This window comes from Pogona vitticeps, chromosome 1 (genome assembly GCF_051106095.1).
Source record: "Pogona vitticeps strain Pit_001003342236 chromosome 1, PviZW2.1, whole genome shotgun sequence".
NCBI lineage: Eukaryota > Metazoa > Chordata > Lepidosauria > Squamata > Agamidae > Pogona > Pogona vitticeps.
The window spans coordinates 99,137,524-99,209,612 of NC_135783.1; the positions used below are offsets into that span (position 1 = coordinate 99,137,524).

General features: G+C 41.4%; 1 long non-coding RNA gene across 1 annotated transcript; it reads right to left on the bottom strand.

The window, feature by feature from the left end:
• Nucleotides 1-19,097: 19,097 nt before the first annotated feature.
• On the bottom strand, nucleotides 19,098-48,433 carry LOC144586720 (uncharacterized). The gene is made up of 3 exons (XR_013541721.1): nucleotides 41,766-48,433; nucleotides 19,391-19,502; nucleotides 19,098-19,245 (listed from the first exon to the last, which is right to left on the bottom strand). It is a non-coding gene; the product is annotated as an uncharacterized LOC144586720 (long non-coding RNA).
• Nucleotides 48,434-72,089: the final 23,656 nt, after the last annotated feature.

Here is a 72,089-nt window from a genome sequence, read left to right on the forward strand (position 1 = left end):
ACTTCCCTCCTCTTTCTATGCCTGCCCGGGCATAGATAGATTGGGGAAGCCTGAGCAATGTGATCCCCCTGTCTTTGCAAACAGGAGGGTGGGATTCCCTTTGGGCAAGTTTTAGCAAGCTGCCCAAGGGAAAAACCTTCTCTGCTTACGCCCCCAAGGAACAGCTGATCTGCAGTGGCAGAAACACATTGGGATAGACAAAGAGGCAAATATAAAAAGGTTATATTCATTGCTTTGCATTCGTTGGAGTCTCTGGACCTCAATAATATGAAGCAATGACTATCTGATGGTTGTTGTAGGTTTTCTGGGCTCTTTGGCCGTGTTCTGAAGGTTGTTCTTCCTAATGTTTCTGTGGCCAGCATCTTCAGAGGACAACACCAGATCACAGAGTGCTGTCCTCTGAAGATGCCGGCCACAGAGACTGGCGAAACGTTAGGAAGAACAACCTTCAGAACATGGCCAAAGAGCCCGAAAAACCCACAACAACCATTAGATCCCGGCCGTGAAAGCCTTCGCGAATACACTATCTGATGAATCAGTGAAATTCATTGAATATCACAATTCATTTTTTATATCTGTCCTCATGTCTAGACAGCATCCATTGCAGGAAGATGGAAGGAGAGATGAGTTGAGTTTCATCTGCATATTGATAGCACAAAATTCCAAATCTCTGAATGACTTCTTCCAGCAGTATCATATAGATATTAAATAGCAGAGGGGAGATTATCGACCTCTGAGGGACTCTGCAGTTTGAAGTCCAAAGAGTGGAAACCATCTCCCACAATTTAAGATTAAATATTAAATACTAGAAACATGGTATAGTGGATAAAGTGACAGACTAGGACTCAGGAGACCTGGGCTCAAATCCTGGTTTGGCTATGGAAATTCTTTGGGTGGTAAAAAAAACAACCACTCATTGAAAGTTCTATCAGGGTCACTTTAAGTTGGTTTCAAATTGATGGCACATTACACACAGTAGTAATGTTAGAATTAACTGGCTGGCGGCATGAAAACTATGTTACAATGATGATTTGAGTTTTAATGTTCAGTAAAAATATGGCCACTTCATGTTTTGCAATCAAATGTCCATGTATTGCAACTAACACCCTCTTACTATTTTTACAACAGTGATTTGTCTAATTTATTGTGCCTTGAAATGACACCAAATCATGGCCATTAAGCATTAAACTTGAATAATCTTCATGTTTATTGAAATGTAATTGAATGACAACTTTTAAGGCTTCAAAAAGTTTCTTTATTCCTGGCATGAAAATGAAGCAAATTATTAATTCATGTTTTTCTAAAAATATAGAATGTTAGCCATGTCCTATTTTTGTTTTCCTCTTAATTAGTTTATAAGTACTACAAAAAAAAAAAAACAACCCCAAAACCCTGCATCAGCTTCAGCAAGTTAATTTAAAGTCTTCATTTTCATTTAAGTAGCCAATTACATGTAGTATGGAAGATTTACTAATGGCAAATGCTCTTTAGTTTTCTTTGAAAGTCCATGTAATTCCATCCTTTTTTCTCTTGTTTTGGGGGAGAATAATCAGGCAAAGCAATAAGACCACTTTAATTTAACAAAGCAATTTTTTATTCTTTCCATCCGTTTAATTACATTGGTTTAAAGGATAATCAAACTTATTTCTGATATATCCTCCCGTCCCACATGGATAGTACAAGCACTTATTTAATCACCTTTCTATATTGTTAAGAAAGCTTAATTTTAAACAAGCATAACATTGCTGAAACAAAATTTTGTGTTAGAAAAAGGAAAAATGAAGCACACACACACATTCAGCTTGGCATGGACATATGCAAAAGAAATTTGTATTCTGTCAATGAGAACAATGCCAGATACCTGTTTTGCGGGTAAGTGGATGAATCACTTCCCATTGTCAAAGAAGACATGTTAAGGGAGAACAAACTGCATTTCCTATTCTCTTCTCAAACCTTGCATCTCCTGTCATGTGACAGGGGATGCAAAAACAGCTGGATACAGGACAGGGACATGAAAGATGGACAGTGAAGAAAGATGACAGGAAAACCATTAATTCAAAATGTGGTGTTGGAGGCCAACTTTCCAGGTACCATAGCCTATTAGAAAGACAAATAAATGGGTTCTAGATCAAATAAAGCCTCACGCCTGTAAACATGCTTTCAAGATTTATGTAACAAGGACGGGGCAACAGAGGCTTTGCCCCAGTGAGGGGGCAAATTTAGATAGCATGAACCTGCCCCGATTCTAGGATTTGCATGGTCAACTGCTATAGGAAACAACACAGTAAACCAGGCCACCAGAATGTAAAAGACTAATGGCCAGTAGAGCATGCCTTCCTGGGGCAGGAGAGGGAATATCTGCCTTAGGCTTCAGCCCAGATGGATGGCTGGGAAAATTGAATTATAGGTAAGCTAAGCCTCTCCTGTTGGAAGACATATCTATCCAAAGCCCTGGAGACCAGATAAAGGTAGACTAAGCCTCTCTTCCAATGACTTGAAAGCATGTAACAAGAAGACAAAGGATGAGAATTTACTATTGTTAAGTAAGGTTCTTATTTCTGAAGCATTGAACTCATCCTGCCTCTCCCCCACATCCCTGTGTAAATGTGTAAACATTTCCTTGTGCATTTCTCAAGATGGATGCCGTCTGGTAGCTATTACAGTATTACCTGGAATCATCTCTTTCTTCTGGAGTACAATTTTTTGGGATTTTCAACCACTGCTCTCAGAATTCCCCAGGCAGCATGGGCATTATAGTCCAAAACCATATATCTACTCACCTCTAATAGCCACCAATGTACATACATGTTGGAACAAATGAATAAGCAAGTAAGCAAACACAATCTTTCAATTCCACAATTGTTCTTCTTTTACTTCTCTTCCTGTGTATCTCAAATTGTTGCCTGGCTGAAATTCCTAGAAATATTAATTTAAGATCTATTAAACAATTAATGGCAAGGGCTATTTTCTTTCCAAATACTCCCTGCCTAATGACCAAAGAGGACATTACAGGTAGCCCGCAATTAGAGCAGAAATCAAATTAATTTTATAGAGTGGTGATTCAGTCAGTCTTTCATATTTAAGCAATTGAACTTCAAAGGAATACCATTCTTAGGTCCCTAAAAACCAGTCACCAAACAAAGCAGGCTGATTTGCAAAATCTGGATGGGAAGACAAATACCTGCTGGGACACACACATACACACTTAAGGATTTCATTTTTCTGATAAATTAGCTACAATATGATTAATTACAAACATCTGATTGTGGGCTAAACCGCAGAAGCCTGTGCTGCAGGGTCAGAAGACCAAGCAGTCGTAAGATCGAATCCACGTGATGGAGTGAGTGCCCGTCGCTTGTCCCAGCTCCCGCCAACCTAGTGGTTTGAAAGCATGCAAATGCGAGTAGATAAATAGGGACCACCTCGGTGGGAAGGTAACAGCCTTCCGTGTCTAAGTCGCACTGGCCATGTGACCACGGAAGATTGTCTTTGGACAAACGGCAGCTCTATGGCTTGGAAACGGGGATGAGCACCACCCCCTAGAGTCGAACACAACTGGACAAAAAATTGTCAAGGGGAACCTTTACCTTTTTAATTGCAAGCTTTTAAAAATTTCTTTAAAAGGCCCGAGAGTAAGATACTCTTTTGTTAGTAAAGAAATGGAATGAACATGGGAATGAAATACGCATATTCATGACGATGAAAGTGTAATCTACCCTGCAATGCTCTCACACCTTCACTACATTCATGATGAGGCTCAAACAACAGGCACTCTTGAGTGTGTTTAAACAGGTGAACAGGGACGCCTTCTCTTGGATTATCTAACTAAGGTGGACAGTCAGTGTTACTTTGCCAAATCTAATATCTTACCACACACAGTCCTTTTAAAAGGAAGAATGTTTTTGGTGAAACAAGCCTGTTTACTTTGACTATGCCACATTTGTCATGTCTTTAGCATTCAACGTATATACATAGCATAAGCCCTTTTTTTCTACAGGTAGGTACTTGTATTAACACAAGTACTAATAAGGCCATTATTTCACTGCAATTCATAACCTTTTGAAAAGAAAAGTTAACACAGAACCAACCAGATAGTGCTTTGAGTCCAAACAGCAGCCAAATAGAAGGATGATACAAACTGTGGTCAAACAGTCCAGGGATCAAAGCCAGGAGGAACCATATCAAGGCAGCAAGGCCTAGGGGTGCAAGGACAGACAAGGCAGGAACTACAACACAGCCTGAGACCTTCATTATTTATTTATTTATTTATTTATTTATTTATTTATTTATTTATTTATTTATTTATTTATTTATATGCCGCCCACACTACCAAAGGGACATGGTGGCGCTGTGGGTTAAACCGCAGAAGCCTGTGCTGCAGAGTCAGAAGACCAGCAGTTGTAAGATCGAATCCACGCGATGGAGTGAGCGCCCGTCGCTTGTCCCAGCTCCTGCCAACCTAGCGGTTCGAAAGCATGCAAATGCGAGTAGATAAATAGGGACCACCTCGGTGGGAAGGTAACAGCGTTCCGTGTCTAAGTCGCACTGGCCATGTGACCACGGAAGATTGTTTTCGGTCAAAACACTGGCTCTATGGCTTCGAAACGGGGATGAGCACCGCCCCCTAGAGTCAAACACGACTGGACAAAAATTGTCAAGGGGAACCTTTACCTTTACCTTTACACACTACCAAAGATCTCTGGGCAGCTTACAACATTTAAAATACAATAAAAATACAGAACAATTAAAATACAATTAAAATATATGTAAAAATTGCCATTGGACCCACAGCTAATATTATTTCAATTAAAAGCCTTCTGGAACAGGAAGGTTTTGACCTGGCGCTGAAATGTCATCAGCATCGGCGCCAGACGAATCTCAGTCGGGAGGGTATTCCATAGTCTGGGGGCAGCTGCCGAAAAGGCCCTTCGTCTACAAGCCACCCCTCTTACCTCCTTGAGGGACAGCTCTTTCAAAAGGGCCCCCTGGCTAGAACTTAACTGCTGGGTAGGATCGTATGGAAGGAGGTGGTCCTTCATTACTAAAGCAAAGCTCTATAGGGAAGGCTTGTTCTTATATAGCCCAGTCCTCAGCTTCCATGGGTGGCACTCCAGCTGCAGGGAAAGGGCCCAGTCCTGCAATCCTTAGAACAGTTCTCCCCAGAGAGATCGGGCCCGCAGGGTTTCTAGCAGGGCCCCAGTCCTGACAATGGGCACATATTGAAAACATTTTTCATCCAGCATGTCTCAAGGACCAGAAGCTAAATGGGATGGAGGTAAGGAGTAAAGAGAGAGGGAAAAGTTTTCCTCATATTCTCACATGCATTCCATGACTCACTTTCCTAGAGAACATTTCAGACTTTGCTTTTATGGTAAATGGATGTGCATGCACTTAATGAACCCCCACACACTTATTTCTGCTGAAACCAAGAGGCAAAAATAGGAAGAGTAGACAGATGTCCTATTCAAGAGGTATCTTTTAGGGTTTCATCAAAATGTGAGGAAGGAGTGTGCTATTTCCAAACTCTCCATCATTGCATTGCTCACATGAAAAACATTTAGCTTAGGTAAGGAACCTTAACACTGACTCACTGTTTTCCACAAGAGCAAAGCAGTGGCTGAAGGAGTGAGGTTAGTCTGCTTGCCAATTCTTATTTGGTTTAACCCAAGGAAGAATGCCTGACAGGAATAGGGGAATTGTTCTTTCATACAATGTATTTTTCCCTTCCCCCTTCAGATTTGACTGTGCAAACTATGCTCTACGTCATTCTTCAAGTAGTTTTCCTGTTTGTGCCTAAGTGTACCCTTCCAGAGTCAAGGTTATTTAAATGAAGCACATCCTAGGGAGCAACTTTGCTTAGCAGGAATCATACAGTGCAAAACACTAAATTACCCACCATTTCTTTTTCTTTTCTCACCAGCATGACGGTCTCTGGAGAAAAGCTTGCCTTGGCTCTATCGTGAGTACACGCTGGCTGTGTGAAATATCACCAGGATGCTCGACTGACATTTTGTTGATCAGATTTGCATTAAAATATAGTTCCTGAAATCCTGCTTTGCAAATAGACTGCAGTGCACCACCTTTATCAATTTCAAACACACTTAGCCTTTTCATGCATAAAACTTACAGTAACATTTCCCGGCAAATGTTCTCCTGAAAGAGCTGTGGTGGCGGGGGAGAGAAAAGAGAACAGAAAGTATTTCATTTATGATCAATTCCCTGTAGTGCCAGGGAATGAACCTAAAATGTGAGACATTATAAATCCTTGTTTCACTTCTCTGCGTTTATTTCACTGCAAATGTCTTATGCAAATGTGAGCCATTAGCATACTTTTCTTTTCCCTACACGGTGCCTCAAATATTCTTGATGGTTTCTTCTCCTTAATTTTCCTGTTTCTTCCACTTCAAAGAAAGAATATGTTGAAGGTTTGTCTTTCCCCCCTTCCACCAAATCACTTAAGAATTGATTGCCCAACCATTTTCTTAAGTTTTACAAAAATGCACAAAGAAGACAAATGCATCACTTCTAATTTGTCTGTTCAGAGATGCCATTTGGATTTACAGAGTTCCTGTATAACAGATGCCACATGTAACAGTAGAAGCCCAAATCCATTCTAACTGAAAGCAGGCCTGACTCCACTCATTCAAACTAATTTCTCTTAGAATATTTGAGAAATAATTATGACAGATTTGCCACACTTGTTCCTCTATCAAAGTCTTGATGAGCCTCAAAATGACAGTCAAACTATCAACATTGTAAAAGAATGGGTCAGATTGGAGGACCAGATGAAGTTGGACTCCAACTCACATCAGCCTTACCCAGCAATGATGTGGGAGGGAATATCTGGAAGGTCAGTGGTTCTCCATCCTGGCTACAGAATTATAGAACTGAATTCTTTAAATGTGGATCTCTATATATCCAAAATGGCCTCATCTGTGCTGATCGGGGAGGTATGATCAGACTTGTGGGAAAACCTCATGTTTGGTAGAAGTGGAAAAACTTGTTGTGTGCTGCCAGGTGGGATCCAGGAGCATTTAGATTGGCCACCAGATGCAGGAAATCTGGCAAGTTCAGTGGCAGAAAGCAAAAGCTGTGTAGGAAAAGCAACTGCTACCATTCCATGTCCATCTGTCATGGCCTCACTGACTCCACTGGGAGCACCTAAAATTAGTAGTGCAGATGTATGGTGATCCAGATGCCTTGGCTTTTATTTGCCACTAAAGGTTTCCAGGTCAACAGCATCCCCTTTTCCTGAGATTTCAGGACCAAAATCTAAGACATGCAGATGGGCCCTTGTGATGCCACAGGGGGTGGGGTGAGCAGGCAAGAGTCTGAAGGGGCCCTGGGACTCCTTCTAGGGCAGGTGATTGTAAAAACAGGCAAAAGGGTAACTTGAGTAAATGGACCTGCTGCCTCTGAAAATGGCAGGGATGGGTGGTGGTGGCGGCAGGTATGCCAATGGCAGCTGTGGGTAGAAGTGGGTGTGCCAGTGAACATGGCAGGTAGGCTGATGGTAGCTACAGGCAGCAGTGGCAAGTGGTAGCAGTGGGTAGGCCTCCTGACTCTGTGCATGCACAGTCCCGAGTCTTCAGGCCCAAGCCTCAGGGAGGCATGGCAAATAACTAGAGACTTAGAACTCAGGACTTAAACCTGAAAATTCATACTTGGGATTTAGGTCCCAAGACCTGCCAGCATCCCTTCTCCTTGCTGGTCCTCTGATTAGTTTCTCTAACTAGAGACTCAGAGAATCATAAAATGCCCTGAAACATAATCTGGCCCCCTGAGACCTGGCAAGACCATTTGCCACCTCATAATGCATATAATTAGCATGGTTCAGTAATATATTGACCAGCAGCAACTTTTCCCCTCCCTAGCTGCCACTGGCCCACTCATTTCTTTCAATGAAAGTCATCACATCAGCAGAAGTACTCAATCCATAGATGACCAATAAAAGTGAAGCTTGTGAATGTAGGATTCTTGACCAACAAAAGCACTAGATCCTAACACATGTTTGTTCCTGGCTTAAAATGCATGTTAGATTTCCTGAAATTCAACTCTGTCTTTTTCCCTAGCAGCCAAAAGGGACTCAAATACCCTTGAGCCAATACATTCAGCCCTTTTTTAGACATCTGCATGTGATATCCTAACACAAGCTTCTTTCTCTGATAGTTTAAAAATCTCTGCTAGTAAAATCTTTAATCTTTGATCCAGTGCACCTACTGAAATTTTTGCCAGTTACTTCTACTCTAATTCTTACATTTTGTTTTACATGAAATGGTTATACTAGCTTCCTAAGTGAATTGTTAAATTCTGATTGTGTGTGGAGAATATGGGTTGATATGAAGAGCATATCTACTTGGGAAATGGAACCCCAGGAAAGTCTATCCCCTGGTCACATGGAAAACAGGGTTATTTCAATATTACTCAACAGACTACAGACCGGAGCTGGCAGAAGAAACCAACAGGAACCTGAGAAAATGCGTGTTTTACACTGAGAAGTATAAAGAAGAACATTCAACCTCATGCCCATATCAGCAAGTATCATGGGAGACTTGAAGTTAGCTGTCCCAAATGTTCTTGATGCTGCCCATTACGGGGCAAAAATTGTCTCATATATTTATTACTTGTACTTTTGTGCTTCTGGCACGAACAACAAAAAAGAAATGTGTACTAGGTATTTTTGGGCCCTGTTCACATCTATAAACATTGGATGTCTTCTAGCACATGGGCAACCAATCTGTGTAATAAAAAAACTTGTGCTTGTTTCAAACAAAATGGGCAAGCTTTGTCTGTATTGGAGAACATAAGGTCATATCTCTTAGGACAGGTGTAGTTGTGCTGCTGCTGCTTGTTTTGAGTCTGGAAATGAAACATTTCCCTGCACAAAGACTTGTGTATGCATTAGAATATAGTGGCAGTCTATCATATTTTGGAATGTCTTGGAGAGCACATGTGATAAAAATATCCTGACTGCAGTCAAAATGCAAATAGATGCTGTCTTACCAAATGGAGAGTGTTCTTCCATTGCAGTTGAGAAGCATCTTCTATTTGGTCATAAAAGAGTGCTTGGCTTATGAAAAATAGAAAGTGATGCATTTCAACAGATTCTTTAATATGACCAAGGTTTAAGAATTCACCAAAGTAATTATGGCTTATAATTACTAGAAATGAAAGTTCCCAACTTGTTTGCATCAAAATGCAACACTTACCAGCCTGCAGTGAGGTAGAGATTAGCTTCTAATTGGCTGGAATTAAAAAAGAAACAACAGGAGCATACACAACGGTCTTAAAGCAGCCTGCACTTTTAATCGGATTTATATGTGAGAGTCTGAACATTCATGATAGAAGTGTATTCCATCTGGTAAGAACACTAGGGATCTCGATTAAAATGTAGATCAATGCAGTTCTGAAGACTTCTGTGGGCGAATATAGACAACCATTCATCAAGGTCTAATACATCACAATGTTCTCCGAATCATCTGTGGTTTTATCTTAGTCTCAAATGATGGGGACAGTTTTACCCTACTTCCAAACTTGATCAGGTATTCTAGTGGGCAGACAATGCTGAAACGGACTTGATGGTTTGGGAGGAAGATGGTCAGTTTTCCAACAGGATACTGGTTGCTGTGTTGATAGTTAAGACAGGAAGAAACCATTAACTACTGTTTTCCACTACATATAAAATTCCAGATTCTTTTTGCACCATTTATGAAGATCTTTGTGAATTTCTTATCAAACCTCTCAGAGTGATGCACTTAGTAATCTTCAGTTGGTAACTCAGCTACTGATAGTATGGAGGGGCTGTGTTGCACTATTCTCTCCTGTAGCTGTTGTAGATTAAAAGACAATTTTTTAAAAATGATATCAACTATACCTCAACACTACAAGCATGGGTAATCACTACCCAGGGATTCATGTAGTAACAAGATTGCTAAGTGGGGCTGATCACAGGGATCATATAACTCCTATGTTATGGCAACTTCACTGTCTGTTGATCCATTTCTGGGCACAATTCAAAGTACTGGTTCTAACTTATAAAGCCCCAGATGGCATGGGTCCAAGCTATCTTGAGGACCAAATCTCTCTTCATGAGCTTGCCCTAGTGTTAAGATCATTAGAAGAGGCCTTTCTCTCGGTCCCACCACCTTTACAGTTGTGTTTGGTGAGGACACAGTAGAGGACCTTCTTTGTTGCTGCCCCCCTGACTTTGGAACCCTCTCCCATAGGAAACCAGGCTGGCCCCATCTTTGCTGCCCTTCCACAAGTAAGAGAATACCTTTCTCTTCAAGCAAGCTTCCCTTTAGTCAGTGACTGCCTGAGTGGGGTTCTTAAATGGATTGTTGAGTCTTACCGCTTTGAATGTGTTTTAATGTTGCTTCTGGTCACCGTCTTTTAGTGTGGTATTTGTCTGATCCTTTTAGCGTCTGATCCTTTTAAATATTTTTAGATTTACAATTTTTAGCTTTAAATGTTGTCTTTTAATGATGTAAACCACCTTGGATACTTCTTAAGGAGAAAGGTGGTGTGGAAATATTTTTATAATAAATAAATAAATAAATAAATAAATAAATAAATAAATAAATAAATAAATAAATAAATAAATAAATAAATAAATAAATAAATAAATAAATAAATAAATAAATTTCGAGAGCTAAGACCCTTTGAAAGCCCAACAATGAATCTGACAATTTCACTTTCTTCCACATTATTTTTTTTTAAAATAACTATTTATAAAGAAAAAATGTCAATTTTGGGAAGTACTTGTAATAAAAATAGCAAGCACCATAAAGATCCATATTCCACTGTTAAGATCATAAGATGTTGCATCATGCTAGACCATTGGTTCGTGTAGTCCAGAACTCTCAGCCCTAATTTGGCTGCTCTCAAAGGTTTCCGGCTGAATTCTTTCCATGGTATTCCATGCTGGTCTCTCAGCTAAGTGCTAATCAAGCCTGATCCTGCTGGGTTCCGAGGTCAGATGAGTTTGAGTAAAATGGTGGTACATCAAAATTGTAATAACTGTGATATTTTGTGTATGAGAAATGAATTGTGCCGACATTAAAGCAAAAGTTATATGATAAGCAAGAACAGGCCCTCTAGAGAATTATCCATTGGTTTTTTTTGTTTTGTTTTGTTTTGGAGTCCAGTTCCCAGAATTCTCAAAGAGTTTCAGCACCCAGGTGCATACCTGCTGACATCTGCATTTTGCTCACCTCAAGAAGGGCCTACCTCCAACGTTACACAGCTTTCTCCAGCCTTGCTTCATGTTGTTAATGTGAAAGGAATCTGTTATGATGCTTCCTTGGAGTTGTAGTCTTGCTGCCCATTACGGTCTATAGAGGACACCTTCTGAAGAACTAAAACTCCCTGGAAACAGCACAGCAGCAGCAGGAGGAGGATGAGGGTCTTTTTCACTTCAGTAACAGACAGCAGGGCTGGAAAAGGCCATGCAGTCTTAGAGACAGGCACTTCTCCAGGTGAGTGGAATGTAGGTGTGTGTTTTTAGGCTGAAACTCCCAGAATTCTTCCAGAGGAATTTTAGGAGAATTCTGACAGTTGGCATTGGAAAAAAAAGCACACTGCTAGTGTTTCTGCATGAAAGCCTACAAAGGCACAATATAAGAACTGAAGTTACAAATAAAGTGCTCCTATTGTACAGGCTGTACTCCAGAAATCTCAAAGACTTATCAGGAGTTTTCCGTGATGTTTTAATAGGCATGTTTTATCATTCCTTTCTAATTGGAACCATCACTTAAGCTTCCCACAGCATAGACCCTGAAGGTAGAGTTATATTTGTGCATCAATTAAAATTATTCCTACTTTTTACTTATTCAAAATTTTTAACAGATTGATAGAGATACAAATCATTCTTCCATGCTAAACAAGAAGCTAACTTATTTTTTTTACTTCTTGACACAGGATAACAAGATAGCTTTTGCCAGTTCCAGACAGAATTTGTAGATTTGTGAGACAGATCTTTGGACTGAAATAGCTGCTGCCTTATTGCGCAGATTATTAAAAGCAGAAGAATAGCATGGGTTGTTTGTATCTTTTTGAGCAGTGGGCCTGTCGCTTTGTGCTTCTTCTGAATATGTGCGCAGTGGGGACATTTTGCACAAGTTGCACAAACAACAGAAGAGTCATTGTGTCTTGGACGGGATGCAAGATCATATATCTATCATATAGCCTTGACAGGCTATATAATCATGTTAAAACAGCTTGCCTCAATCATAAATGAGTTATTTTTTTCACAACTCTATAGATTTGCTCTTCTTAGCATTTTGTGTATCTCTTAGGTTTTGACAAATAAATTCAGATTTCCTGATTCCAGGGTTACATCAGCATCTTGGTCTCAGATGACATTTCGTGTCCTGTCCTTGTATTAGAAATGAACAGACAAATTGTGTATGTATTAATTTTGATCAATAGTGTATAATTAATTAGAACAGGGAAATAAAGAGTTACCACTTGGACAGAGATCTAACATTGGCATCAAACTATTGTATTGAACTGCACAAACAACAACAGAAGATATTCTAAAGTATCACTGAATGATATATTTTCCCTTCAGTTTGGTAGAATTTAAAATATTACTGAAGAAGGAAATGAAGAGTCAAATGTCCCTGTGTCCAGGCTTAGCAAAAGCAGACAGCCAAACCAGGCAGCATTTCATGGCTTCTGCCTGCAGCCTAACTCAGTAGAGCACATTGACTTTCCAAGGTTGTAATCTGAAGGCCATTCATCTGGGACTAAGCCCCTTTGTATTCAATATGGCTTCCTTTCCAATAGATATATACAAGACTGCACTATAAATATGGTTTCTCCCAAAATACTGACAAAAGAATAAAGTCAGAAACATATAACTCTAGTCAGTGATAATTTTAAGCAGAAGAGCATTTCAGAAAGGTTTAAGGTCCTTCTTAACACACATAAGATATTTCCAGTCACTCCCCAAAGGTTTAATCCCAAGTGTAATTGAACTATGTACACACAATTCTCCAGTCAGTTTTAACAGTGAGGTGCTGGTTCCAAACGTTTTGGTAACATATAGAAATAAGGCTACAGCTATGTAAGTATGGAAATATTCCCCTTTTCCCCCAAGCACAACTCCCAGGATCTTCCAATTGCCATGCCCACTGGCTATAAAGTCAATGAAGGTCACCTTTCCCAATTCTTTCTATAACTTAGCCTAAGTCTTAGATGTGAAAAGACTGCTTACACACTTGACATCAGTAGCCTTTTCACACCTCTGGAAACAAGAAGCACACCTTGTGTCTGGGGGACTTGCACATTTTCAATAGTAGTAAATGACTTAAAATGGATGGAATTGAAAGTGGATTTAGGGAACGTGGATTAATAGATATGCATGCTAGACAAATGCGTGCAACTGTGCGCTCCATTCAAAACAGAGCCTAACACACATGTCTCACAACCCACTACAAAGCAAAGATGGGGAAATAATACAGGGGAGACAAGGAGAAATGCATCACTTTCAAGACTGGGTAGTTTTCGCATCCCTACTTACAAAGTACCTGTGTTGCATGCAAAAAGATCCAACTTTGGTCCCTAGTGTTTCTAGATGGGGCTGGCAAAGACTGTTGATTGAAACCCCAGGGAGCTGCTGTCAATCAACACAGACAATTGCGAACCCCAAGGACCATGGGTTGGCTTGGTGGTCTAAGACATCTACCTGGGATTCTGTGGACTAATATGTTACCCGGAGAACAGAAGAAACACAGAGGCAGTGACAATTATATTGTAGAGGCTACTTGATTCTATGAAACCTCGCCATGCCTTTTGTAATTTGAAAAGCTATTACAGCAAAATAGTCATGTTAGTCTGCTGCAGGGAAAAAAAAAAACCCAGCATGCCTGGTGACACCTTAAAGACTCACAAATTTATTACAGAATGGGCTTTCCAGCAGAGCCTCCTGCATGTCGCACTAGTATTATATGCAAAGCAGGCCAGAAGACTTATTGCTAAGTTATCATGCATAGGACTGTGCATTAAAATGCTAAATAACTATCTAAATAACAAACAACAACAAAAGAAATGAAAATTCTGAGAAAAACAGCAGCCAAATAGGAAATACTAGCAACTGAAAGCACAATATGACAAAAGGGTTTTAACATGCTTCCATAGCTCTTCAGTAATAGTCAAGAAGGTTATTATAAAAGTCATATAATAATAATAATAATAATAATAATAATAATAATAATAATAATAATAATAATAATAATAATAATAATAATAATAATAATAATAATAATAATAATTTATTGTCATTGTAAGTATATACACAGTATACCCATACAACGAAATTCACAGACACCCAGAGACCAGACACATGCACACACATAAAATTCCCCAAATTTTATGTTTATTAGCTTCCACATTCACAGAATCTGAACTTGAACGGAATTTAAGATCCAGAGATATTAGAGGTGGGAACGCACATCTTCATTATGTCTGATTCTTCATCCAAACAGACCATCTCAACACAGTGATACAGCTTGTTGAGGACTATACAACCTCTCAAAATAGTCATGGCTCCAGGGTGGGGGCCCTAACACCTTTGTCTGTGCGTTTTGGAGCACAGATTACTGAGCTTTCTTTTTTCTATGTAATCACATACTAATACTACAAATTGTATGCTATCAAGTTGATCCCAACTTATGGTGATCCTTTCCAGGACTTTCTGCTTAGAAGCAGTTTACCATTCCTTTGTTCTGGGGGCATCCTGGGACTGTGCAGACATACATATATTCAGCAGGCACAAAAGGATATGTTTGGTAGTTCATTTAAGAAGGTTTGCAACTATTATACCTCATAATAATCACTCCCCCCCCCAGAGATTTGCAAACAGTCTTACAAATGTACAAAACCTCTCCAAAACCACCAAGAAAAAAGTGTTATCGGTGATGACCTCTGATCTCCCTAAGGGGGTCACTAAGTTTCCTGGTGGGAGTTCTGGTGACTCCCACCAGTCAGAGGCCATACTGCGTGTTCTCTAGGCTTCAATCTGCTTAAAAAGTGTGTTCCACATCCCCCAGTCCTCCCCCTGTCTGCACTCCAGGAGAAAAAAAATCTTGCCTTGTCTTGTTCACTTTGTGAGAACTAAACAGGTCAGGATTTACATCCCTAAGAAAGGTTCATATGAGAAAAATCTTCTTGAAATATCTAGTACATCGGCTGGTTTAAGTTTTTTAGGTCAACGTTAGCACTGTGAAGTGATCCCTGAAACTAGGCATGTATCTTCAGATAAATCCGCAAATCTTGGTGAATGCAGGGTATTTGTACGATTTTTAGTAAAGCAGGGGGAGCAAAGAACTGCTATTCCCTGCCTTCTGAAGGCAAAAGCAGCACTGTCATGGATCCTTCCTGTCTCATTTGGCATTTGTAGGCTTAAAAATATGGTCACTGGTTTGAATTCAGGAAAGGAGAAACTGAAAATATACTGTTGGCACCAAAGATCAAGCTGTTGGCACCAAAGGAGATGGGGAGTGACAGCTTATTTCCATAATAAAAGCCTAATATCTCTGCTGAATGTTCCAAACACTGAGACACCGGGGAGGACTCACCAGGTGGTACAGGTATCTACTTGCAGCTGCTTTGTCAGCCATTCCACAGAGCTGTGGGGGTGAAGAGAACAACTTGTGCTTCTGCTTAGGTCCATGATCCCCAACCTTGGGCTTCCAGATGTTCTTGGACCACAGCTCCCAGAAGCCTTCACCACCACCTCTGCTGGCCAGGATTTCTGGGAGTTGAAGTCCAAGAACATCTGGAGGCCCAAGGTTGGGGACCACTGGTAAGTGGCCTTTGTGTATTTTGGAATGTTCTCTCTTAAAAAAAAATAATAATCTCACTCATTTTAATTTCTTTACTGGAACAGTATTGCCCTGTAAAATCAACCATTTGTGTGATTGTGGAAGGATGATTGTTCAATAGGCTTGGAGTTAATTGGTCCCACAATTAAGCACTCTAAAGCCACCTCGGTCATAGCTATTTGCTTCCCCCTGCTTTGGGGGACTTTATTATTTTAACAGGGATCTGAAAAAGCACAGATATTGCCACAGACTAGAAACAAATCCATCAGATTGTCTCTTAAAGGATGCAGGGGGTGTTTGCCTTGATCTGTTGTCCTTTAATTAGGATATAGAGCAGATCAGAGAACTTCTACGCAGTCATACAGTGACAACCAACAATAGCTATTTCAGCAATAGTATGATATGATTTTCTTTTGTTTTATTCATACCAGTATTATGTTCAGATTCCTAAGCATACCCATGCATCATCCTTAATGTGTCTACATTTGAATGAGCAGAAATTCTGTTTAGAAAATACCAAGAAATGGCACATGACATTAGCCAGTTAGTGATGGCAGGCTGGCTTTCAGTGCAAAACCAAATGGACACATTTAGAGTTATTCTAAGTCATGAAAGCCAGTTGGATGGATCTTTGGCCAGTGCCTATCCCAGTAGGAGGATAACAATACATGATTAATGGCAAGCTGTGTGTTAGCTGAAAACAAGGCTTATTCTTCCACTACACCATGAGGCTCTGAACAATGAATTATCCTCAATCTTCATAAATATACATTGGGAAAACCTTGAAGAACTGCCACCATGAGGGTGCCTGCTCATGCTACTGAATTGTTCTTTCTTTTATTTCCAAAAAACCAATTAAGCTTGATAAAATGGATGAGGGTGAGGGAATGAAATTCCCATTTGGTGTATTTCTGGTTGGTTGCATAGATTTTTGACTTGTGCATAGATTCAATTACACGTTGAACCCCAAAGTGTGAGGGGTTTGTAGGCGAAGCATTTTTTGTTTTTCATTTCCCATAATTGTAATTTGGGGAGGGTCTGTGCTGTAGTTTCCAATTTCCTGTACATTAACAAGAGATACAGGCCACACATGCATCCCGTCACTAGCTATATTTTTAAGAAAAAGAAAATATGACCAATTGCCCTTATGTGGCTTTCTGTTCTGTGAACGTACATTAGAGCTTACTGAGTGGAAAAAACAAAGACCAGCTGTCCCAGGACAGAATTAAGGGTGTGACTCCACAGTGGGGAAAATACAATTTGACCCCCTGTGATTCACATCATGGAAGTGGGGTTTCTCTCTGGATGAAATATCACTTAGCCATCCCAATTTGCAACCTCCTTTCTTTTTCATTGTTCTCCTAAGTTCTCTAGTAAAATTCTGTTTCAGCACTGATTTGAAATTTTTATCTCAACACAGTCGGAGATAAAAGACACTTGGTTGAACTGACGACCCCTATGAGCACCCCTTTGCATTGGATCAGGTGATCACACTGGCAGAGAGTGGACAAAAGTGATTCCACAATGGGCCTCCCCTATCATGTAGTCACCAGGTTTGAATTCAAACTCATCAATACCTAATCTGATGTAAATTGTGCGGGCAAATGGCCAATGTAATGACCTCCTTATATTGATCCCCCTTAAAATTTTCTGTGCACCTTTTAAATGGACACTGCCCAAGCCCATACTTTAAAAAAAGCATCAGCATACATTTTTATGTCATTTGTTAAAAATGTTGTTTATGGCAGCATGCATTTACCGCAGCTTGCAGTGGTATTTTCAGTATGTAGAACTGAAGGACAGGCCTCTCTCTCAGCATCACAGTGACAGCAGAGAGTCACAGTTGACGAAGACAAGAGAATGGGCCCCTTAGTAGCCACAGCTGGATATATGGATGTCTTTGCTCCAGGAGGCTCAGTTGGGCACCCGCCCTCACAGCACTTCAACCTACTGCAAAGACCTGACTCTTTAGTGCACTGTTCTTCTATCTTTGTATTACTGTTGATTTTTTTATTTTATTATTGTTTCCAGCTGTGGCTTATTCATAGCTTTTTCCATTCTCTTCTCATGTGACCAAAACCAACTGATATAGTTCCACTTTTCAGGCCATATGTCTTGCTTTCTACATTATGGTGAAATGCCCTCAATGAAATAAATAATTGACTAGGGAAATATAGGATACTCTGTGTCACCCCCCCATCCAGCAAACACTGGTTTCATTGCCCAAGATTTCCCTCTGAGCATAAGAGAACACATTCATCTACTTTCAGCTGAAAGGATAGGAAAGGTCCCAGCTTCTGATATCACAGAAGCACCTGTCAACCCTTTCTTTTCTCTCTCTTTGGCTTAAATCCTGTTCATCACACAAACCAAATTGTAATTTTCTGTTCATTCATCTTTGGTCAACAAAGTAAGGTAAAGGTAAAGGTTCCCCTTGACAATTTTTGTTCAGTTGTGTTCGACCCTAGGGGGCGGTAATCATCCCTGTTTCCAAGCCATAGAGCCAGCGTTTGTCTGAAGACAATCTTCCGTGGTCACATGCCCAGTGCGACTTAGACACGGAATGCTGTTCTTCCCACTGAGGTGGTCCCTATTTATCTACTTGCATTTGCATGCTTTCGAATTGCTAGGTTGGCGGGAGCTGGGACAAGCGACGGGAGCTCATTCCGTCGTGTGGATTCGAACTTACTGCTGAAGATCAACAGAACTTACAGCACAGAGGCTTCTGCGGTTTAACCCGTGGCACCACCATGTCCCCTGGTCAACAAAGTAACCCACTGCAATTCTCTCTCTCTCTCTCTCTCTCTCTCTCTCTCTCTGTGTGTGTGTGTGTGTGTGTGTGTGTGTGTGTGTGTGTGTGTGTGTGTGTGTGTGTGTGTGTGTGTGTGTGTGTGTGTGTGTGTGTGTGTGTGTGTGTGTGTGTGCATGCATGCTGGCTTGCTGTGTGTGCATGCACCCCTGCAAGAGTTGTGCTTAAAAAAACCAGGGAGGAACAGACAGAAAGGTAAGATTTGGCTTATACTAACAGCAGGATTTCAGCCTTTATTATCTAACTGTTCTCTTAATATTTCCTGAGTTTCAGATGTAGATTTTAATGAATTCTTAATGAATCTACAATTAAGATGAAATCTTTACCTGTAATTGAGATGAAATCTTGAACTTGTTGTGTCCCAGTGGAGCTATTGCACAAGTCATGTTTTCCTCTTAACGTGAATTCTTTATGGCCCTACCTCATTTAGATGAATAGAATCATTTGAACAAATAGGGTTTAGATAGCAAGTATCCATTTATTTAAGAAGCTTTGATGATGATGATGATGATGATGATGATAACTGCCTGTATTAACAGTTTGAGAACTTATGCACAGGTACTTCTGTTCCTTAACAACTTTCATGGAGAAGACCTCTAAGTGGATTAGCTGGAAGAAAAGAGAGGATTTGTAGCTTGAATGCAAGTTCTTAAGCTTCCAAAATAAAAATAAAATAGGATTATTGGGCCCCTTATGCTGGCTTTAACAAGTCTGAAATGAATGCTATGAATTCTGATTTGAATGGATAACTTACCTTAGTGTTGAAAAATATACTTTGGCATCCAGGTCACAAACCAGCTGCACAACTTGCTGGATCATTTCATTACTTCTAAAAAAACTGCAGTCAGGTACTCCAAAAATAGTTTCTAATTTGGGAAATAGGAAAAAAAATGAAGGAAATGTTATTAATAGAAGCAGCTGTATTTACTGCATGACATTTTTAAAAGTGACTGTTCTTTCACATTGATAGAAATGCTTAGCATGAGACCTGTAAACTTACGGAACAGAATGCTTCATTTTGTTTACTGGGCTTACAAAAGCTTAATAGTAACAATTTATGTAACTTATGGCTTGCAGGTATCAGTAAATTGGTGCCACAGTGTAGCTGAACTGTATATGTGGCTCTTTGTTAACTCTACCCATTGCAAAACTGACAAGCAACAGAAAGATAGACGTCTGCCCTAAATTAAATCTACATTCTGTTACTTTGTAGGTATTTTGTATTTTTATTCTCAGAATTTAGACTGAAACCAACAGACGGAGACACAGAAGCTTCCATTAATTACTTTTTCCTTTTTCTATCACTTAAAATATATAAAAAGCATCGAAATTAGTTCAAACATAACCTAAGAGGAAATGGGAGGAGGGAGTGTTAGATGCAAAATCCCCGTCATTTTGCTTCTGCTGTGGCAGATAGCAAACCCAATGAGCACAACCATTTTGTGTGTAGGAAAAAACCTCCTTGTAGTCTAAGAGAAACCTCCCTTGTTTAGAGTAGGGGTGGGCAACAGGTAGCCCACGAGCTGAATATGGCCTCCTGGGACCCAAATGGAGCCCCATTAACATCTCATGCCCACCTCAAAACCATTTAAAACATTTTTTAGGGAAAAGAGATTGGCTCAGAAAGTCCTCTCATGCTGTCTAGGCAGCATGAGGCAATTCTGCCACTTTTGGAGAGGACGGTAGTTGTCATGGCCTCTTCACACTGCAAGAAGTCCAGTGATCTTTTTTCATTTTTTAAAAATAACCTGTATGTGTAAAAAAGAGAGAGAGGAGAGGGGGGGGAAATCAAGTGTTGACAGAGCAAATGTGGCCCTTGGGCCTCTGTAGATTGTCAACCCTGGCTTAGATAACCAAAGATGGATGGGCCAGTGTAGGAATTTCCCATTTTCTCCCAGTTGAAATCTACTCAATCTGTGTTTGCTCTGATTTGTGAATGTGACAACATTCATTTTGAAAATGCCTAAAAAATGGCATGCATATTTATATTTTTCCTCATAAACACATTTCTGTACATGTGTTTCCTAGTGGTGCCATTTTGGAAGAAGGTTTTCCTTGCTGTTATGTTTTTGTACAAAGTGCTTCCATAATACACACAGTTTTGTTTATTGTGTACTCTCAGTGCACTTCTCCTTAATATATGCATGTTTATAACCATTCTGGAGTTGCAAATTGGGCCAAAATATTCCAAAACTGTGGATTTATGCATGCAACTACTTTCTCATTTACTACCACATCAAGCAAATCTGAATTTCAGGAATGCATATGGAATTGAGAACTTACAAATGGCTTCTCCCTATAACTCAGTGACTTTTTATTGTCTGGCTTTGTTTGGAATGCTGGCGAGATGCTTATCGGCTTAGGCAGCATAGGGACATTTCCCAGCACTTTGGCACTGTGCTGATTACAGTATGGAAATCTGCCCAAGTTGCAAAGGCAGCCACAGTGATTTCTTCCTGTCTCCTCCTGGAACTACATTCAGTGGCACAACCCTAGAAAGGATGAAAATGGCCAGGACTGCAAACAGTCCCAGATGAGATGGTGAAGATGTGTTGAGGAAAATAGTTCAGACAGTGAAAGATGCAAAACATCATACTTCCATCCAAAGCTGGGTGGAAGTGGAAGATGGAGCTTGAGGTGCCATAGTGTTGTGCAGTTAAGCATTGAGTTTTGCCCATAGTTCTTCAGGAATGTATCTGACTGCTAGAAAATAGCATGAGATCCACAATGCAGAATGCTATTTGTAAATGTCCTGTCAAAAGAGGAGTGGCAGTGATTTCTTTGGACGTTCTACAAATATAGTAATAGACTTCCAACATAAGAGAAACAAATGGTGCAGCTACACTGACTACAAGAGCACATAGACATATTTAGACTTTTCAGTGGCTGCAGTACCTACCCCATCAAGTTGCAAACAGGATGTTTGGTGTACTTGTTACTATGTGGTAACTGTACAGTTGTGGTTGCCGGGAGTTTTCCATGCTATCTCCCCCAAAGTAAAGCATGTGGGCATAGTTCTTTTTTTTTGACAACTTTGTTTATTATTACAGATTGCTGCACTTCTACCTATCAGTCCTCCCAATTCTGAAAGCTTGGCATATGGCTTGTACCCAAGTGGTCAATACAGAGAGGCACTTATAGATGAAAACTGTAGACAAATGGCATAACTCAAAGCAGTTTCTCACTCACTATCTATGTCTATCTCTCTCTCTCTGTCCCAGTATTCAGGATCATGCCAGTATCATGGGCTGTCACATATCTCAAAATCCAAGCAGGAGCTTGGTAACTGTCAGCCAAAAAAACAGACATTAAGAGAAAAGCAGCCTTCAAATAACACTAAACAAATTAATTAAAAAGCCAATGTGTGTTATGCCATTTGCCTTCTGCAGGCATAACTATGCAACAGGATTTTGGCTACTATTTATAAGGCCAAGTCAACACACTGACCACAATGTTCATTTTCATTGTCATGACCTTTCTCATGTTCCTATTATATTTTGATTAAAAACATTCAGTGCCAGAGTCTTATCTAGAAATGTAACAAAACTTTAATATCAGCTGCCATTTACAAGAAAACTGAGCATATGACCTACCAATCCTATGTTCTAGGGCAGTGGTCCCCAACCTTGGGCCTCCAGATGTTCTTGGACTTCAACTCCCAGAAATCCTGGCCAGCAGAGTTGGCAGTGAAGGCATCTGGGAGTTGTAGTCCAAGAACATCTGGAGGCCCAAGGTTGGGGACCACTGTTCTAGAGAACACAAAGATACAATATCTAGACTAGGTTGATGGACTGTAGCTTCCAATATTTCTCACTGCCAGTCCTCAGCGCAGGCCTGATGGGATTTGTAGTCCAGTTCTGGACAGCCATACATTGACTACTCCATTGTACACCTGCTGAATAGCTTTTGTTTTGGTATAACCATAAACAACATGGGATGTTCTTAGAATAAGCCTACACCATACCAACTTCCACATGAATAACATTTTTAGGCTCACAGTAAAGGCAAAGGATTTTCCTGTTGTGCCACAGTCTCGAAAAATGATAATCCCTTTTTAATTTGCATTGCTTAATTCACATTTCTCAAAATGGCAAGCAGCTACAAGGGACCCAGCTGAATGTTTTTTTCCATCTGTTCATCTGTCAACAGTCACTTTAAATGTTTTATGCTGATGCTGTGTTGATATACCAAATCTGTGTATATTGATGCTAAAACGAACTGGGTCCTTCTGAAGAACTGACATGTTAAATAAGATGCCATTATTTTTCCTTTTTAAAAAAAGCTACAGCTGTGTAGGTTTCCTCCTTCACACTATTGAACTCCTCAATTTTAAAAAATGAAATTGTGCCCAACACCCAGCCAGAGATGCTCAAAATGCTGAACACCGCTTGGACTTTTGTTCCTTTCACTCTGAGGTCATACAGCTTTAACCACATGAGCCTTAGCAACTTTTTCAATTTGAAACAAAATGAGTTGTCAAAAACCAGGATCAAATGGACAAAGGCATGTCAGAAAGGGTAAATGGGGACCAAAAGACAACCACCTCCATGTTAACTGTTCACAGTTAGGACTCATTATGGCCTCTTCGTGGGAGAGTATGTGTAAAAAAGAGGGAAAATGGGCGAATTTGTCCTTCTTGTCCCTTGGCTGTAAAAGAGAACTGTGTGAAAAATATTAACTAAATAGCTGTAGTGATGTCTGAGGCTCAGAGAGCTCTTGATTAATTGTGACTTTGTTTGTCTTTTGCCTTAAACTGTGTTTTTTTGTTGTTGTTGTTGTTGTTTAACATGTATGCTGCCTTTTTTCCTATAGGGGGACTTAAGGCAACTCAGTTAATGTAATAAACACAGTTCAAAGCACTGTGAAATATAACACTAAAACTCAACCGATAATAATATTAAAAATCATTGACAGTACCAATGGAACCTATTACCCTGGGAGGTGGTGAGCATTCCAGCACTGGAGGCATTAAAGAGAAATGAGACAACCATATGTCAGGTATACTTTGATTTGGGTTTCTGCACTGAGTAGGGGGTTAAACTCAGTAGACCCTTTCCAACACCATTATTTTATGATTATATGATCATATTAAAAAAACCTTTGAACTACAGTCGTCACATTTGTCTTTGGGGTCTTTGTGCTACCTAGCCATGTGCCACCAAATCAGTATGAACTTATTTCAAGGTGATGTATGTAATGAGTGGTTTTTACCAGTTCTGTTCCCTTAGGGAATTTTCAAACCCTGGTATCCAGGGTCCTAGTCTGTCTCTCTATCCACTACATCACACTGGATACCCCACATGCTACTCAAAGATGCTCAAAAAGCATATATTTAATTGCCTGCATGCTTTCCCCCTTTCTGTAATGGGCAACCCACACAGATAATGGTAGGCAGTGCGAGATAGCTAGTTGCCTCTAAGGCTCACAATGCTGATTACTTATTTCTTTCCTTAGTTGGTTGTGGGCAAGGGCTGATTTACTAATTTACTTTTCATGAGCCTCGTGGCGCAGTGGTTAAAACACTGGCATAGAGGATAGTAGCATAGGAAAGAAGAAGATACATTAATGTCCAAACTGTTTCCTTATATACAGTTACACTGTTCCTTCTATCCAATCACTGGAAGTATTGCATCATCTTCCTCCACATGGGTGTCACCTCTTCTCCAGGCATTGCATCATCTTCTCCTTTGTCACAGTGACTCAGCAGTCACACAGCTGTTCATTATGGCAGCACATTAATGTTACATTCAATAACTGTTCAGGCCTATAAAATTTACAATATCTTGACACCCCTCCTAATTTTATACCTGAACAAAACACAATTCCATTTCTTCAATACATTCTCCATTACATTATCACAAGAACCATACATTTTATAACTTTCCTTTAAACACACATTTGTTACTTATAACTTTATGTTCTCTATGCAACTTATTTTCAATAAACACTTTGTACTTTTCCATGTACCTCATCTCTTCTTCCATGGCATCTTGCCACTTTCTTCTTTCAAAATTAGGAAGTGCCTTCACTTCCTCATAATTTCTAGGTTCTTGGTACACATGGCAAACCCTGATTTCACCCACTCCAAACCTTTTGGGTGGAACTCCCTTGTTTACCCTCTCAGACCTCCTAGGACCCTATGGCTCTGGCTCTTTCTCTAATTCACTACCTTGTTCTTCTTCTTCATCATCTTCATCTTCTTCATTAATCATGGACTTACTTGTGTCTTCAATTTCTTCTTCTTGTGTTTCTATCTGCCTATTCTGGTTCCTTTTTGTGTCACTTATAGGGATAAAAACCTGTGAATTTGTGTGTATTTTATCCTAGTTTTCATGCTCATTAAAGCTTGCTGACCTGGATATCACTATGTTCCTATTCTCATCTACAAATCTGTATGCTTTTGAACCAGGCTCATATCCTAGAAACCTCATCTTCTTTGTTTTGGCTCTGCCTTTCCTTCTTAATTGCTTTGGAATATGTACCCAAGCTGTACATCCAAATACTCTCAAGTGCTTTAATGAAGGCTCTTTTCCATACAACATGTAATAGGGTGTCTGATCTATTGCAGAAGACCAAATTCTGTTCACCAAATAGTTCAATGTCTGCAAACATTCTGCCCAGAACCCATGATTCATCCCTGAATCTGCTAATAATGCATCTTTCATAGTTTGAAGCACCCCATTCCTTCTTTCTGCCACACCATTTTGAAACGGAGAGTATGGGCTTGTCTTTCTGTGGCTTATGCCTGTATTTTCTAAACTCTGAAATTTAGTGTTCATGAACTCTGAGCTTCTATCTGTTTTTAATTGCACCACCTTGTGGTCAAAACATCGCTCAACAAATTTCACCCAATTCCTGAAACTGTTAAACACCTCTGTTTTAGATTTTAGTACATGACAAAATAAATATCTGCTATAGTCATCCACTAAAACCAAAGCATATTTGGCCCCTCCTAATGAGGGTGGAAAAGGCCCTATCAAATCTGCATGTACACGCTCAAATGGCCTTGTTTTCTTTACAAGAGAAATTCTCTTTCTGCTGCCTTCCCTGGAGTGTCCGTAAGCTGCTTGTTCTCTGCTCTTTGAAAATGTCTCTCCTTGCTTTCTGCTTGCAGCTTGTTTACAGTCCCTCAAAAGATGACTTTTAGAACCACATCCGAAGCAACATTTAATAGTCATGGCACGCCCACACTGCTCTCTATCAGTAGCTGGCGTTCTTCCTTTCATGCTGTCATCTGGACTCTGTCTCCAGCTTTCAAGGTCAGCTTTCATGTTGCTTCTCTCGACACTGTCGGACCTCTCATCCCAATGTTGCTGTTCCTGCAAAAGTCTACTTGTAACATACTCCAAACTCAGCTGTGCATCAGGTAAACTTTCAAGGCTCATTATCAGCATGTCAAACTGACTGGGCAGACTACTCTAACAACAATTTTATGCTGCTCAGTAAAATGCACGTTCATCAGTTCTAACTCATTAAACAGTCCTTTCATTACTTGTAAGTGCTTGGACACACTCTCACCAGGTTGCATTTTACACTTGTAGAGTCTTCTGGTCAATGAAATCTTTGTACCAGCTGTCTCTCTTATATAAATGTTCCTTAGCCGATCCCAGACTGCCTTGGCTGTGGTCAGTCCTTGTATGTGAATTAACTGATCATCTTCAATAGACAAAATTAAAGTACTAAGAGCTTTTTCGTGCTCTCTTTCTTATTCTTCATCAAATTGTGCCGGAGGATTATTCACAAATAACCATAATTCTTCTCTTCTCAACAACATTTCAGCCTTGACTGCCCATGTTTAGTAATTTCTGTCATTCAGCCTGGTTAATAGTAATCCTCCTATGCCTCCTGCATTCAATGCCATCCTGTCTGCTCTTCCAGTTCTCTGTTTCCTTTCCCCTCCTAGGCTAACAGACAAACTGCCTTCTTCCAAGTCTTCTAAATCACTTTCTCTTTCTTCCTTCATCTAAAGATTTCACCCACGATACTCACCAGCCGTCTTCACTTCAATTGGCTTGCGCAGCGCACGTCTCTGGGCCCAGAACCTCTGTTTGCTTCGCGCTGTAATGTGCAGAGTTTTCTGATTGAAGAAACACACACACGCTCTTCTTCTGTACAAAAAGACATGTGTATTAACATACAAATATACAAAGTAGCAGAGCTTTGGCGTAGCAGGCAAAAATATAGGTAAAGTGGCATAGAGGATAGTAGCATAGGAAAGAAGGAGAAGATACATTAATGTCCAAACTGTTTCCTTATATACAGTTACACTGTTCCTTCTATCCAATCACTGGAAGTATTGCATCATCTTCCTCCACATGGGTGTCACCTCTTCTCCAGGCATTGCATCATCTTCTCCTTTGTCACAGTGACTCAGCAGTCACACAGCTGTTCACTATAGCAGCTCATTAATGTTACATTCAATAACTGTTCAGGCCTATAAAATTTACAATATCTTGACAAAAGCCGCAGTTGATAAATTGGTCACATTGGTATGTACACTATTGGTAGCAGAAGGATAAGAAATTTAGGATACATTGATAACTTGAGGTGTTTTAATGATGAAGTCTAACTTAACCCTATCTAATCTCACAGAAATCAAGAACATTAAGAGAAACTAGAAAAAAGATACTTATATGTGCCTCTTTCCCTTCACTCCAAAAAAGTCACACATCTGAGGCCCTACCCCAACATCATGTTCCCCCATCATAATGACACAGAGAAAGAGAAAGTGAGAGTGAGAGAGCAAAAGAGCACACTGCTCTCACAGCCATGATATGGATGGTGAAAATGGCAAAGGGAATCAGACTGAATTTCATGATGCCCTCTAATAGTGAACACAGCTGGTCACTGATGACAGATGTAGCAGAATATTTTTAGAATAGAAAAGGGCACATAATGGCCAAGAAACCCGCAACCCAAGCCAAACTACCCAGTGGAGATTAAAGACATCCAGTGGACACATAAATTTGAGTGCCTATGGCTGTGGAAAAGAGAAATTAGAAGGAAGAAAAGGGATGGAAGAATATAAGGCAGAAAAGCAAGTTAATAGATCCCTAAGTTGTCTAAAAGCAAATTCAATCAATAATGAAAATGAGGAATGTATTAATCCTGGCTCTACTTTGTCACACTCAACAGTTTCCTACATGTAAACTGATGTGTCTAAAGTGGGGAGAGCCGCCACTATTCACGTGAGCTCTGTGTGTGAGCTGGGACTCTGGAAAACCAGGGATCCAAATCATGCAGAGAACCTCTACTAATTTCAGAGACTCTTCTGATTCTTGCTCTCAACAAATAGGAGAGCAAAAGAACTGGGAATTAAGGGAGACAGTGCTAGTGTGCTCTCTATTCTGAAGTGTTGATACAACACAACTTTATATTATGTAACAGGTCTCTGGTAGAAGGACTGCAGTGGAGGTCTACAGTGCAACATTTTGTTGCAGGTGGACAAGTTATTGTTGTGTTTTACATTCCTGTGGGAATAGAAAGGTGAGGAAAGCAGACCAACAGATACTTTTACTTTACTTTACTTTTATTAGATTTTTACCCCGCCCCCCTAGACAACGTCTACTCGGGGTGGCTTACATACATGATAAAAACATCACAATAACAAAATCATAAAACATTTAAACAGATACAGTGGTGCCTCGCTTAACAATGTTAATTGGTTCCCTAAAAACACATTGCTATGGGAAAACATCACTAAGCAAAACACCATTTCCCATAGGAATGCATTGAAAACCGGTTAATCCGTTCCAATGGAAACGGATTACCGTCCTTAAGCAAAAATTGCCATAGGAAACATCGCTAAGCGAAACAAATGTTTTCCCCATTGGAATGCATTGAAGCCCGACAGTTCAATGCATTCCAATGGGGGAGAAAAAAATTCACCAAAAATTAACAAAGACTCAGAACAAAGCCAAATTAAGTTTGCACAGGTTTGCAAGGTGCACTAATGATCCCAAGCATTTAAAACCGTTTTTGAACATTTTAAGACACACTTAAAATTGCAAAAACGGACATCGTTAAGCGAAACAGGGGGACCTAAACTGTCATCGCTAAGTGAGGTAAGGTCCCGAACATCGCTATGCGAAATTTCCCCATAGGAAACATCGCTAAACGGAACGTAAAATCGCTCAAAAAACCCATCGCTAAGCGAATACATCGTTAAACGAGGCAATAGCTAAGCGAGGCACCACTGTACTATTGCACTTGAAAAAGATCTATGTATGCCAAGGAGAAAAATAGCATCATTTTTAGTTTTCAAAATTACAACATTGCAAGGTTCATTTAAAAATCTTTATTCAATCATCTGACCTTTTTTTATTTTTGCTTGAACTCTTGTGAGCCCTACCAGCCATGTCAGATTCAGTGGGATGTGGCTCTTCTATCCACCATTCCCTAAAGCCAGATGACAACGGATAAAATATAATAGGATTTCTTGTAAATTGGGTGGGCATAAACTGCAACAACGGTACACACAATTCTGAGTCCTTGGTCCTACTTAACAACTCTAGTCCACCACTATGTTCTTTAGTCTCTCACTCCACAGGTTCCCTTTACTGGGAAGGACAGTGTCTATTCTATGAGCCCAGTTAGCATTATTGGGCTCTCAACCTGTCCAGTCAGCTTAGCTGCAGCATGTGAAGATCTGCTGTGCTTCCCAGAGCAAGGGCTAGTATGTGTGGTATGTCAGAGTCTTTTCTCCACTGTCTCGTGCCTGTCCTGCCCCCCCCCAGTTCCTCTGGCTCTAATTTCTCTTGATGCTGAGAGCTTTAATGATGTTTCCTCCACCAGCATTGACCCTGGGCTGGGGTCAGGTCCCCCTCTTTTACTCTCATTCCCCACCGCCACCAAGAAAGTCAGGGGGAACATGGAGTACTTATGCTTCTCCACCTCCCTGTTTGGGACTCAAAACTGGGTCAGGACCCCTTTTCAGGGATCCTCTTTATAAATACAGCCCTATTTCCCTGAGGGCTCTGGCTTCAGGGCCACTTTGGCCCAGAAAGTCCCAGACTATTCTTCCTGGACATCGCCCCCAGCTACTTATCCCAGGTTCTCCTAGTCCACCCCGTACCTCTTTAGTTCCCTTCCTTTGGGTTCTCCCACTAGTCATGCCCCATAGAAAGGTATGCTCCTTCCTCTGTAGACCCATCTATTTGAGAGCCTTCCTAAGCTTCATCAGGGTTACTCTGCCCACTTGTAGTGAGGCAGCTTTCAGAGCACTCATCCATCAGTAGTAGACCAATTCTTTCCTCCCTCCTAGAGGCCATCCTCTGAATCTCAGGACTAACATGATGACGAGGGCCTCTGTCAGTTTCCCTGGAGGAGGTGTATTTGGTGGCCACCCTTACCTTCTCTGGGGCCCTGGATCCTCCAGCAGACTCCAATTCTGGCTGGGCAGGACTCTCTAGTAGTGAGTCAGAGTACAATGGCATCCCAACAGAGGCATCCCTGAGAGTGAGAGAGTGATAGCCATGGTCCTATTTTCTTTACAACTGCATGGTCAGTAAGCTTTTGTGTATCAAGGTGGAAGAGGGGAAATTGTGCTAAAAACAAAACTAGACAAGCAGGGTTTATATGTATTTATGTACTCTTAACCAAAGTTTTTGTTTTCAGAATTTCAACTAAGAATCTAGATTATGAAAGAATGCAGATTTCCATAATTATTTATTCAAAATTTTCTGGAATATAGATATAGATATATATTTTAAAAAACAGATCAATGTTTAATATGAGTCTGTTACTCTCTGGATTTCTTCCATATTGCTTTTACTCTATTATAAAGACCTGCTTTCATATTTTCAAAAGCTGTGCGACAATGCTGCACCGGGGTGCTTTATTTCTATCTTTATTAATCACAGTAATTATTGTCTAAGCAATATGTTATTTGGCATGTCAACAGATGTTTCCTGCTCTCTACACAAGACAGGATTCTGGAAACAACAGCACTTTTGTTCAGTTAAACAAAGTCAGGTTATTATTTTTAATGCATATACAGATTAAAGGACACTCAATATACCAGATGTGTATTTACTTCTCTCACTGTATCTTCATCTTAAGGGCCAAAAAGCCACAGTAAAAAAAAAAATCAACACAGATTGATTTTCTCTTTTTTTAACCATTTTTGCTTCATTTTCTCTCTTTTTTCTTTTTTCTCTTTTTGTTTGCTCTGGCTTTTGAGATGGCATTTGTGCTTGAACAGTCTAGTACCACCCGTGTAGTATAATATTTTAGCACAACACTTTTTAGTAATGATATTTTAAACACTTCTGATTTTTTTAAAAAAAATGTCTAAAATGTCCTGATCAGGGGTTCTTTTGCAGCTATCAGTGCTCACCTTACAGAGGTCAGAAAGCAAAGATATCCTTGGAATATTATACCAAAGCTAGGGCCCTTCATTATATGCGGAACTACACACAAGCATGAACACGGCTTTAGAATGAAATAAAAAAAATGAGCCAATTTTTATTCCTTCATACATTTGTTAACATATAAAGAGTGGTATAGTGGGTAGAGTGTCCCACTTTCTGAGAGAACTCATTTGCATAGTAGTTTGCATAGTAAACCATGAATTGAAAATGTCATGTACACAAAAACAATCTTAGAAGTACAGAGCTGGAAGGGACGTCCAGCCCTGTCATGGAGGCAGAATGGGGAACTGAACTCCCAACCTCTAGCTCTGTAGTCAGAGACCTAAACCACTGAGCTACCTCTGTAAGGGATGTGATGGCACATGACCAAAAAAGTTCATTAAGAGTGATTCTGTGCATAAGAGAAAACCTCACAATGTTCATAAAGCATAGACGGTCAAGAATTTGGTTTTGCTTATAGCTAGTCATGCTGCTGAAATTAGATATTAGATTGTTTCATAGTCAAACTAGGGTGTTTGCAATATCTATATATGTCAAGCCTGAATGATTGATTATACAACAAAAAGTAGGATTTTCTGTACTGATACTAACATTGATTATGACTAGTCATCTCTGTTTTATCTTAGTGGGGTTTGCATACTGCTGTTTCTATGCTTGATAGATATTGATTGGTTTATCTTTTTTTTCCGTCCAAAGGAAGTGTAAAAAAACCCATTTCTGATCTTCATGCTCTTGGAGTGATGACATCTTAACCCTTCTGTTACTGTTTTTCAAACCAATGAGCTTGAACATTTGACTATGAATCCCTTCAAACAGCTGATCTCCTGTGGGGTGGGGGGAACAAAAAACACAGACCCCTTGCCATTTCCAGAGATCCAAATTGTAGTGGCCAGGGCACTTGGTGTTTGCTCAATAGCTTTGTCCTCTGCATCCCCTCCTTCTGTCTCCCAATCATTCCTTCTTGTGTGGCAACCACTCAGTCTGACTCTGTAAACAATGGTGCATAGGAAAGCAACTAATCAAAGAAGGGGACATAATGCAGTTATACATAACATGAAGCCATAATTTAAAAAATCCCAAGATTCACTCTGTTGATACTCATATGCAGCAACTATATTAACTTAAGGGAAAAATTCATCTGAGTTTGGACTAATTCTCCCATCCTTACTCACAGAAACAACTTCTTTTCTTTTCTGCCTGCTTCTAGAACCTATCCCATGGTTTCTGTCTGGCCAAATATCACCTGTTTCTCAGAGATCCTGAATAATAATCAAAAAGGTCATTGTGGTCTGCTTGCCAAAGCTGGCACTGCACTGAACAAATGATTCCCAGGCACTAGTCAACCAAGACCAGCCTTCCTTCTCTTCTCTTTTAGTCCCCACCACGTTCCTCCCCATCACTCAACCAACCTCTTCTTCTCACCCCACCTTCCAAATCCTTCATATTTTCTATTCCCCTCATCTACCTACCCCCACACCCCTGTTTCTTAATGTAAACAATCTATTAACTTTTTGTGATAAGAGAAACAATATGGGCATATAGTTGTTGTAGGTTTTTTGGGCTGTTTGGCTGTGTTCTGGAAATTTTTCTTCCTAACGTTTCGCCAGTCTCTTTGGCCGGCACAGAAACTAGTGAAGTGGTAGGAAGAAAAACCTCCAGAACATGGCCAAACAGCCTGAATAACCTATAACAACCATTGGATCCTGGCTGTGAAAGCCTTCGAGAATACAATTTGTGCATATTTCTATTAAACTCCAGACATCCTAGAGAGTGAAGTCAAGTGGGCCTTAGAAAGCCTGGCTAACAACAAGGCCAGTGGAGGTGATGGCATTCCAATAGAACTATTTAAAATCTTAAAAATGATGCTGTTAAGGTGCTACACTCAATAAGCCAGCAAGTTTGGAAAACTCAGCACTGGCCAGAGAATTGGAAAAGATCAGTCTACATCTCGATCCCAAAGAAGGGCAGTGCCAAAGAATGCTCCAGCTACCGTACAATTGCACTCATTTCACATGCTAGCAAGGTTATGTTCAAAATCCTCCAAGGTAGGCTTCAGCAGTATGTGGACCGAGAACTCCCAGAAGTACAAGCTGAATTTCAAAGGGGCAGAGGAACTAGAGACCAAATTGCTAACATGCGCTGGATTATGGAGAAAGCTAGAGAGTTCCAGAAAAACATATACTTCTGCTTCATGGACTATGCAAAAGCCTTTGACTGTGTTGACCACAACAAACTATGGCAAGTTCTTAAAGATAAGGGAGTGCCTGACCACCTTATCTATCTCCTGAGAAATCTATATGTGGAACAGGAAGCAAGAGTTAGAACTGGATATGGAACAACTGATTGGTCCAAAATTGGGACAGGAGTATGACAGGGCTGTATATTGTCTCCCTGCTTATTTAATTTATATGCAGAATACATCATGCAGAAGGCTGGACTGGCGGGATTCCAAAATGGAATTAAGATTGCCGGAAGAAATATCAACAATCTCAGATATGCAGATGATACCACTCTGATGGCAGAAAGTGAGGAGAAAATAAAGAACCTCTTAATGAGGGTAAAAGAGGAGAGTGCAAAAAACGGTCAGAAGCCACACTAGATGCTGTTCCAAATCCTCCATACACAGCACGTTACCATCGTCTTTCGAGACTGAAGGATGCCTAACTAACTAATACCTCCCCCCAAGCTGGGTACTCATTTTACCGATCTCAGATGGATAGAAGGTTAAGTCAACCTTGAGGTGGCTACCTCAAATTCAACTGCAGGTCGTGAGCACAGTTTTGGCTGCAGTACAGCAGTTCAACTACTGCACCACAGGGCTCCTAATAATGCTGCATTGTGGCTGCCATGCTTGTTTTGAAAGCTTCTTTGTCTTTACTTAACTTGCACATATCTGGTCCTCTCCATGCTAAAAATATTGGTGCCCTCTGAATTGATTACTGTAGATGGCTGAAAATTTTGTTTCAGTTTTTGAAGACTTTACTGGTGCATTTGGGATGTTACTTTTTTTAAGGAAAAAAAACACTAAACTGACAGATTTTTCTCACCCCCATCTAAATATGAAAACACCCAATAACTATTTTATATTTTTAAAATTAAAACTAATTCTTATTAAGCCTTTAATACAACATCTTGGTTCCCATGCTCTAGCAAAGCTAGGAAACCCCAGGCTTTCCAGATGGTTTTAAATTCCTAAAAACAGGGATCCTATCTAAAGTAAATGCATGGAACGATGAAGCAACATTGTTGAAGACAATTTAGTCTATGTCGGGTCAGTGCCTACGTGAAAATCCTACATATGCTGTTGTGAGATCCATCATGAAATAAAGGGAAGTGCAAGGGTCACAGATAATAAGGGAAAAGTTACACAGTTTGATTCCAAGCCATATCAAAATTGATCTTTTATGTCATAGATATTCTGGAGCATTGATTAAGTACCATTGCTAGAAATGCTAGTAATATATAATTTGTTCTCTTTTTTTGGTTCTGCTGTTTGTGACCTATGAAACATGATTAGGCGTGAAAAACAACAAAAGCAATATTTAAGGCCAAATGACTAAACTCAATAAAAAAAGGCTTATGCAATTAGCTATATATTTGTTTATAAAGAATAATGGGATTGTGGCAGCTGCCTCCACCTTAAATTGTATATCCCTCCTCCCATTTAAATGTGATCCTTATGTTGACAGCAGGTGCTAATGTTAATGAATCTGCCAAATCTCTGGTCACCTCTATAGAGTGATTTCCCCGAGGTCACACTGTGTTGATTTCCTGATTGATGGAATGTTTAGTCCTGTTATGGTAGTGAGAGAAAGCATGGGAAAATAATGTTATAAACTTTAAAGATAAATGCTTTGTCTTAAACAAAACGCCTTGGACTGTCAGGATTGATTATTTAATACTCATGTTGTTCACACTTTCCTTTACAAGACAAATTGACAACCAGAGTTATCTTACGACTTTATTTTCCCTTTCTACTTGGTTCTTTTTTTTAGAGATTACTGATGTTGTACAGTTGTGATGACCCTTGTTTGACTATTCTATGAAATGTGAAAACATGCCCCTGAAGACCATTTCCATTGTAAGAGTGTGTTGAGGTTGAGTGGAATAATTTGCAAAGCTCATGAGCCAAGGAAACAGCTCTGAATACTATAGGATGGGTCCCTTTTTATGGCGAGTTGTAGAGATGGACACGAATCAGAAAAATCATAATTCATTTTGATTTGTAATTCATCGAGGTCAACAAATCATGAATTACAAATTGATGAATCAATTTGCTGTTTAATTTAAAATACTATAAAATGGCCTCCAAGACCATAGAGACACCAAAGTCTCAGAGAAGCTTCCCCTGACTCTCCTCTACAAGCCCTGCTAGTTTGCTGATGTTTGGGTTTCAGATATCGAAGTTATACAACCACAAGGAGCACCCCAGGAACTTAGAGACATCAACATTACAGAAAAGCTTCTACTGATTCTCCTATATAATCCCTCCAAGTTTGGTGAAGATGGGGTTTCAGACATCCAACTTATACACCCACCAATTGTGTCCCCCCCTGGAAAGTGCCCTTCAGCAGCTAGCTTGGGGAAGCTCAGTCATCACCAAACTTGGAGGGACTGTAGAGGAGAATCATGAGAAACGTCTTTGTTATTTTGGCGTCTCTAGGTACCTGGGGGAACTTTCCTAGTGGGGCATCTTTGTGGGTGCAGAACGTGGATATCTGAAACCCAATCTTCACCAAACCTGGAGGAATTATGGAGAAGTGTTAGAGGAAGCTGCCCTGCAATTTGAGTGTCTCTAGGTGCTGTGGGGGGGGGCATATTAGAGCCAAACAAATAAAAAATCACTAAAAATCATTGATTTGTGATTTGTCAGGAGCATTGATTTATATGAATAAGAATCAATTAATTAGCATTTTTAAATGAATTCATTTTTTAAATTCATGCCCATCTCTAGTGAGTTGCCCCCCTCTCTCAGATCACAGGTCATCTCTAGTGGGTGCAACAAAGTTTATGTCATAAGCAGAAGCATCCTGAAATAGAACTCTATCCTGGAAACTCCCACTAGAGAAGAAAGAAAGCATTTTTACACCAGTTCTGCCTTTCACTGCAAGCACCAGCAGAACCTCCTCCATTTTTCTAGAAGGTCAACCAATCCTTTGTGTGAGATGTCATGAGAACACAAAGGTCTACAGAGAAGAGGAAGGGACTAGAAAAGGTAATTCCACCCCCCCCCCCCCATTCAGGGTTCTGGAATACTCCCGCCTCCTACTTGGGCACCAGGACACTGAGATGGACTGCTGGGCCATCCTGGCACAGAGTGAAGGCCAAAGCTGCCTCATGTCATCCTTTTTCCTGCAACCTTCGGCCTAATTTGACCTAGTGAACCTCAAACCACATGATGGTGCTAATGCAGTTTTCTTGAGATGCTGCTGCCGATCTCAGCCAATCATTCATCTATCTAGCAGCAGTGATCCAAAGAAGCTGGTGTTGGTGTAGGACAGACCTTGTAAGGCCTCTGGTTCCACCCCCAATGCCATCAAGGCTATAATACTCTTGTATTGTGAGCATGTCCTGCTTCCTCATTACTGCAGAGAGTCTCCCTCCTTCTCGGCTGCACAGCAGTGGGCATCTGGAGGCAGCATTATGTGCTTATCTACTTTGAGAGAATATCTTTTAACAAAAGGAAAAAAAGAATACATTTAGACTACAATGACATTTTTTTAAAACTTTCAAATGGTTGTCTTAAAAAAATCTAAATAACAGTCCTTAAAATGTCATATTTGAATGTGCAATTGCCTAAGTTTTCCTAAAAGCAGGAGAGCCACAGTTCTGCCAGGCATTAACTCCTGCTCTTGAGACAGCTGCTGAAAAAAGTTTTGCAACCTTATACCCACAAAGAGCCAAGACAGAGAGGCTTAATCCAGAGAGGATTAGGAGAAGAGGTCGAAAGGAAGCGGGCTCCTCTCATCTCTGCATTTTAGGGGCAGGTGCTTAACTAACTCAGTCTGAGGTGGAAGGAAGGGGTTATAGGTGAATAACACACAGGCAAAGTTATACCACTGCAGTGTGGCAGATGGGGACTGAGGAGGGCATGTTTTATGGAATGAGGTGATGGGAACTGGCATTTGAAATTCAGCATGGTGCTTGCCTTGGTTGTGAATCAGTCATTGCATTTCTCATGCCACTTTTTGGAAACAACTATCTAGTGCTGAACTTCGTTTTGTTGAAGAAGTGGTTTAGCTAATTTCTTAGCTCTTTGGCTGCAAAGACATGAGATGAATTCATCTGCCAGATCCTCTGTATGATGCCCCTTTTTATATATAAATATTGACCACTCCACAACCCACTGTGAGGAATTTGTACGGCTCTTTGCAGATAAAGTTGCTTGAATCTGCTCTGACTTGGATGCTGTAATTGATACCTAGTGGATGTAACGTTGGCCCAGGCTTGTCTTGTTTTAATGGATACTTTTCACCTTGTGCATCCTGATGATGTGGACAGGATTCTTGGAGAGGTGAGTGCCACCACATGTGTGTTGGACCCTTGCCCTTCCTGGCTTATAAAAACATCCAGAGGAGGAAAGGCCAATTGGGTATGGGGAGTGGTAAATGCCTCCTTGCAGCAGGTTTAGAATCCCTGCTTGCTCAAAGGAGGCAGGAATAAGACAGCTACTGAAGAAGCCCTCCCTGGATCCCAGTGTACTGGACAACTACCAACCAGTCTCAAACATCCCATTCCTGAGCAAGGTACTGGAGTGTGTGGTGGTTTCTCAACTCCAGGGATTCCTGGAGGAAGTGGATTATCTAGACCCATTTCAATCTGGTTTCAGGCTTGGCTATGGGACAGAGACAGCATAGGTCACCTTGGTGGATTACCTATGCTGGGAACTGGACAGGGGGAGTGTGTCCCCATCGGTTCTGGACCTCTCAGCAGCTTTCAATACCATCGACCATGGTATCCTTCTGGGCCATCTCTCTGGGATGAGACTCGGAGGCACTGTATTACAGTGGCTCTAGTCCTTCCTGGAGAGGAGGACTCAGAAGGTGGTGCTGGGTGACTCCTGCTCAACGCCCTGGGCATTGGCCTGTGGCATTCCTTAGGGTTCTGCTTTATCACCTATGCTTTTTAACATCTACATGAAACCGCTGGGAGAGGTTGTCTGGAGTTTTAAGGTTTGGTGTCACCAGTATGCAGATGACACCCAACCCTAGCTCTCCTTTCCACCTAATTCTAGAGAAGTTGTCTTGACTCTAAACCAGTGCTTGGCATCAGTAATGGGCTGGAGGAGAGCAAACAAACTGAAACTTAATGCAGGCAAGACAGAGGTGCTCCTGCTTAGCCGGAAGGCAGATGAGGGAATAGGGATACTACCTTTGCTGGATAGAGTTACACTCCCCCTGAAAACTCAGGTCCACAGTTTGGGTGTACTTCTGGATTCATCCCTAAGCTTGGATGCCCAGGTCTCGGTGGTGGCCAGGAGTCCATTTGTACAGCTAAAGCTGGTGTGCCAGCTGTAGCTGTTCCTTGAGATGTCAGATCTGGCTACAGTGAAACATGCCTTAGTTACGTCCCATTTGAATTACTGTAACATACTCTATGTGGGGCTGCCTTTGAAGATGGTTCAGAAACTTCAGCTGGTGCAAAAACTCTGCAGCCAGACAACTGACTGGGGGGCAGTTACATGGAGCATATAAGGCACCTGTTACAAGAACTGCAGTGGCTACCAGTCCATTTCCAGGCCCAATTCAAAGTGCCTGTCATTACCTATAAAGCCCTATACAGCTTGGGCCCAGGCTGACTGAAAGACTGTTTGCCCTCCCAGACTGGAAATAACAAGACAAGACACAGATTGTTGGATTAAAACTTTAGCCACCACTTCATTAGCTATTTAAATTGTATTCCCCAAAATACCAAGGAGGCCTACCATAGTGCAAGTTCCATTTCTGTCCAGATAATCCTAGATTTCTGGATGCTTCCTAGAGCAGGGCAAGCTCCTATTACTGAATTGTGCTGTCCGCTGAATAGCCAGCCTTCAGTTGCTCTATGAGATGGTACCCCCCAATCAGTTCCTCCCATGGAGCCTTGTGACCCTAAATGGACAGCTGGCAGGGAGGTCCTTCCATATAAGACACCTCTCACCTGGTGGTCGATAGCCTCGAACTGCCAGCAAGATGTCCTAATTTTTGGCAACCCCGTGCCAACATGAACTCACCCCTACTTTTTCCATCGCACTACCCGCCATGACTAGGGGTTATTTATATGCCCCAAGCCCGCCACCCTAGCCGAAAATTTCAGCTCTAAGGCCCCCTTGTAGGTCCTTAAGAAAGAGGCCCATGCCCAACTCTGATAGATGAACACCATTGCTCCAACTCACAATCTCAGGATGTGAGATCACAGACCCCAACCCCGCTCTCATTGCATGGCAAACATCTTGATTCACACCACGCCGTGACCTGTCTATCCTACCAGGCTTGCAGTCAGCTTGCCAAGCCCTGCGTGGAACTGTATTGGACCAAATCAGCTTCATTGAAGGAAACGTATCCGTCAATACCTGGAGGTCCTGGATGACCTGCAAAATCAAAGACTTGGCTGTTCATTTCATCAGATCATTACCGCCCAAATGAACAACTAAAATATCAAGGGGTGCGACCCTGAAGCTTGGTACTGCAAACTCCAAGTGCTCGTGCCACAGCATACCCCCTTTTGCCCTTACATTCGAGGGCAGCTGAAGCCCTCAGACCTAAATTACACTCCTGTCAAGACTGCATGGAATCTCTGAACCCCACTTGAGCAAAAATTTTAATCTTTTTAATGTTTTCATGTTTTAATCTTTTCATTGTATTTTAAATCATATATTGTTTAATTTATCTTTTAATATTTAAATTATTGTGTTTTTAAATTGTGTGAATTCTAATGTTTTTAGCTGCTTTGGGTTCTTTTGTGGGAAAAATGGCATAATAACAACAATAACAACAACACTAACACTAACACTAACAGCAACAGCAACAGCAACAGCAACAGCAGCAGCAGCAGCAGCAGCAGCAGCAGCAGCAACAACAACAACAACAACAACAATAACAATAATAACAATAATAACAATAACAATAATAACAATAATAACAATAATAACAATAATAACAATAATAACAATAACAACAACAACAACAACAACAACAACAATAACAACAACAACAACAACAACAACAACAACAACAACAACAACAATAATAATAATAATAATAATAATAATAATAATAATAATAATAATAATAATAATAATAATAATAATAATAATAATAATAATAATAAATATGTTGTTTTGCTTTTTTCTTGCCTGGATCTATGATTGTACAATAAAGTGAAGTAAAATGTCATGCTATTGGATATTCATTGTCATGTTTTTGGATGTGACTTGTGCCTCTTCTTTTACTTGTGCCCTAATTAATTTTTAGACATATCCAATGGCCAGGCTAGATTAAATCTGAAAATTACTATAGAAGCTTTTAATTATGAACCCAATGTCTTCTTTAATACTTGCCAGTCCTATATAACTATGGCCCTCCAGATGCGCCAACATTCCTCACAATTGGCTGTGCTGTCTAAGGGCGATAGAAGTGCAATCTATGAACACCTGGAAATTGGCATCTTGCCATGATTTATGTAATACATAGAAAGTTTTTTTTAAAAAGGGGCATTGTGTATGCCTTTATCACTGATTTTGGTAGAGGTGGAGAAGTGACTTGTTTGCATCTATTTCCTCAAAATGCAGGAAAATAGAAAATAACAAGAACAATACTATTAACTCCCATTACAAAATTCTGAAAACACTTGTTTTTTCAGTTCATGGAGAAATCAGGATCCCTAATCTAGGAGACAGTTTTTTACTCCAGTTTACTAGAGGTAATATCAAAGCTCTTTTGCTTTGCCTCATGTAAGCATAACATGCATGTAAGCAACTGGCAGCCCTCAAGCACGATGAAAAGTACACTGTCTTTATTTTCTTTGCCTTCAAACAATAATCATCTTCGCAGTATTATTGCTAATTAAAAATATAATGAATAATTTACTATATTCCCATGGCTGGATAATGCTGTTCTACCTATCCATTCTGTTCATTTTAGCACCCTACGAGTTTTGAAAAATCTTAGAAATCCTCAACTACTATTTTGTACTGTGGCAAAGGAAAGCAGGAGAATATGGAAATTATGTCATATTTATCTGTGGTGGAGTTGGCAGATGGTGAGTGATAACGCACATCTTCAATTCTACTTTTGTTCACAGGAGCACAGAAATATCCATCTACCAGACCTTGTTTTAATTAAATAGCCACCTTCAAAGGTGCTATGACTTGAATTAAAAATGGCTGTTTCCTCCACTATACACCACATTAAACATGCTCATTTTTTTTCTGTAGCAAAGGCAAATAGTTGTTCTTTGTATCATTTATAAAACAGCTTGCCAATCCACTGAAAACTGCACTGAGTTCACAGAGTTAAAAAAAAAAAACACTTCCAAATTGGGATGTATACTGTCTTCAGACAAATGAAGCATCAGTGATCAAGCAAGAGCCTCCATGTAGAGGGGGACCTCCCACAAATCCCTCATGCTAACACTGGCATTCATGGGCTTAAAAATATTAAACCAAATAAGGTGGCAAACCATTCAAAGTGGGAGGAGGAAGGGGAATCAAAAGTCTTTTTACCTTATAAGGAAGTTGCTGAGCTGGTAACAAAGACAGAGACTGATAGTTTCACTTACCAATGAGGCTCATGACATCTTCTGCACAGCTAGACTGCTCTGAGTCTCTGAACAAAGTCCCCAAGCTATGGCAGCTTTTCTTTTTCTTGTGTTCCCTGGGCTTGAGATGAATGAATAATTTTGCTAAAAATAATTCTAATGATACAATGTAAACACACACACCCTTTCCATTCCCCATTCATCCAAATGTTCCTTTAGTTGGAGATCTGGCATATATAAATCCTTTCATGGATGTGGGCAAGGATCAGGTTGGAATGTGTCCAAAAGTGCAGAGGATTGGTGAGAAAGCAATCTATGTGCCCTTGTTTGGGCACAGACCAGGTGAGGATCTACTCCCAGATAAATCATGGCTATGATTTCAGCCTTGCAATTAAATATGAACTTCACTTAATCAGAAGGAAACTCATTCATGTCACTGGAACTTCTAATTAAGAGCACTTTGGATTAGACAATGCAGCCCACTTTAGGTAAGCTGCTTCCCTACATTCAGCAATATTAATTCTGGTGAATATGCATGGCATGGTCACCTTGGGTTGCCAACGATGTCCCCAGATTGTCCTTGTTGTTTGTCTTAAATTGTTTTCCCTGAGAAAGAGTATTTTTAGAACCACAGCCTGTTCCAGACACATCACATGTCTGTCCAGACCAGAAATAGATCATCCCATGCCTTTGAGATTTTGAACGATATCCAGATTCTCATTGTCACCTCATTGTCACCCAAATTGTTGGCAGTGAGAGTGGCATTTGCACACGTGGAAGGCTAAGAGAAAAGTGAACATTTTTACACTGTGTTCTTCTTCAAGGATCAGCTTGCTGACTCAGTGGCTGCCAATCTGGTGGGAAGCATACACTTTCCCATTTCTACTTTTCTTCTTCACATAAGTTGCTGATCCATTATCAAGTAATTACACTGGTAATAAAAAAATTGGGAGAAAAGACAGACAATTTTTTTTTTTTTAAAAAGGGCATTCCCTATAAACCAATTTTGCATGCATTTTAAGAAGGATCAACGCTGAATCCTTTGTGCCCCCTCCTTTACATAAGTCTGGTTGTTTAATTTAATTTCTTATTTACTTGTTTGATTTTTTTTAATTTACTAAACATGTCCACTTGACTTTTCTTATATGACATTGATAATACAAGGTAAACATTTCTCAACAAATTTAAATAAGAAATAACCTGTAGCAGTGCAGTGTATCATCTTCTGCTAAGATCTCATTCTGACCCATGCTGGTGGTGGCTAAGAGGAAGCCAAGAAAAGGTGATTATCTGAAATGAATTAAGACATGAGGATGACAGTAGTATTGAAGCAGTTTGTTATCTCATGATTATCTCAAGATACAGTGGTGCCTCGACTTATGAACTTAATCCATTCTGGAAGATGGTCGTAACTCAAAATGCTCGTAAATTGAAGCACCATTTCCCATTGAAATGCATTGAAATGAAATTCATCCTGTAGCGAAGAGCCCTGCCCTCACCTGTCTATCACAGCTGAGCAGTGGAGAAGGAGCCAATGAGTGGACGGAAGGCGGTGCCAAGGGGGGAGGGGCTGGATATAAAAGGCTGGTGTATGGAGTATGAAAAGGTTTTCAGTGAGTGAGAAGAGAATCTGTGAGTGAGAGAGATTCCGGTAGTGAGAGACTGTGTGAAACTTAAGAGTGAACTAAGGGTGATTGAGAGATCTGTGAGAACGCTGAATGGTACAGAGAGTGGGTAGAGCTTTAAAGTTAAAGTAGTACTGATTCAGTTTCAAGTGATTAGCAACCTGCGATTTACCTACTGTATATTCATCAGATGTTAACCTCCCTGATCAAATAAATAAGTTAAGTTTCAAAAGTACACATGTCTCCTTGAGTGAATGGTATTGAGACAGCAATACCTGGTGGCAGCGAAGAAGGAAGAAGAGCGAGAACCTTGTGAAGGCCTGGGGGAATAGGGGCTTCAGAGGAGATCGCCACAAATCCATCCCGGCTGAAGAAAAAAACATCAAAAAACCAACCAAACAAACAAACAAACCCCACTGCATAACTGATCGGAAATGTGATTAATCCGTTCCGGCCGAAGGGGGAAAAGAAAAGAAAAGCAAGTAAATGTGCAAGACCCATCAGAAATGCAAAAAAGAAAAAAGAAAAGCAAAGCCGAAAGCAAGCCAAGGGTGCAAGACCCATTGGAAATGGGAAAAAAACCCCAAAAAGCAAGCAACTCCCCCAAGAACCATCCAAAATGGGAAAAAACCCAACAAACAACCCCCCCAAGACCCTTCGGAAACGGGGGAAGAACTCCAAAAAGCAAGCAAACCCCCCAAGACCCATCGGAAATGGAGACCCCCCCTAAAAAACAAAGAAATCCCCCAAGACGCATCGGAAATGTGGGAAAAATCTCCAAAAACCAAGCAACACCCCCAAGACCCATTGGAAATGGGAAAAAACCCAAAACAAACAACCCCCCCCCCCCAGATCCATTACAGCACAGAAAGATACCCCCCAGGGCAAAACAATGCTGCAAAATCCACCCAGAACAGTTTTTTAAAAGCAGAAAGCAGCACTTTACCTTATCAGGCAGTCTGAAGCCTCCTCTAATTGCACTCACTCTAACCGCAGGGGCAAAAGAGCTACAAAGAAGCAGCCTCTTTGCCTACCTTACTTTTACTTTAGGCATCCTTCAGCCTCAAGAGACTATGGCAATGTGCTTTGTATGGAGGACTTGGAACACCATCTAGTGTGGCTGAGAAGGCCAATTCGAGAGTGACAGTCCCTTCCACACTGAAGACAAATACAATCTGTACCCTGTCCAGCTCCCTGATTTTGCTGGATTCGGGACTGCCCCTTTGCCTCGGCTTGCTGGACAAGGGTCTCTTCAAATTGGGAGAGGCTGTGATGCACCACCTGCCTCCAGGCTGAATGCTCAGATGTCAAGGTTTCCCATCTGGTGTCCATTCCTAAGGCCTTCAGATCCCACTTGCAGATATCCTTGTATCACAGTTGTGGTCTCCCTCTAGAGTGATTTCCCTGCACTAATTCTCCATACAGGAGATCTTTTGGAATCCGACCACCAACCATTCTCACGACATGCCCAAGCAAACACTGTTTCAGTAAGGTATATATGCTAAAAATTCCAGCTCATTCTAGGACTACTTTATTTTGAACTTTGTCCTGCCAGGTGATACCAAAATGTGTTGGATACAATGCATATGGAACGTGTTTAACTTCCTCTCCTGCTGTGCACAAAGGGTCCAGGACTCACTGCAGTACAGGAGTGTACTCGGGACACACACTCTATAGATCTGGATCTTGGTATATGCTGTCAGCTTCTTATTAAGCTGTACTCTCTTTGTGAGTCTAGAGCAGTGGTCCCCAACCTTGGGCCTCCAGATGTTCTTGGACTACAACTCCCAGAAGCCTTCACCACCACCTCTGCTGGCCAGGATTTCTGGGAGTTGAAGTCCAAGAACATCTGGAGGCCCAAGGTTGGGGACCACTGGTCTAGAGAACATGTAGCTACTTTGCCAATGTGTTTATCCAGCTTGACATCTAGGGAGACAGTGTCAGTGATTGTTAAGCCAAGGTACACAAAGTCATGAACAATGTGCAATTCTTGCATGGAGAAGGTAATAGAGGTGAGTTCATACCCTGGCCCATGACTTGTGTTTTCTTTAGGCTGATTGTTAGTTCAAAGTCTTGGCAGGCCTTGCTAAAACAACACTTCAGACGAGTGGGCAATAATGGCTGCATCATCGGTGAAGAGGAAGTCCTGCATGCATTTCAGCTGGACTTTGGTCTTGAAAAAGTTAAATATTGGCTCAGTGTATATTGCAGTATTATTAACCCCAATTCCAATCTAGAGAAATTAAAGAGTTTTCCATCTGATCTAGTCCAGAGATAGACATCTTTTGCTGCAGTTCCAAGAGCCTGCTTCAGCATTACAGGAAAAAAGATCCCAAACAGGATTGGCATAAGGACACAGCCCTGTTTCACTCTGCTTCAGATGTCAAAGGGATCTGATGTTGAGCTTTCAAAAACTACAGTGGCCTTCATTTCCTCATGAAAGGACCTTTTCATGTTAGGGAATCGAGGTGGACATCCAATCTTGGGAAGTATTTTAAAAAGGCCATCCTTGCTAACCAGATCAAAGGCCTTTGTGAGATCTATGAAGTCCACAAAGAGTGGCTGTTGTTGTTCCCTACATTTCTCCTGCAACTGTCAGAGGGAGAATACCATGTCAGTGGTGGATCTATTAGCTCAGAATCCACACTGTGATTCTGGATAGACTCTGTCTACAAGCACCTGGAGTCTCTTCAGTACAACATGGGCAAGCAGCTTCCCTACAACGCTGAGAAGAGAGATGCCATGGTAGTTATTGCAGTCGCCCCGGTCTCCTTTGTTCTTATACAATGTGACAATGTTTGCATCCTTCATGTCCTGTGGTACTCCACCTTCCCTCCAGCAAAGATGAAGAACTTCATACAATTCGGTGATGATGATATCTTTACAGCACTTCAGCACTTCAACAGGGATGTTATCCTTCCCAGCTGCCTTGCTGGAGGCGAGGGAATCCAAGCCCACTTTTATTTCTGCTAAAGTTGGTTTGCTGTCCGACTCTTCCAAGACAGGCAAGCACTCAATGTTATTTAATACCTCTTCAGTTACTATAATCTCTCTGGAATATATCTCAGAGTAGTGCTGCACCCAGCGGTCCATCTGCTGTGCTCGGTCCTTGATTATCACACCTGTAGCAGACTTCACGGGAGCAGATTTCTTCTGTATTGGACCTAAAGACTGCTTGATACCATCATACATTCCCTTGATGTTACCTGTGTCCACTGCTATCTGTATCTGAGAGCAGAGCTGAAAGCAATAATTGTTGGAACATCTCCTGGCAGCCTGTTGGACTTTGCTACGAGCAGCACAAAGAGCCTGCAAGTGGCACTCAGTAGGACAGGCTTTGTATGCTGCTAGAGCTCTCCTCTTATCCTTGATGGCTGGCATCAACTCCTCTGAATGGGCTTCAAACCACTCTGCTGTCTTTTTGGTCTTCTTGCCAAATGTGGACAAGGTGGTGTTATAAACAGCATTCTTGAAATATTCCCATCATTCAGGAGCGTTTGCATCAGCCAGGTCTGGAAGAGTTTCTTCAAGTGCTTGGCCAAATTCCTCCACTTTTCTTTGATCGTGAGTCTTGCTGATGTCAATACATAGTCTTCCTTCCTTTTTTGTGTGATAGAATCTCTTTGTTCGCAGTTTTACTCTACTACACACCAGGGAGTGATCAGTATCGCAATCAGCACTCTGGTAACTGTGTGTGATCGTAATACTAGGAAGGCTAGAATGTCTAGTGAGGATCAAATCGATCTGATGCCAATGCTTGGATCTTGGATGGCTCCAGGAAACTCTATGTTGAAGCTTCATATTAAAGAACGTGTTGCTGACACAAAACCATAAGAATAGCAGCAAAACTCCAGCAAGCGTTGGCCATTTTTGTTCATCTTCCCAATACCAAAACAGCCTAGAAAAGTGGGCCAAGAATTGTGATCAGCACCAACTCTAGCGTTAAATCTCCGAGAATGAACAGTGGCTCTCTCTCAGGGATTTTTTTGATGGTAGCTGCCAGATCATTGTAGAATTTGTCTTTGACTTCTGTTGTGGATGACAGTGTTGGTGCATATGCACTAATGAGGGTGACCAATCCCGCTGACGAGTGGAGCTGCAGAGATAGGATTCTTTCACTCCCCAAAATAGGTGGAACAATGGATCTCACCAGAGTATTTCTGACTGCAAAGCCAACACCATATTCCCTGGTTTCATTCAATGGTTTTCTCTGCCAGAAGAATGAGATTTTTTTTTTTCTTTGACAGATCCTGAGTGGCAATTTCATCTCTTGCAGGGCAACAATGTCCATCTGCAGTCTACTCAGTTCCATGTTGATGACAGCTGTCTTGCGCATGTCATCTATCTCCTGCAGGTCATCAGAAAAGCTGCCGCCAGAAAAGCCAGGGGTTATTGTCCAAATATTCCAGGTGCCCAGCTTTAGGGCAGAAGTTTTCTTACAATTGTTGCACAGTGCAGGGTTATCGATCTGCTTGTCGGCTTTCACCCTAAATCCCATGTACCCTGTGAGGTTAACAGACGGTGGTGAGGTAGCACCTTACCAGCTTAAGGCAGGTGGTAGCTACCTAGTGAAGTGCAATGACCTCTCCCACTGTCAGAAGTAGCTCCTGGCATCATGCTCTACGCCAGTTGAGCAAAGACTTATAACCAGTAACTGCTACCAGACCAGATGAGTGGGATATAAATAAATAAATAAATAAATAAATAAATAAATAAATAAATAAATAAATAAATAAATAAATAAATAAATAAATAAATAAATAAATAATACTTCCCGTGTTGTTTCAACGCTGTATGTGAAGCTGGAGCATCCTCTCCAGAGCACAAAGCATGGGTAAAATAATACGGAGGATAGGCTGTTACCCCAGTAGCAAATCCCCCCTCTCCACATCACTGAAATAGTGCAATGGAAAGGCAAGAGCCAATACAACTGGTTCCAGTGACGTTTCAGGAGTTGCCAGAACGACACAAACTTCCTCCGGGACTCCGTCTCCAGATTTTGCCTCAAGGTTAACTCCTGAAGCCTTCTCCATCAGTGGATATAGCCACAAGTCAGTGGAGGTTTGAAACTGGAGTTCTCCTAGATGGGCGGCCTTCCAAGGCAGATGAGCCCCCACCTACCCGGTCTGCTCCCTAATAGTGCAGAAGTATGATTTGACCCCTAAAACGTTCCTGTCCCCTAGCTGTATGGAATGCTATTTGGCTTTCCTATTTAACAGATTAGAGTCAAAAATAGAATTGCATACCAATGGTTAGCAATTTGAATTCCCTGGCTTTTTCCCCTGCCTTTTTCTGTTCATAACTGGAAGCTCGCAAGTTGAAGCAAAATTTTGCGGCTGGAGCTGGTCACAACTCGAAATGATCATAAGTCAGGATGTTCGTAAGTCGAGGCACCACTGTACACAAACTATGAAAGGGACTATATGTTTTTTTCTGTGATTCAGTAATATAGCTGATTTTTACCAGTAGTTGCTCTAGGTTTTTCCATCTAATGAACCCATCTGATCTTGCCATAATGGTACATAGATGGCACACTGGCATGAAGGGTAAATTGTGCTGTCTACATCATCAGCTTAATTACTATAATGCAAAGAGTTCTTCAAAATTTGGGGAATCAGTGGGATTGTTGGTTACTACTTCTTGGTCTGCAATGACTTCTCCAAAAGATTCAAGGGCACTATTCGCTTCTTCACTCTCTTTTGGAGATTATTTCTGGGTAGAAATCATGCACATTTCCTAAGATTCTTTTTGAAAATAACTGTAATATGTCAAGCACATACCTCTGTGTCCTTTGGGGGAGGCAATTGCGCAATGTATGGCAGCAATTCAAAGTTGTTAAATCATTTTCTAAATCCCTAGGACATACCTGGATGTTACACCCACCATCAAGATTGCAGATTCTTACCTTAGACTTTAACATTACAATTGTCCCAGAGGCAAGCTTGACTTTTTCTGTGCTCACACCTGACTGGTATGGTGGAAGAATGCTGTACAGATGTTGTTATGGGATTACTAATCTACGGTATGTTGCCTCCTACTGCTCATTTTCATCCTGTGTTTATACATATCAATGAGTACCATATGTCTCAAGCATTCTTTTCTGCAGGAGGTGGGAAAACTTTTAGATGATATTTTGACTTCCTACTGATTAATGCAGTATACCCAGCATGGCGTGGTGAATAGAGTGATGGACTACGACTCAGAAAGCCTTGGTTCAAATCCCCCATCAGCCATGAAAGCTCACTGGGAGTGCAGACCTGGTAAAACCACTCCCTAAATATCTCATTTACCTTGAAAGCTTTATTAGGGTTGCTATAAGTCAGTTCTGACCTGAAAGCACATAACAACAATGCTTAAAGAAGGGAGCAAAAAACTAGATGAAGCCGCAAAGAAGCGCACATGATATAAATAAGCCAGGAGCACTCAAGGAAGCTTGTAATATTTCAGCTGTCTATTCACATCTCTGTTAAATTTATACCTGCCTTTCTATTAATTGTATTAAATTAAACTGAATTAAATTAAAAAGCAGCAGTAACAGCATGGAGTAGATGCAGTCTCTTCTGCAGCTCCTACAGCTGGTAGGAACTGCAGGTCCAATAAAACTCTGTCCTATTGGTAGTAGATTTACTTCAGAGTGTCGTCTCCTCAATTCTCTTGATCTGGCAGGCTGGAGAATTGATGCTATGGGATTCTCCCCTTTTCTCTGGGAGAGCAGAAGATAGATTCTGAGCTCTTGCTGAGCCCCTGTACTTCCCAGCTGGAGAGCAACTGATATGTGAATGAACAATGAGCACTCAATCTTTGATCTCTAAAAGGAATAGGAAGGTTACATCCACCCTCTTTGGAAGGGTGTTATAAGGATCACACAATTATCTCACAGGGAACTTCTCTGTACACATCTGAATCATATGCCACTGACTTCTATAATCCTCCGCAGCAACTAAGAAAATAACCACCCTGATGTTTAAGACGGTCCACAGGAATTTTGCATTGAGAGAGGAACGTGTAAAGCTATGTAATTATAATTTAGTGTGATTTGCATATACAATACCCATCTCTGAAAAATAAAACAAATGCATTTGGAATATATCACCCATGCTGACCTGACTATCTAAAGAGTCCCTACATACCCACAGCAGGGGCCATATTCCAACCTGACCTCAGTGGCCATGGCTGCATGCATTTGCTCAATATGGATTAAAAACAAAAACAGGCCCAAACTTTGTTTATGCTACCAGTTTAAAGATCTTTCAAGAATTCTGATTTGCCAGTCCATTTGGCTAGTCTCAACTTGCGATGTTGTATGCAGGATGACTAGGGAGAAAGATTGTGAGGTTGGGTGTTCCCTCTGTCCCAAAGCATCACATTCTAGCTTAATATGCCACCATTACACCATCCAGAATCATGCCCCCCCTTCTTTATATAGAATGGAACAAGCACACACAGACGGAAAACACCATTCCAGCTTTAAAAGAAGGGAAGCCCCCAGACATAGGGGAAACAACTCTGAATCAGAAGCAAAAAGGGCTGGTCTGACTTGTATTGGCCTTTACATCATATGGAAATTGAAAAGCGCTTTGAATTCACCCATGGTAACTATGGAATAAATCTCACAGTATTAGTCAATGTATTTGTAGCCTAAGTCTTTCTCCGGCTGTTGATATTTGCCTCCCCACCTGGCGACCCAGAAAAGCAGAGCAGTTCCTTGACATTTCAGCTGGAATTCTGAAATCTGGCAACCCTTATCAAAAAGTCTTTCTTTTCTGGCCACCTGTTAAATGAAGAGTGTGTAGCTGTGACCCAACAGCTCCCATAACTGCAACTCCCATAAATACTCACACAGGTGGTTCATGCTGGTTCATTTTTCGCCCCAGCTCCCCTGCCTCGCCTCTTCTAGGCTCTGCCTCTGAGTGGCCACCCAACAGAGAAGATGGAGCTAGGAAGCATGGAACACCTGTTCAGCCAAAAAATGAACTGCTGTGAATCTCTGGTTCTGTGGTTCATTCCCATCTGTAGTGGCCATAATTTCCTGACCCTGTAAAGCAGGGGTCTCAAACTCAATTTACCTGGTGGCCGCTGGAAGCAGAGTCTGAATGAGGCTGGGCCACATCAGATTTTCCAACAAGCGGAGCAAGAGCCCAAGGAAGCTGCCCAGGAGTTTCCTTAGCGCGGCTGGGGCTCCGAGGAGAAGGAGGGGCGTGCGAGCCCTCGTGGCCAGCCACGACCTCCTCTGGCTCCTTCTTCACTGCCACCACCAGCAGCAGCAGCAGCAGCAGCAGGACAAAGAAGCGGAGAAGGGAGAGAGTGCCGGTGACCGCCTAGCCAGGGAGGAGGAGGGCATGACATAAAATTTTAAAAAAACCTCACAGAATTGCCTTGCCAAAGGAGAAAAGCCCCCATTGGTGCCTGCGAAATTAAACCAAACGGGGTGCCCCCCACAGGTGCGCACGCATGCACACAAACACACACACACACACACACAGAGAGGTCCGGCAACCTTCCTCTGAAGGCCCCCCTAAAAAAGGTGCACTCAGCAGCAGCAGCTACCCCCACCACGACAGAGGAGCAAACTTTGCGAGGCGAGCCCAGGCAGCCTACAGAGCTGAGGCAGATGAAGCAGGAGGAAGAGGAGGAGGAGGAAGCACTGCCGGGTGCTGAGATGGCTGCTGGCCAGGTTGGTGCTGGGGGTGCTGAGAGAGAAAGAGAGCCAGAGAGCCACTTCCCTGGCTGCTGCTGGTGGCTTGAAGGCACTCTTCGAGGACGGTCCAGGAGGAAACTCCGCTCTCAGGCATCGCTCACCGGCGGCTTGGGTGCTCGGGGAAAAGGACCAGCAGCACGCCTCTCTCTTTGGCTCTCCCCTAAGACAGCGCCTCTTGCACCCTCCATCCGGAACTGTATCTGGCAGACAGGCAAGCTGGCCGGCAGGCTGCAGTTCCAGATGGAGGGTGCAAGAGCGCTGTCTTGGGAGAGAGCCGGCGAGCGAGGCAAGGCTTTTTTTTTGACTCTTGACAGCAAAGGATGCATGGGCGCTTCGGGGGGGCAGGCAAGGTGGGGGCCATAAACTATTGTCTGATGGGCCACGAATGTTTGAGACCCCTGCTGTAAAGGAACATTTAATTTAGCAAGCAAAACGGTTTGACACCTCCCATTTGATTTGTTGAACTGAATTTCCTTTGATGGCCATCAGGCCCCATCATTACTGACCTTCAATAGCTGCTTAGAGGCTCAGTTATTTTCCTTGTAATTTGTAATCAAATTAGGACTGCATTTTGGCCTTTTTGTATATAGCACCAGTCGGTTTGAACGGCTAACTTTGAATTTATGGTGTTTTTAGCATGGTTCTTTCTATTTTTTAAAAAAACCAAATGTCTTGTAGCTTTACATTTTGTTGTAGGTTGCGTTAGGGGATTTCTCTGAAAGACAACTTTGAATGTTTTAAATAAATTAATAAAATAATTAAACACATTTAAACCCGACATAAAACAACATTGGTGGACCTCACACAACTTTTCAACCCTGTGACTTTCAGCCCAGAGAGCAAGTTACTCTCACTCCTCATTCTTTAATTGAGAACTTCTAGATAGGAGTGGGTTAATCAACTGTTTTCATTTTCTCACTTCTCTGACTTTGAGCTCATTTGAGACGTCAAACCTACAGTTCAATGCATTCCGATGGGGGGGGGGAATTCACCAAAAATTAACAAAGACTCAGAACAAAGCCAAATTAAGTTTGCAAAGGTTTACAGGGTGCACTAACGATTCCAAGCATGTTAAACAGTTTTGGAACATTTTAAGACACTTTAAAAATAGCGAAAACGGACCTGTCAAAACCATTGAAATGCGGGAACCGCATTTCACTTAGCGATGTTTCCTATGGCGATTTTCGCTTAAGGATGGTAATCCGTTCCCATTGGAATAGATTATCCGGTTTTCAATGCATTCCTCTGGGAAATGGTGTTTCACTTAGCTATGTTTTCCCATAGTGATGGGTTTTTTTTTTTAACCGATTAACATCGTTAAGTGAGGCAGCACTGTATAGGACTTCTTTGTGCACACTTGCCCTAACATACACAGTTTTGCACACACTTTTCCAGAAAGTAAGAAATTAACAGAAGTCAAGAGCAAATCATGCCAGATTATAGCAAAAAACTTATGTTTGCCCAACTATAGGCAGAGAAATAATTTGTTCTCCTCTTTGTGATCCTATGGGCACTTACATGGTGGCAATATCTCCATCAAAATTAGCTTACGCTGATAATTTTTAGTCTAATAAATCAACATTGTTGTAGCTGTGTGAGGCAGCTATATACAAACACACAGCCTCTCACTTGTGCACTCAAGGGAAATTAAAGCTTATATGAAAGGAGGTGGGGGGATGTGCAATAAGAAGCACAGATTGTTTTTATAAACACACCACCAGGGGCAATACTGCTCTCCAATAAACCATATTAAGATTATACTAATATACAGCATACAATGAAAAAATGCTTTCTCAAAAAATGGGATTAAGAAGGTTAAATTAAGATCCCGTCAGCTGACTGCCTCTTGCACTTTTTTGGGGTGGGAGGAAAAAAAAGGGCGAAGAACAGCTCGTGTTTTTCAGTAGATTTTCTCACACCTGCCAATCTCTATATTAGTATTTATACCTGTTTTCTCAAAGCTGAGGCAGTGAGCTGCAGTAATGATTTCTTTTCTATGAGTCCCTCTTCCTCTAGAGAGAGACTAAGAGAGAGTTTGGGTCTCCACAGGGATGAAGCTGACACTAAGTCTAACAGCATCTTGAAATGAACTGAGACCTGGTTGGTTCTTGAACTGCAAGAGTTCAATCAAAAGTGTAGGTGAAGCTGACTGAACAATTCCTTTACGGACCCCTTATTAGCATGTCTGCTGAAGGACAGCCAAACTCTACAGTGTTGCCCACAGCAGTATGAGAGGTTCCTTCCCAACCTTTTCTGGCTGCGTCAAAATTCTTTGTGGTGGGAGGCTTTTAAAATAAGCAGTCCTTCCAAACACACCAGCAGAGCTATTTCTTCTTTCCAGCATTTTCTCCTGGATAACAGAGATTAATCTTAATAATATCCAGACTAAGGTGAGTAAACGCAAGTAGGCTACACTGGGGGAGACAGAGAAAGGACTTCAGCTTCTTGCTTATGTTTACCTGCAATTTAGTCTTGTCCTCACAAACCCTTATAAACTTTTATGTACTGTAGAAGGCTGGGTCTTGTTTCATTCTTGAGTAAGAATTCATCCCAGTGGAAGAGATTATATATTCCTCTGTATTCTTTTCATTCGGGAGAACTGTAGCCATGAGCCTGTTAGGAAAATTGTTTTCTCCAGATTACTCCAGGCTTCTTCCTTAAACTAATAAATGCAGTAATATTTTTGGTGTGTGTATGTGCACTTTGCATCTATTATGTATTCCTCAGTGACAACATCTTCCTTTTTGGTAGCCATTTCTATCTGTCTGGGGTTCTGTGAGCATTTCTTCAATCATGGTATCCATAAAATCTGAATTCCTGGAGCTGTTAGAATTTGATTTTACTAGAATTGGGGGTTGAGGTATAACAAAGGGAAGGGTGTTAACTACACCCCATCCTGACAGTTTGGCAGGAGCTGATTTTACTCCAGTTGTGCCCCCCCCATGAAGTCCAGTCTCTGCCTGACCCTGAGTTCCCAGGTGATTGATGACATCAGGTCTTTAGCACAGCCCCAAGCAAACCCAAATTTTTCAGGTAGGGCCTATAGTGTTGACTGATCCTGCCACTGCCTGTGATGCTCCCTCTGGTGCTTTCATCTCCAGTGCCTCCATTTGGTTAGAGTGGGGGCAAGGTGCCCTGCAGGTCACCGAGGTCTTCACAGGGTGAGTGCTGGAGGTGGAGATGCTGGAAGCCTGAAGATCGGTGCCTCACCACAGTATCATTTCCCTCTGACTACTCGGAGTTCTATGCAGAATCAGTGAATAGTTTACCTTCGCAGAGGCACAGAAGATGGTGTTTCTCTCTGTCTCCTCTTCTTCCCACTCCTTTACCTTGGACTCTGTTGATAGCATTAAGCTCAAGCTTCCCCATTCTTCCTGCTCTTCTCCTTTATAGTTGTCCCTACTTGCTAGATTTGGCTCCCACCCCCTTACCCATGGGGATCTTTCAACCCATAGCTTCTCATCCACACCTGAGGCCTCCCTCTCCCCGTCTGCCTCCTCTTGGTTCCTGGGTGTTGAAGGTTCTGTGGGGCCCACTAGGAGGCATGGGGTGAGGTTGGAAGGCCTGATGGGGCACTTGGAGTGACTCTCTCATAGGCTCCTACATCCTGATTTGTTTCCATTGGATATATTGCACCCTCATGATGCCTTTAAGATGTTTTAGCTGGGAGGAACATTTCTGGACTGGGTTTTTTCTCTACCCCAGAGTTCTTTTTTTCACCTTCTTGACAATCAAGTTCCATTTAGTTAGAGTCTGCAAGTTAGCAGTGTTCTGTCAGGGTTAGATATGGAGTCATAAGTGGGGACGTGGTGGCGCTGGGGGCTAAACTGCAGAAGCCTGTGCTGCAGGGTCAGAAGACCAGCAGTTGTAAGATCGAATCCACGTGATGGAGTGAGCTCCCGTTGCTTTGTCCCAGCTCCCACTAACCTAGCAGTTCGAAAGCATGCAAATGCAAGTAGATAAATAGGGACTACTTCGGTGGGAAGGTAACAGCGTTCCGTGTCTAAGTCGCACTGGCCATGTGACCATGGAAGATTGTCTTTGGACAAAACACTGGCTCTATGGCTTGGAAACGGGGATGAGCACTGCCCCCTATAGTCGAACACGACTGGACAAAAATTGTCAAGGGGAACCTTTACCTTTACCTTTACCATAAGTGAACAGTTAGAGTTTTCTGTCAGGAATATAACCACTCAGTTAGTCAATAATGAAGTAAATTAAGCAGTTAAGCTCAGTAATGTAACAAGTTAACATTTCAACAAAATATTTATGTTTATAGAAGAAGAACTATGAGAAAAGAGAAACCTTTTATTTTCTCCAATTTACCAGGGTCTTTGAGTGACTATATTGAAACAAATAAATGCTAGTTGAGGTAGACTAACAAATAAGAGGTGGTCTACTAAGGGAGACTGTCCTCTACCAGTGCTTCCTTTCCCTGTCCACTCCACCACTTGACTCTCAACTCTCCCTTTTCTTTTTTCTCTCTGCAAACCCTTGGCAACAATCATGAATTCCCTCCTTTCACTAACATCCACTCAGTACTTTAAACCCTTTCCACAGCATTCCACAGCCTGGGATAGACTGAGCCCAAGAGGGAGAATATCTATGTTCTCTGTCCTATCCTTGAAGATGTGCCTCTATTCCAAATAGTACTTTTGATTTATTGTTTTAAATCTGTGTCAGTTAAATGGCTGATCTTGATTTGGCTCATGCTCTGGCAGGGCAGGGAGGAAGTAGGAAGAACCTTGGAGTGCTGAATATTTCATTAGAGTATAATCAGCTATGATATAGTGGCAAGTTTTGTCAGGAAGGGAAAATCAATACAATGTGTATGGAAGCTCCATATATTGATGCAGCCTCACCTGCTTGTGATGTATTGCTTACATGACAACATGGCATGCCATCCGTTTTGCTTTTCCATTAAATGTTATTATTCTCTTATAAATCAAAGAACATAACTCATACTGATTTTGACGTGAATTTGCAAAGCTATAGAGCTGAATTGTTTCATTTTGGGATTGCCAGGCCAAAGAGCACTTTTACAGACGTATTTAGGCTAGCTGTGAGTCCTCTTGGAGGGTGGACAGTACTCTGTGTGATGGGCTGCCAGAAACAGTATCTCTTTTACTGTGTCTTCTCTTTGATGGGCCATTCACTGCAAGTCTAATTTTAGTGATAAAGAACCATCAGGAGAGCAATCAGGGATCTTGAAATTGCCCATCCATAATGAGCAGCAGCTGGATGACAGACTCAGCAGGCACGCAGGTCAGTCGGTCATAGTCGTCTCCATTCAGATGAAATCTATTGCGATTATGTTTAAATGGTAAAAATCACTTCTAAGTTTGCATCTGTACATGCATTTATGCAATGTCCTCCTTTTGTCATCTTTTTGGATGACACATCCTCCTCCCCTCCGCCTTGATGTGTCAGTGGGCAACTAACGTGCATTGAATATTTTTTTAAAAAAGAAGGCTGTATAAGGTCTAACACATGACAGACATTTTAAACAAAAGAATATGATGTCTGGCAAGTGTGGCGTCATTTTTTTTACCACAAAATGTTTATCGTATGTTTGATCTTTTATGCCCTTTTTAATTTTAATACACTTTAGTTGGCCCTTGACATATAAGAGGAGGGAGTACATGTGTCATAAAAAGATGACAGTAGAGTTCTCACGCAGTGTGTAATGACTGTATGTTGCACCATTCCAAGTCTTTTCAAGAACAGACTCTGTAAGAAGCCTGTGGAAACATACATGTGACAGTGAGTATTTAAAAAATGGCAAGAAGAAGGCTCTCCTCAATGACCTTGTAAGATTGTTTGAAGTAATGGGCACAAATCCTGAAAATTTCAGAATAATTTTTCCTTTGCCCCTCACAACAATAATACTCTCCTGACTCTGAGAATCGGATCTTTTTGCAGTAGGAGAAATGTGGGAGGGGTGTGTTTTTGGTTCAGCCACAATATTTGCAGAATCTGCAAAATACCTTCTTAACAGCTCTGTGCCATGGGACTTTCATAACAGATAAACTATTAAACTAAAATAATCCACATTAGAAAACAGAACTCTTAAAGTTAGATTCTCATTCCTGAGAGTAAATAACACCACCATCTTTCTCACCTTTGGAAAACAGATTGGTGCTGAAATGTAAGGTTATGGCATTTAATTTGCAAATGATCCACAGATTTAGGGTATTGCATACCTGAATAAAGGTATCAATATTCTCTATTAAGTTCATTCTTAGTTCATTCCTTCATTCCTTCCTTTAATTTTTATTCAAAGTTGTTTCAATTCTTATACAAAAAGACATGGTAAAGAACATTTGAGGCAGAAGGAAAGATTTGAAAATGAAAGCACCAAACTGTTTGATGGAGGGAGAGAAAAGGAAAAGGAGTGGCAGGTTGTATTTGGTAGTGTCAATAGAATAGATAATGTGGTCATCAGTGAAGGCTAAAAAAATATTCCGGCATTATCAGCACTGCCAACATAGATAGATTGAAATAGCTATGTCTGTCCCCTCCTTCATAATTTTTTCCCATGCAATTAGATGTGCGTCTGAAGAGGAGAAACTGCCATGTGTATGTGTAGCCTCCACAAGGACCCAGATTTTCAAGGGTCTTGCTCACATGTAAAGCCGAGATGAGAACTGGAACCTCTGTCTACACATCCCACAGTTATTTCATATTCTCATTGTCTTCGCAGCTAGCTATCAGGTGCTCAACATTCCTGTGGCCAGCCTGTTTGTATTTAACTAGGCTCATCCTCCAGTGGCCACCACGTAGTTACCATCATAGGTCTTGCCATCATGGCAGAACCTTTCGGGGCTTATGCTTCTCTCTGGCAAAGCTAGAGTTGCTGGGTCTCAGGCCACTGGCTAAAGTGTCTGCCAATGTTGGTTTTTTTTTTTTAAGTCCCAAGGTGAAGAGACAAATCTGAGGGCTACTGATGCTGTAAGAAGAGAAACTTCATTTCTATGTGTCAGGTGGCATTAAGGTTGAGACATCCATTTTCACCCATTCCAGCTGGTGGCAGAGCTTACTGTCCTGAAGCAAAGGTATTCTTATGTGTGCTCTGCTTGTGCAATGATGGTGCACCAGAATCTCACAAGCAAGGGGACAGAGTGGGGAAAGAGAGGTGGGGAATACATGTGTCATGACTCATGAGCCTTCTTGCTGTATAAGCAAAGGCAGCAGCAGTGAAGGACCTGGGAAAAATTTGCCATCAGCTGGAGGTGAGTCTTCCATAAGTCCCAGAAGCAGCATAGGTGCTTTGAAAGCTCCTCATGTATCACATGCCTTGTAGGGCTGTGCAAAATGTAAGTGCCATTTGGAATAGCAGCAATACAACAACCTCTGGACACATTTGCTACCTGCCTAACCAACCAGCCAGCCAGCCACCCCTCCCCCCCAAAAAGGGCTTACTCTGGTATATATAATTAGCTGAGTTTTCTGCAGATCTCCATTGTGTCCATTTCCACAGCCAACTGGTATGTAAGGAATTCCAGCCCTTCCCAAACCTTGTCTGCCCCCACCTCTATGACCTCACAAGCACTGAGCCCTCCTCCCCCTGCCGAGGTCTCTTCCTAAACCAAATGGGGGAAGGTGTGATTTAGGGAAGGTGAGAGATATATCAAGAGAGGGTGTGCTTCAGGGGGTCTGACAGGAAATGATGATCTGAGCAACTTTGCATATCAGGAATTATGTGACTGGATTATGAATCCTTTTTCTCCCCAGAGGGAGACAGGAGATAAAGGGGGGAAGGATAGGTTGCAAGGGAAAAAAAGAGATGGGATGCCTGTGTTGGTCTGCTTCAGTTTTTGCTCTAATGTAATATGGCAGGGAGAACACATGCTTTCCCTTGCACTCAGTGCTTATTATGCTCCAGAGAGCTTTTGCACAACATGTCATAAACCAAGGTAGATGAGGCTTCAACTGCTCAGCTTTTCTTACGTGAATGAAAGCTCTTTTTATACAGAACAGGCACTCAATCATGCGGCTCTGAAGTAAAAAATGCCATAGTACAAGAATGATCATCATCCCATGTGCTCTGTCTCTTACCTGTGACATACAAAGCACAGTGGAAACTTTGGACTGTTTGCACGGTGGTGCAATATCGGAATTGGCAAGTAGAGGGAGCCAAAGATTATTTATGTGTATTTTTCTGGCCTGTTGATAATGACAACATGAACTGCTAATTAAAATATAATGATTAGTCTTTAAGCTGCCACAGGTTTTTGTCCTTTTTTGTTTTGTTTTTTTGGATTTTGCCTGATATGCTTGCACAAAGATGACTACCTCTTCTAAAACTGCAAGGCAATGAAATGCTTGTGTGGACATAGCAATGATAGTGACATTATCAATCACATTTAATCGGTTTAAATGCATAAGCATTTATCTAATAGTAGCATGTATGAACCCCAATACAAATATATAAATCTATGAAATTCTCATTTTTCTGCTTTCAAGTTTGTTCAGTCTTGCTTTTGCATCAATTTCTTTAATCCACATAAGGACTTACGTATACCTTTTTCAAAAGTATATCTGTATTTTTATGCATTTTAAAGAATATGCCTTTTTGTGTCCACTTCTTCAAAAGGACACATTTAGATTAAAAATAAATAAAGCAGTTATGCACAGTTTTACCCACACATAGTTTCATATGTGAACTTTTACTGAACTTTTAAAAAAACTTCATTGTGAACATTTGAGGAATGCATATTTTGAGATCTAAATGTGTTCTGGCTTGTGCTTCAGTTCAGGGGATGTGTGTTATGTTTACCCTGAAACCTAAAGGAAACAAATTTCTTAGCCATTCTATACCACTACAGCTCATTTTGGAATTTGAGATGATTGGATGAAACCTGTGAACATTGTAGATGATGGTGGTGGTGGTGGTGGTAGTGATAGTAGTAATAGCAGTAAATAGGGAGGAGGAAGACAAGGAAACAAAGTTACAGTGGAAATATCTCCTGCATTGACCAATAGGCCTCTTCCAACTCTATGATTTTATGATATTTATACAGAAATTCTATGATTCTGTGATATTTATACAGAAATCAGCCTCAGCTGTTTATGAATGAAACTGTGAAGACTGGCAGAAGCATAATCTGAAAAATACTGCATACCCATGTAGTTATTTTGAATCTGATCTCTTTTTTAAAGGAAATAGCATAGTGCAGTGTATTGTTATAAAAATTTCTTTGATTTTACATGAATGGATGGGTTAATAAGTTATAAATTTGAGAAGAAGCTTTTTGTGACATTTCCATTTATCTCTCAAAGGCAAAAAGTAAGACAAATTGCTTGAATGTCTCATACTTGCTTTTTCTGTATCCATTTGGACAAGCATGCGAAGATGCTTGTTGCTCAGGGGTTTAAAATTGATGTCCATTTTTTTTTTCGCCTGATGTTCCAAGTGGATGCAGAGAAAATGGGAATTAAATGATTGCTCATATTTTTAGAACTTCATACTATAATCTCAGCTCTTCTCACAAAGAGGACATAAATCTCAGCTTGAAGTTAGAAGTTGAGGGGAGCACGCAGGAGATGCCATGGATGGCTTGCATCCAATATACTTTTAGAGTGAATGTTCTTCATGGGAATTTTGATTACAAATAAAGCTCACAATAGAACTGTGGAGCTCTTGTGAAGTCTGCCTCATCTCTCATGTTTCTATACACTATTATTTAGAAGGTGCCGAACACATTGCAAGATAAACCACCACATTTGACTGTTAGTGGCCAGAATCCTACAGTGATTCATGTAAGTTTCCTGCAACTTGCTGCAATTCATTGCAGCTAATTAATGCACATACCCAGTTGTGCAGCTGGGATGCAGGCCAGCGCTTTATCAATTAGCTGCAGCAACTTGTGCAAACCTTAAACAAATACCAATAGGATTCCCAGCCAATGTTATATTTTGCATACAGTGGTGCCTCACTTTATGATTGTCCCGCATTATGACGAAACCACATTACGACAATCTTTTTGCGATCGCAATTGCGATTGCAAAACAATGGTCTGAATAGGGCAGGGGTCAGGGAACTTTTTTACCTTTTACCCCCCAAAAAATTTATACAAGCCGACATTATCCCCTTGATTTTTCTCCATTTTTTAAACAAGCTTGATGAAGCCACCCTTTTTTCCCACCTTAATTCAAGCCTTGCCTGTTCCTTTTTTCAGTTTTGAGTTTCTCTCTCTCTCTCTCTCTCTCTCTCTCACACTCACACACACACACACCCTCTCTCCCTCCATCCATACATTTTCTACATACGTTTAAATAAGCTTGATGAAGCCCTCGGTCTCTCGCACCTTCCTTCCCTTCCTTCCCTCGTTAAATGGATCCTTTCCCTCCTCCTGCTTGCTTGCAATCATCTCCAGCAGAAGCAGTCATTCACAAACCCCGGATTGGTTGATTGCCCGGGGCTATTCCACAGCTGTAACCAATCAAGCAGGCTTATCTCTGATCTCAAATAATGGATTTACAAGTGCCCTCCTGCAACCAAGGAAGTAACAGGAAGAGGTGGCTTACAATTTGAGATTTGACTGCAAGGAGTAGGGGTGAGAGGGAGGGGTAGCGCTCTGCTCATTACCCCCAGGATTTTCACTTTTACCCCATTTGGGGTAATTTACCCCTGTTCCCAGACCACTGGAATAGGGTCTTTTCGCTTTACAATGATCGCTTCCCTGCTTTGGGAACCGATTCTTTGCAAAATGATGATTTTCGGACAGCTAATCAGCGATTTCAAAATGGCCGCTGGGTAAATAAAATGGCTCCCCCCTGTTTTCTGGGATGGATTCCTCACTGCACAGGCACCGAAAATGGCCGCCCTATGGAGGATCTTCGCTGGACGGTGAGTTTCCAGCCCATTGGAACTCACTGAAGGGGTTTCAATGTGTTTCAATGGGCTTTTTATTTTCGCATTACGTTTTTGTTCTACAACAATTTCGCTGGAATGAATTAACGTCGTAATGCGAGGCACCACTGTACTTATGTGACCCACAGGCACTTTGTATTTATATCTAGGGATACGAAATATGTGGTGCTGTAGTGGCCCAATGCCCATGCCCAGAACAAACTGGCCCACTCACCAGGTTCTGTGCAGAGCCCGGGTTCTTCAGCTGTGGTGTGCCAATACCAGTGTGTGAGGGTTCGGTTACAGGGGCTTCCCGTTCTTCCCAAAAAGGAGTCGAAAAAGGGTTTTCTCCTAACAACTTGGTTTTATTCAACTCAATAAAAGGAACTTCCACATTAACTTTCGATTTGTTTTTAGTCTCTTGCTCCGGCAACGGCTCAGGCAAGGGTATCCATGTGCTTTCATCAAAAGGGTTAATAGGTATAACATTCCAAGGTCCAACAGGGACCTGTCCCAACAACTTGTCCTCTCCTTCAAGAGCCTGTGGACTTAATAGTGGGAGGGTCTCCTCGTCCCCCATCCAGCCCCAGGACGGGTCTCCCTCTTGCGGCAAGGCACTCCAGGGACTAGGTAACAGCCCATCTGCCTCAGTTGTTCCATATGCCATGCTTGGTGGGCTTCCCTCTCCCTCTCACTGGCCTCTTTCACCTCACGCAGCTTCTTGTGCCAGGCCTTAGCCTCAGTCTCGCCCTAATAAGAGGGTCTTTGGAGGAAACCCCTCTTCCGTCTCCTTTCGGCCTCTTCTTTGGGCACTCACACCTGCTCCCACCGTCCAGTGTACGGATCTTCTATCCACACCATCTCCCATCCTCCTGGGATATTATCCCTTTCCCCTGTTGTATCCCCTAACCCCCCTTCCTCCTCCTCTAACTCCACCCCTCTTCTTCCCTCCAAATCTTCCTTATAAGGGCCTGTTGTCATTAACTCTTTGAGGGCTTCTTCCAGGTTGCTGGTATCCACTGCACAAGACACCTTTCCTCCCTGTCGTTCTTCTTCCGACTCGCAAGCTTCGGCCCCTTGATCTTTCTCAAGACCAGGGGTGGAAGGAGGGCTAGTCTGGGTCATCTAGCTGCCTAGAGTGGTCCTGATAGGCGGGATATAAATTAAATAAATAAATAATTAAATAACTAAATAACTAACTAACTAACTAACTAACTAACTAACTAACTAAATAAATAAATAAATAAATAATAGTAATAATAGTAATCATCATCATCATCATCATCATCATCATCTTAGATGTTTTTAAGAGAGTTGGCTCTACTAGAAAGACCCGGAGCTTCTGGTCTTTCCCTTCACACAGTGGAAGCCTGGCTGGCCCTTCCCTGTCTCCCCATGCAGCCAATAACTCTAGCATGGAGGTGGGATGGGGAATCTCCCTGCTCAGCTGATGAGTGTTTGGCTGCGTGGGGAGGTGGGGAAGGGCCAGGCAGGCTTCTGCTGGGATTGGTGCACTGCTGCTGAAGAACAGCCTGAGCTCCTCACAGAACCTAGAGTGGGGCAGTCAGTTCTGTGGGTGGGAATTAGGTTGTATTTCGTATTTGTAGATACAAATACAAAGTCCCCATGTTTAGTATGCAACGTATATATGGAGCCAGAAGTTGGGAGTTTGATTTCCCACTGTGGGAATTTTTTTATTATTATTATTATTATTATTATTATTATTATTATTATTATTATTATTATTATTATTATTATTATTATTATTATTATTATTATTATTATTGTTATTATTGTTATTGTTATTGTTATTGTTATTGTTATTGTTATTGTTATTGTTGTTCTTGTTCTTGTTCTTGTTCTTGTTCTTGTTCTTGTTCTTGTTCTTGTTGTTATTGTTATTACTATTATTATTATTATTATTATCATCATCTCTTCAAATTACTCATTACCACGCAGCAGAGAAGCAGTCACTTTTAACTTGGTTGTGGCCTTTGAGGGAGGGAGGGAGGGAGGGAGGGAGGAAGGAAGGAAGGAAGGAATGCAATACTCCCCCTGTCACTGAAGAAACATGAAAAATAATCTCAAAATTCCTCTAAAATATTTTGAGTGCCCATTTATCTGTATGCTTTCAAGATAATTGGAAGACATTACACAAACAACTTTGTAACTCCTTTCTACATTAGACAAAATTGTACATGCAGGTTCATTATTTGATTCACTGTCCATGGTAAATTCAGGGTTTGCAGCTGAAAAATTCATGTTACTGCTGTGAGTACACACCAAGCTTTGCATGGACTGGTTTTCAGAACACTGCTAAAAAAACATGTAAGGAGAAATTTGTGGGATCGTATTGAAAGTTTTCCTGTTTGCAATATGTATTGGGCCTACAATTTGTGCCTGATAGAGATGGGGACAAATCAAACCGAGAACCAGAAAACTGACAAACCGAGCTGGTTCGCAGTTCAGTTCACAACTCAGTTTGGGGATCCTATTTTTCTAAAGCAAAATTAAGTGCCAAACATTTTTTTCCTCAGCCCTTCATTTTGTTTTGGCAAAATGGATGCCCTCCGCCTGCCCCCTACCACTGCCACTGTTGCCTCCCTACCTGCTCCTTCTCTTCCTCCCCTGCCACCACCACCACCATCCTCAGGGACTGTGGACCCAGCTTCTCTTCCAGGAGCTCAGCTCACTACCTTTGTGCATGTACCTGCCCCCCAGCTGATCAGTGGGTTCATGTGCCAACACAGTGGTCGACTCCATGAAGAAATACCAGCTGTCTCTGTGGATGGCAGCAGCAGTAGCTGTGGTGGTGGCGGCAGTGGGAGCAGCATGACCAGGTAAGGGGGTGACAGAGGCAGTGTAAAGGAGTGGGTGGACAGCAGAGGAGTGGAGGGTAGGAGCAGGTATGTTCTCGCCCTCATCAGGCATGAACCAGAAAAATGACCTGCAAACTGCTTTGTTTTTCTGAAACCTGTGGAGAGGTTTCATGAACCATCACGAACCACCAGTTTTCCGGTTCATTCATGTCTCTGGTGGCTGGTAAAACATATTAATGCTATATATATTACACACTTCTATATTGCCTGCCATTAGATAATGCTCAGTGTGATGCACCATATCTCTCCCTTCTGAAAGGTATTAATGGGAAGACTCACAAATAGCTCAGAGCCTCCACTGATGACTTCCCCTTTCCCTGCCTCACATCACCCAAACTGTCCCTGGGATGAAGAGAGATAAAGATCTCAGATTCCTCTGGGAAGCCACTTCCCTGTGGAGAAAGCATGCTGAGAATCTCTTACCCCTGGTCATTGTAGGGCTGGCAGGCTCCGTCCTGATCCTAGTGAAAAGATACACTCTGCTGGGATAAGACAAGTGCTTATCATTGGCATTGCCTTCTTCCTTTGCCAGAAAATATTCTTTATGGCCTTGGGACAGGACAAGGAGAAGAATGTGACCATTCTTAGGATCAACATGAGCATGATCCAGGCTACCTGCCCCCCCCCACTCCTGGATACTTGAGCCGAGTACAAGCACCAGTGTTCCTATTATCCTTACATTTATGTACAGCTTGGCTGAAACTGGAACCATGCATTTACACTCTATATCCTCCATCCAGTTTTAATACAATTAGATCTCTATTCTTAAAAAGGGTAAAGGTTCCCCTTGACATTTTTAGTCCAGTTGTGTCCAACTCGAGGGGTCAGTGCTCATCCCGTTTTCAAGCCATAGAGTCAGTGCTTGTCCGAAGACAGTTTCCATTGTCACGTGGCCAGCGTGACTAGGGAATGCCGTTTTTACCTTCCCACCAAGGTGGTACCTATTTATCTATTCACATATACATGCTTTCAAACTGCTAGGTTGGCGAGGAGCTGGGACAAAGCAACGGGAGCTCACTCCAATCTTACGACTGCTGGTCTTTGACCCTGCAGCATACAAAGGCTTCTGCGGTTTAGCCCACAATGTCTCTATTCTTAAAGGTAAAGGTTCCCCTTGACAATTTTTGTCCAGTCGTGTTCGACTCTAGGGGGCGGTGCTCATCCCCGTTTCCAAGCCATAGAGCCAGCGTTTGTCCGAAGACAATCTTTCCGTGGTCACATGGCCAGTGCGACTTAGACACGGAACGCTGTTTACCTTCCCACCGAGATGGTACCTATTTATCTACTCGCATTTGCATGCTTTCGAACCGCTAGGTTGGCGGGAGCTGGGACAAGCGACAGGCGCTCACTCCGTCGCATGGATTCAATCTTACAACTGCTTGTTCTTCTGACCCTGCAGCACAGGGTTCTGCGGTTTAGCCCACAGCGCCACCACGTCTTATTCACTATCAAATGAGCTTTGAATCAAAGAACAGCTGATGGAATCCGGACATGTGTCCATTGTCATATTACAAAATCCAGTTACAAAGGAGCTCCTGAAGTAAAATGGTATGTTAGCAGTAACTAGCCAGTGGGAAATATAACTTAAGTGAGGGAAAGGAAGCAAGCCGTAGCTTTCCTGACTCCATCTCTCATAGCTTCTCTAGCATATATATGTATGCAAATAATTATTTTCATACATAAATATGCATTCAGAATGCTTGTGGTTATGCACTGAGCATTGGTTCTCTTCATCCCTCACAATAATCCATGTTCTAGAAAGCACAAAGCAGAATAGAATAAAGAAGAATAGCTACAGTGCCTATAAATAACTCAGGCTACTGCCAGCATAGCTGTGTTTGGATATGTCTTGTATCACTGTCCCACATGCAGGCACCAAAGCACCTCTCCACAGGTAAGAAATGAGAAATTTTCAGGGCTGTTGAACACCACACATTTTCATAGGGGATAGAGGAGGGGGGAAACTATTTAGTACAGGTGGCCCTGCAATTATGTTACACTGGAAAACTCAATATTGCTCAATGGGCCTCAAACTCTCATGATGGAGATATAGACTATTGAGAGATCTCTAGAACTGCAACAGTGAATAAAATAACAGGTCAAATGTTAGGTGTTTTCTTTTACTATCATGCTTAGGAAGATTAAGATGTCAAGAGATGCATTTCTTATTTGTATTGTGCATGAAGTACTAAAATGTTATGGTGAAGAAGAAAGTATTGGAAGTAACTGAATGTTAATGAAAATCATCTACAGGATATTGCTACGCGTATTACTGTATTATTGCCAAGTTGCTGGAACCAGTTGTATTGGCTCTTGCCTTTCCATTAGACCATTTCAGCAACGTGGAGAGGGGGGATCTGCTGCTTGGGTAACAGCCTATCCTCCATACTACTTTGCCCAGGCTTTGTGCTCTGGAGAGGACACTTCTTGATACAGAGCATGTTACCATAGTCTCTCGAGACTGAAGGCTGCCTATGATTACTGTTTCTCAGATAACAAATTAGGTTATGGCCCAATAACATTCTCCAGCTGTGCACATCTGACTGTGTGTGCTCTTTTCTATCTACCTTTAGTAAAGTGCAGATGCTGGTTCCTGTAAGTAAGATTATGACTGAGGTTCTGGTTCTTGAAAGCTGATCAGCCAAGGCAGTGGACTGAGCACAGACAATTCCATGTGCAGCTGCGACTGAAGCATGTTTTGGTAAGTCATCACACGTTTAGTTTCACCTTAGTCTGAATCAGCATTTCAGTCAGAGTGGTTAGCTCTCTCCTTAGCTACAGAGGGGAAACCTCCTCTGGCTAAGAGGTCCTTGCCCATTTCAGTAACCGCTAATTGCTAGATTGTGATGGAGGTAGAATGCAGATGCCCTCTGGAATGTTGGTGTTAGAGTTTTCAAGATAGAAGCATGGAACTTCCCTCATCCAGAAAGGTAAAAGTAGAATGTTGTCCATCCATGCTCTGGCCTTTGGAGAGCATGGGGAATTCTTTCTCACAGTATGATTCTTCCGTTCTCAGAAGAAGGAAATCTCAAATCACTTCTGAGTACTCTCTACCTAAAAAACTCTGGAAAGGGCTGCTGTAAGTCACAATCAACTTGATAGCACACACAAAAATATAATACTTCACAGTGGAATTGCTCAAGGATAGAGACGGGCGCAAAAAAGGAAAAACAATGAAACAGGGTGGTTCGTGGTTTATGGCTACCTATGAACCATGAACTACCTTCCCCCAAATCCTGTAAAAATGAACCAGTTTGCAGTTTATTTTTCTGGTTTGTGCCTGGAGTAAACCCCTTCCAGGAACCGGGCTTGTTGTCTCTGCACATGTGCACGCCTATTATGTATAGATAGATGATTGATTGCTAGCTAGCTAGCAAGCAAGAGAGAGGGAGAGGGAGAGATGCATGAACAGCATTCTATTCTGTAGTACGTTTGTGCACCACATTACCTTTCCAGTCCCAACTTCTGACTGGTTTTTTATTAATCCCAGATTGAATGAGCTAACCCCCAACACACTTTCAATTAAACGTTGGAGGAATTAACATGTCAACTAACTTTAGCATGGCAAATTGAAATTATTAAATTAGACAAAGACATTACACTGTTTCTATTGTGCTGTGTCAAACATAATAATAATAATTAATAAAATTGCTTTTTGATGAATTAACAGTAACAGATTACAGTATTTTCCAGATTCTGATGTACAGTGTATTTTAAAAGGCGTTGAAACAAAAATAACAGATACTAAAACGACAAGGAAAAATAGCACTTTAGTTTCTTCTGTTCCACATTAATATGGAGCTTATATATGAGAAAAGCTTATATATGAGAAAAATAGATGATAGAAGAGGAGCTCAAGATTCTCTGCTTGAATAGACTTTGGCCTGCTGCTCTCCAGATTGTTGTACTGCTGCTGTGTGTAGAATTATAATATATCTTGTCTGGGAGATCCTGGAAATGCTATCTCTGTTGCCCTGGGCTCAAAAATATTGTTGCAGCATCCTTAGTAAAAGGAGAAGAGAAACCAGAGTATGCAATGGAGGGAAGGGAGGCTATCATACTCCAGGTGCTTTAAAGGTATTGGGGCCAAATCTCTTAGTCATAGCACACAACTGGGCCCTTATTCTCCTTTTACTCCCTTACTCACCCAAGATTTTTGAGGGCTATTCTCCAAGTACCCCACTGGGTTTTAAATGCAGCTGTGTATTAGGAGGTGAGATATCCGAAGGCTGAAATTAGGGCTTGGTAAGTTATCTTTAAATTTTGGCTGAAGCTATCCCCCTCCCCCCTCACATAGCTTAAGACCTTTAATGTTACAGTATTGGGAAGAAAACTCTGTCTGCTGAACTCAGAGGGTGGAATGCCTTAGCCTTATTGGATAGGAGGTGGGAAGATCGGCCCTCAGACAATGTGTCTTAGAGATTGAGAGACAACACGATCTAGACCAGGGGTTTTAAACTCAATTTACCTGGGGGCCGCTAGAGACAGAGTCTGAGTGAGGCTGGGCTGCATCAGATTTTCCACCAAGCGGAGCAAGAGCCCAAGGAAGCCGCCCAGGAGTTTCCTTAGCCGACAGACAGGTGGGCTGGCTGGCAGGCTGCAGTTGTGGATGGAGGGTGCAAGAGGTGCTGTCTTGGGAGAGAGCCGGCGAGTGAGGCAAGGCTTTTTTTTTACTCTAGATAACAGAGGATGTGTGGGCGCTTTGGGGGGGGCAGGCAAGGCAAGGGCCACAAACTATCATCTGGGGGGCCACGAATGGCCCCTGGGCCACATGTTTGAGACCCCTGATCTAGACAGAATTTCAACAAATATTCTAATTGACAAAGTGTTGCTGCCTTTAAAGTTATTTTTATTTACTTTCTGTACAAAAAAGCTGCAGAGCTTTCACTCTTGCCCAGCTAAGTAATCTGCCATCAGCAGTCCAGGAAGGGAAGGGTTGTTGTTTTTTATAAAAAATTCCCATACTTCGAACGCAAATATCCTTGTAATTCTAGAGGGTTTGAAACAGTAACACATGTTCTTTTGCATTGCCCTTTTCATCTTGATATACAGCAAACCATTATTGAAAGCTCTTTAAGGACATTTCCTAGACAACTGGAAGCATTTTATACTCTGTTATTGTTTTCAAGACAGATTATAAACATGCTGTTTAATGTGGTGAAATGTTGCTCTGTTGCAGTCAAGCTATGTGAAGGAAGGGTTTTTAGTAAACTTGTAATTCCTTTCAGTTACCTGCAGCAATTCTCTAAGAGGGGAATAGATCCAGTACTAATTATGTTGTTAGAAGATTTTTAGCAACTTTATTCTCATTTTTAATAGTGGTGATAATGCAATATTAGCATATTCTTTGGAATAACCCATTTTATGTAGTTATGGTTTGTTTATATTTTGAATATTGAATTGATAATAGACTATAATAATTTGTATCTATCTAAATACTGTAGAGTGAACTGGGTGGCCTTCATGAAAACTTGGCTACAGCCATTTGTGAACCGTGCCATTTCTCCCTCTGTTTATACATCTGTGTAAAAAAGGTGAATTTCTTACTGGAAGCTTTTTGTATAGTAAAGAAGATTTCACTGTGACCTTCCAATATGTTAAATTTGGGCCCACTTTCAGCTGAATGTAAAAACTTTATTCCCATCCTTGGTATCACCCCATTCCCCACTTGCCCTTTTGAAATGTGAAAATAAGGATGCCCTAAATGTTTGTTCATTTTAATCTTAGATATGAAATTACTGCTCTTGGGAAACCGAAAACAATTCCTTTAGCCACATGAGTGTATACAAATATGTTTTTTTTTTCTTTTTTTCATGTTTAGTGCTATTTTTCCCCTATATATTGTCTGAATTGTTATTGTTACATGCCATCAAGTTGCTTCTGACGTCTGGCAAACCTATGAATAAATGATCTCCAAAATGTCCTGTCCTCAACAGCCCTGCTCACCTATTGTAAACTGAAGCCTGTGGTTCCTTAAGGAAATCACTCCATCTCATATTTAATCTTCCTTTTTTCCTGCTGCCTTCCACCTTTCCCAACATTATTGTCTTTTCCTGAGTATTTTGCCTTCTCATGATGTGAGAAGGCAAAATACTCGTATTTGTTTCCACAGATAGTTCAGGCTTGATTTGATCTAGGAAGCACTTGTTGGTCTTTATGGTACTCCAAAGCAATTCTTCAGCACCATATTTCAAAATAAACATTTCCCCCCTATCAGACTTCTGTGCTGTTCAGCTTTCACACTCGTACATAGTGACTGGAAATATAAGAGTGTGGGTGATCATGGCC